This window comes from Eschrichtius robustus, chromosome 3 (genome assembly GCF_028021215.1).
Source record: "Eschrichtius robustus isolate mEscRob2 chromosome 3, mEscRob2.pri, whole genome shotgun sequence".
NCBI lineage: Eukaryota > Metazoa > Chordata > Mammalia > Artiodactyla > Eschrichtiidae > Eschrichtius > Eschrichtius robustus.
In genome coordinates, this window is record NC_090826.1 from 1,607,522 (window position 1) to 1,662,144 (window position 54,623).

Here is a 54,623-nt window from a genome sequence, read left to right on the forward strand (position 1 = left end):
GTCCAAGAGGGTGGCAGTGGTGGTCCCCACCCCCAGGCCTGCCCCTGTCCACCAGCTCTGAGGGCAGTGGTGGAGCTGAGAAGCCTGGGTGGGGAGAGCCCCGAGCCCCACTGGACGGGAAGATGGGGGTTTGGGTCTGAGCACAGTTTGCACAGGGGACTCTGGGCAAGGCCCGTCCCTTTCTGAGCCCCTGTCTCCCCTTCAGTGAAATGGAGCAAAAGTACCCAGCCCTGCCGCTTTCCAGGGGCAGGTGGGGTGTGGACAAGGTGGGGAGGCCCTCTGGTCATCGAAGATGGCGAAGTACGCCCTCCCGCACTCCCTCGGACTCCGCAGAGCCGTGCTTGGGAATGCGCAGGAGGAGACAGCCGGACTCACAGCCTGGCGGGGGGAGGGGGGGGACGTGCATGGGGCACACTGCATGGGGGCGGGGACTTCTGTGAGGCTGGGACAGGTAAGGGGAAGCCAAGCTGGGCCCCCTTTGTGGGCTCAGTGCTGTGGGGTCAGAGCACCGGGGGGAGCGCAGATGACCTTTGGGGGGCCACCTGCTTCTACAGGAACAGAAATGTGGCTGCTAATGCACAGGGGCGGGGCCAGGAAGCTGGCACTGGGTGGGGCAGGAGGACCTGTGCCCGGAGACTGCACCAGTGGGGGCCTCACCTCCCGGCTTACACGCCCCTCCCCTCCCCCCCCACCCGGCAGCCCGCACCCCCCGCCTGACGCCGGTCTCCCCGCCTCTCCCCTGCACGCAGCCTGCACCCCCGTCTGAGCTGTCGCCGAGGGGGCCTGCTACCCCAGCAGCTGTGGGCCCAGGGGACCCTGGGGGCTGGAGAGCAAACACTTCCTGCCGCAGGCGACCTCTCCTCCCTGGCTTTCTGGGGGACCGCAGCCAGGGTATGAATGGTCCTGTGGAGGGACACGGAGCCACTGCGAGGCGGGGGGCTGCCACCCTGGTGCCCGGTGCCCAAGGCTAACGCTTGGAGCCTGGGGAGACCCCTGAGCCTGTCTGCCTGTCCCACCACCCAGCAGTGTCCCCACTCCTGCCCTCTGGGTGTGCCCCGGTGACCCCTCCCTCCCCATCACGGCCTGGGCCATGTTCCTGTCTGACCTCACATGGGCCTCTGTCCCCCAGTATCTGGCTCTCCCGGGCTGACCCAGGCCCTGGCACCCTGTCCCCCTGACCTCAGGAGAGCCAGGCCCACCACCGGCAGAAACTGCCCTCTGCAGGCCCCTGCGCCGCAGCCCCACTCAGGAGTCTCGGGTGAGCTCCCTGCCCTGGCTGCCCCTGGAAAGCCTGGCTGGGACGTGCCCTTGCGGTGGGGCCCTGCAGCAGGCAGCCGATCTCCACCCGCAGCCGGCAGCCCCGTCCTGGGTGATAAGCCCAGATGTTCACGCAGCGGGGCGGAGACCACCTCCTCCCGGCCGGTGTGGCTCCCCTGCCGGTCCAGGTCCAGGCCGTTACTCCTCAGGGAGGGCCCCTGACTGCCAGCCAGAGCCAGCCCTGGAACCAGGGCCCCAGCGTGGCCGCCCCCAGCCCCGGGCCCAGAGCAGCCTGTCTCCCCGGCTGGGCAGGCCTGGGGGCCTCCCCTGCTCTGATGCTCCCGGCTCCCCAGGGCTCAGCAGGCCCAGCACGGGCCAGCAGGGAGGCTGGCATGCTGTCCAGACCACAGGGCCTTGGGCTCCCTGAGGGTGGCGTTCGCACACTGCCAGGCAGGGGGAGCCAAGACCTGAGCGGGGTAGTCATACTCAGGCGTTCCCGGAGCCTGTCCTGGGTCCACCCGTGGCATCCCTGCAGGGCATGCCCAGAGGCAGGGGCTGCTGCCCCATTTCACAGAGAGAGAGACTGAGGCTCGGTGCCATCTCCCTTAGGTGCTGTACCTCCTCCTCCCAGGCGGGCTCCCCTCTGGGCCCTGGCGATGACCCTGGGCAAAAAGGAGGAGGTGGAGGCTGAATGCTGCCCGAGTGCAGCCCTGGAGGGACCCTCTCTGTGGGGCTGGTTTGGGGGTCCAGCACTGTGGGCTGAGGACAGACCCCCCTGCCCCTTTCCTGTCCAGGAGCCCCTCTGTTCACAGCGCCCACCACCAGGGGTGGCATGAAGCCCCTGGCAGGGGGCACAGACGGCAGGAGTGGCCCATGAGCCCCGTAGGGCGGCCCCTGTGACAGAACCAGGCCCAGGTGTCCCAGGAGGGCTCCACGTTCTCCCAGAACGATCTGACTTCCCCCAGCATGCTCACCATGGGGTGGGGAAGAGCCCAGGTGCCTTTAGGTCACTGCGGATGGGGTCATACCTGCTGGGGGTGTCCAGTGATGGGTGGGCTCCCTCCGGCCCTCCCAGCCCTGAGTGCCCTGGATCCCTGGGCTGCAGGGTACCGGGTGAAGCAGCCCTGTGAGGATTTGCTCCCTGCAACCCCAGGACCTCCATGGCCCACCTCAATGCCTGATCGAGGGTCTGCAGTGCCAAGTCTGTGGCCCAGGTAGGAAAGCTGACCCCAGCCCCTAGATCCTGCTACTGCCCCACCCCCAACATGTGGAGGACCAGGTGCTGCCCCTGGCCCGGCCCCAGCCTGCCTCCTAGGGATGTTCCCTGCCGGGAGCCTTAGACCTCTGTCCACACCTGTCTGACCCCCAGTGGAGGCCAGTGCCTCCAAATGAGGAAATGGAGCAGAACACGACTCTAATTCAGAAATCCCTTCCAAATGTGATAGTCACATAAGGCCACATTCAGGCCCATCCAGTCCAGTCCCAGCCCGGGGAGGGAGGTGCCCTCAGGTCCGTCCTCCGGATGAGCACCTGGGGCTCAGAGGGCCGCGGACTGGGGGGTGGGGCGCCAGGAAGGGCTAGTGGCTGCCCCCTCACAGGGCTGGCTCAGTGCTTGGGCAGCTCAGGAGTGAGGGGGGCTCAGGCCTCTTGCAGTTGATGAGAAGGTGTGTGTGCGGGGGGTCTGCCAAGCCCCCTGAGCAGCGGCCCCTCTCTCTGCTGGGTGGAGTCTGAAGCGAGCTCAGGAGGGGTCCCACCAGCTCCCCTCGCCTCCACACTCGGGCCTGGGGGTGCTGAAGCTGCCAGCAGGCACGGCCCGACGTATCTCAGGCGCCTGCATCCCGGACCCATTTATCAGCAGGTCGGCCCCTCGCAGTGAACTCGGTTTCAGTGTCCTCCACAGCCTCTGCGGTGACATCCGGCAGGGCCTGCAGAGCCTGGAGAGCCGCGTCCACTTCTGCATCCTGCTGGACACACTCACCTCCAGCCCGGCTCTAGCCCCCAGGTGTCCCAGGGACCCCGTTTCTATGGGAGGAGTTGTGTCTCTCTTCCCAGCTTAGCAGGCAGGGCTGTAGACTAAGGACTCAAGACCATCAGAGGCCTGGGAGCGGCTACCCAGCCCAGCAGCATCACCTCCAGATGGCGGGACAGGTATTAATACCTGGAGGGAGAATCTCCCTTTGGCGGGTCTTCCTGTGAAACAGAGACACACATCAGGAGGAGCCAAACAGAGATGTGGGGCGTCTCCCCAGGCGACTGAGCTTTTCAGAGACAGGCAAGGCCAATGTGGACAGGGCTTCTTGCTGGCCTGACCCCCAGGGGCCCAGGACACGTGAAGAGATATAGGCGCAAACCTGCCCACCTCCTCAGTTGCCAAACCCTGGTCCCTAACTCCAATTTGACCATCAGGCACAGACAGGGGGTCAGCACTTCAGAGAGGAGGGTCCCCCCCCCACCCCTCAAGGAGCAGGTGCCACAGAATTGGGGTGAGAAGGGACACTGGCCACTGCCCGGCCGGTCTGCTCAGAGCCTGGAACCCGAGACCTCTCTGCACCCTGGGGGACTTGGGGTGAGGACACAGCAAGGATTTGCTGACACACCCTGAGATTGTCGCCGACCTCCCTAATTTGGATATCTTTGCTGAGTACCTGCTCCCTTTTGGGTGTGCATGGGGCGTCCCAAAGGCCAGAGCTGGGTCTACACAGGCCGCATCTTGGTGTCCAGCTGGGACCTGGTGCAGACGAGGAGCCCAGAGTAGGGCAGATAAGAGAAGAAGGGAATAAATGAACGAACCAGTAAAGGAATGAAGGACACTTAGGCTCTGGGTGGGGACACAGCCTTGACAACGGGGCTTCTAACCCTTTATCCCAGTGCCTCTCCCAGCTGTTTGCAGCCTGCCCTGTGCCCCCACTGCCCCCTCAGGGAGGATGGGAGCTCAGAGTTCATGGCTGTGAGTGGGCATCAGGGAGGAAGAGGGCTCCCCATCCTGTCCCCCTACCATTGAGAGATCCCATGACATGGTGGCTCTGGCTCTGTGGGAGGTCCACATCCCTAAGGGGCAAGGAATGCTTGGAGATACTCTTGGGGTCTTCCTCCTCTAGATTTGAGGGATAGAGCGTGGAGGGTCTCGGGGCTGTTACTCCTCGGGACCTGAGCCCTGACAGGACCACAGGCTTTGCTCACCAGGTAGCCTTCTGGTTTTCATGCGTTGCCAATATATTATGACAAGTCCCACAGGAACGACGGGGATGGTAACCACAAGATAAATGCTCCAGGAGGAACATGTCATGCGACGTCGTGCTGCTGGCCCCAGGGTTTGCTTCCATCTCGAAAGGGCTGCTGCACTTTGGAGAGAGGAGAGGCGGGATGTAGAGCAGCACACGTGGCACCAGGATGCCTGATGCTCACAGAGATCCGGGAGGTGCCTCGGCCTCCGGGGGGCTGCACTGCTGGGTTTGGGAACTGTGGCATTTTCCCCTTGTTTCTCCTTCCCTGCTGGGCAAAGGGCCCCCTGCTGCCTGCCCTTTCTGCCTTCAATACCCAGAAACTGAAATCCTTCTCTTTTTGGCGTAGTAACTTGGTTTTGGGGCCTGGACCTTCAGCCACTCCCAGCACCCTCATCCTCCCAGGCCCAAGGGCAGGCTAAGGAGGCAGCAGCACCCCCTTGGGTCTCAGTTTTTCCCCTCTCTCTTGGGAGGTCCTGTGGAATACAGTGTGGTATCAAGAGGGGGACTCCCCCCTCCCCAAACCCAAGGCAGGCTGCTTGCTGCCCCTTCATTCTCCAGCCTTGTCCAGGGCCTGGAGCTGTCTGTGGGCCCTGGGGAGTGAGGCCGAGTGCCAGGAACCGCAGTCCCTCGGAGGGGGGCGGGCCATGCCCAGGTGGGACCCCGCGGTCCGAGTTGCGTTGCTCCACCCCTCAGCCTGTGCCAAGGGCCCTCATCCGTAAGATTGGGTGATACTGAAAGGTGTCAGAGGGCTGTCGCGAGGAAAAAACAAGACAAATTGGCAAGGCACCTAGTAAACTGCTGTTATCCCTTTCGGGTCCCTTTCACCCAAAGTTTGGGGGTTAAAGGCAGATATTTAGCTGGCATGAAATTGACAGTATTTTATGATTAAAGCCAACACGGACGTGTAACTGAGAAAACGCTGCTTTCTCATGGATTTTCAAGATGAAACAAGACCAAGGGAAAAAGCTAAGCCCTCGGACTCCTCCACCAGATGGGACCCCCGCCGGAACACCGAGACCCCCACCACTCCGTCCCTTATCACTCCCGCACTCCACGACTGACCCCGCCCCAGGCCGGGCGCTGCACTCTGCGCAGGCGCACCGCGTGCCTGCAGCCCAGACGCCAAGCTCCGCCCACTACCAGCGGCGCCATTGGCTGACGGGCTCATGCATATACAAAATGCGTGACCGGGAGCCTATTTTGCTTACGGGCAGCTGCGGTAGGCGGGGCCGGTGCCGGGGCAGGGGCCAGGGCGGAGGGGGTGGGCCGGGGCGGTGGTCTGGGGGCGTGTCCGGGGCGGAGCCGGGCCGCGCGCAGGACGGAAGGCTGAGCGGACTGCTGGAGAGCGGGCTTGCTGCTGGGATCCGGGGCGGCAGCAGCCATGAGCACGGTGGACCTTTCCCGCGTGGGCGCGTGTGTCCTGAAGCACGCGGTGACCGGGGAGGTGAGGCTGGACGGGCTCAGGGTGGTGGGTGCGCCCCGGCACCTGGCAGCGGCATCCGAGGCCGGCGCCGGGGCACAGGGCGGAGCTGGGGGCGCAGGCTGGGCGTGCGCGGCGCTGGCCGGGGGCACGGGGCGCGGGAGCGGGGCCGGGGGTGAGGACGTGCGCACGGGCGGTGGTCCGGCAGCGCCCCTCACCCGCCCCGGCGCAGGCCGTGGAGCTGCGGAGCTTGTGGCAGGAGCAGGCGTGCGTGGTGGCCGGCCTGCGGCGCTTCGGCTGCATGGTGTGTCGCTGGATCGCCCGGGACCTCAGCAGCCTGAAGGGGCTCCTGGACCAGCACGGCGTGCGCCTGGTGGGCGTGGGGCCCGAGGCCCTGGGCCTGCAGGAGTTCCTGGACGGTGGCTACTTCGCGGGAGGTGCCTGCACTCCCCCTCCCCCTCCCCCTGCAGCACACACCTTCCCCCCACAACTGCCCAACCCGCCCTGAGACCCCCTCCTCAAACTCAGGGCATTCGCTGCCTCCTTCTTGCCCAGCCTAGGCCCTTCTCTCTCCAGGAGCGGCCTTGATAGGCTCCTGTGTCCCCTCCCCGCCCCTCCCCGCCCCTCCCCTCCCCGCCCCTCCCCGCCCCTCCCCTCCCTTCTCCGGCTGTGGCCTCTACCCGCCTGCCCCAGACATGATGTTCTTCCCACTGTGGAGGGCTCAGTGGTGACTCTGGCCTGCAATCCAGGCCAAAGGTCTTTACTGGGTCAGCTGCCAGCTCCTTGCCTCCCCAGGAGCCAGATTCTGAACTTCCCCGATGCTTTCCCCAAGGAGTATCTGGGACCAGAGCCCAGGCTGCGCTGCCTCCCGACCCCACCCCGCTGGACCCCTCCCCTCACAGAGCCCTGGGCCCAGTGGCAGAGTCCAGACAAGTCCTGCTTCTCCCTTTCCACCTGTACCTCTGGGCCTCTGCCTCTCCTCTAACAATGGGGACAGTCAGCCCTGCTCTGCCCCTCCTGGTCCTTAGTGGGCGAGCTGGGTACCAAGGGTGGACAGAAGGGCGGATGTAGGAGGGTGAGCCAGGGGGGCAGGTGGCCTGGGGCACCCACCTGTGGCCTCTGCTTTTCAGAGCTCTACCTGGATGAGAGCAAGCAGTTTTACAAGGAGCTGGGCTTCAAGCGGTGAGCTGGGGGCTCGGGGCGCCACCGCTCCCTTCTTCCTCTTCTCCCCTCCCGCCTCTCCCTGGCCACGCGGGCTCTGGGGGCATCCACTGCTCCAGCCAGCCCTGCCGGGCTCTCTTTTGGGTGCCGAGTGTCTATTATGGGCTGTAGGTTAGGCTTCTCACCCAGGGCCTCCCCACAGCTGGCTGCAGAGGGCACCTGGGCCTAGCACTCCAGTCAGGGGCCGCCCTAGCCACCTCGGTGCATCTGCCACAGGCTGGCCGCCTCGTCTGATTGGCAGTGCCAGCTGAGCGAGAACCCCCGGGCTCACCCAGTCCGCACTCCCCACACCCTCTGTGGGGCCCCAGGCCTGCCAGCCCACAGGCTGGGTGCCCCATGGCTCTGGCAGCTGCTCCTGGCTGGGCCAGCTGCTGGCCTGGCTGCCCCGTGCCTCCTGAGCCCCTGGTGAGATGGGGTGGGGCCTGCTTGTCGGAACTGGTCTGTGCAGAGACTGGGGGCAGGCGCTGGGGCTCGGTCTTTGGTGCAGGGTCAGAGCCTGGACAAGCCATCTGTGTCTTGGCAGGTACAACAGCTTGAGCATCCTGCCGGCCGCCCTGGGGAAGCCTGTTCGTGACGTGGCCGCCAAGGTTTGTGACGGCCAAGGTCGTGTGGGACTCAGGTGCAGGGGCTTCTGTCTAGGACTGACCTGGGCCTGCTCCCCTCCCCCAAGGCCAAGGCTGTCGGCATCCAGGGGAATCTCTCCGGGGATCTGCTGCAGAGCGGAGGGCTGCTGGTGGTTGCCAAAGGTGGGCCAGGGGAGGGGCGTCAGGGGCCACCGCGCGGTCACGGGGTCGGGGGTGCGGGGCCGCATACTCAAGAAGGTCTTGATGAACTTGACCCTGCCCTGCCCCTCCCTCCCTCCGGCTTATTGATCTCGGCACAGTTACCCCCTTGGTGGAGTGGCCCAGCTCTGAGTGTCATCCTAGCTGGGCGGGGTGTGGCCAGAAGAGCTCACTCATCTCAGTGTAACCAGGTGGGGTAGTGGCCACACAGGGGCACCCTGACGACCCCCCCCCCCCCCCCGCCGGCTGCAGGTGGTGACAAAGTGCTGCTACACTTTGTCCAGAAGTCTCCAGGTGACTACGCCCCCCAGGAGAGCATCCTGCAGGCCCTGGGCATCTCTGCGGAGGTCTGTACCAGTGAGCCGCCCAAGGTGAGCCCAGGCCTGGGGCGGGCACCGGGCTAAGAATGCCCCCCCACCCCCCCACCAACTCCCCTGGGTTGAGCACTTGCTGTGGCCAGATGCTGAGCTGGACCTTGTTGGCTTTAGGTGATTCTGGGCTCACAGCAGCCCCAGGATGTCACTGCCACCCCACTTTGCGGTGACGGGCCAGGGGCAGGGTGGCCAGATGGGCAGGCACAGCAGGACCCTCTCCAGGGGACAGGGGGCTGGTCAGGGGCTGCAAGGCAGAGGAGGGGCCCGTCCTCTCCGCCTGGGAGGGCTGGGGTTTGTCCCAGGTGACCGTTGCCCACGTTAGTTTAGCATGGTGCTGGTGGCCTCCCTCCTGTGCCCCGAATGGAGGGGACTGTCCAGCACACTCCTTCTCTTCCACTTGGGCCACAGACCCCTGGAGGGTGGGATCAGCTGCTCTTGGCCCAGGGAGTGTGGCCAGGCTGATGGGGCCTCTGCTGGCTCCGCAGTGTGATGAGGAGGCGTGCTCAAGGTGAAGGCCCCGGGCCTCCAAGGATCTGGGCGGCGTCTCCTGCCCTGGGCACTCTGGGAGTTGGATGTGAACAAATTCCAGAATCTCTGGGCTGGGGCTGAACTCTGCCTGGTCTGCAGGCAGCGATGAGCATTAAACTGCAGTTTCTGGACAGTGTTTCTTCATTGCCTCTGAATCTTGCGTCCTTGGCAGCCCTGGCCACCCCGGCCTTGATCGCTCTTGGTTTCATCCAGGCCAGGGGGGCGGTCATGCATCCCGAGGCGTCACCTTCCCCGCTAGCAGAGTCGCTTTCCCTGGTGGGTTGGTGGTGGTGGACGCGCCCCTGCAGCCTCCCTGGAGACCTCAGGCCTTTGACACATGTAGGTCAGGGGTCTGAGCACAGGTCCAGGGTGTGGGAGACGAGAGTGGGATGGGCTCCGTCTCATGGTGAGGAAACTCCCCAAGCCCCAGGCGGGAGCCTGGCCTGGAGGGGTGGGGGTCAGAGCTCATGTCCAGTGGGAGCTAATGGTTTCCGGGGAGGAGATGGTTTCCATTCCACCCGCTGGAGTCTGGTGGACAGTCGGGGACTTTTAGGGAAAGGGCTGCTCTGCCGGCAGGCCCTTTACTCACGTGAGACTTGTCACGTGCGCCCCGCTGGGGGTGGGGGCTAGCCTGGAGGGATTGTCCAGCTCCCCCGATGCCCCTGTCACGAGAGGGGGAGGTGACAAGCACCTCAAACCTAACAGGTTTAGAGCAGAACTCCTGTCCTGCCCCGTCAGGAGCTCTCTCGTCTGAGTTCAGATGACTTTCTCAGCACCCTCCATGCCCCCTGGTCCAGACCTGGACAACCACAGTGGCCTTCTAGCTGGCGTCCCAGCGTCCCCGGCCCCCAACAGAGTCTCTGTGGTCATTTAAAAACTCAGGGCAGGTGACAAGGTTTAACCCCTCACTGGCTTCCAGTTACACAAAACCCAAAATCCAGATTCTGGGCTGCAGCTCGGATCCCCCCGCCCCCCTCCTGGAACTCGGCTCCTTCCTGGGTCAGGAGCCCCTCTCCCTACCTGAACTGTGACCCCCGAGGGCGGGCATTTGGGGGCATCGTGGTCATTGCTGTGCTCCCAGCACAGAGACCCTGGGGAGATTGTCAGGAGCGCCCTACCATTTCCTCACTTGGCCACCAGCAGTCAGCGGCAGGTGCAGCGGGAGAGTGGGGCACTTTCTCAGGTACTGTCACCCCGACGGCCGGCCCCGGGCCCTGCTACACAGACAAGGCAGCCGACTGCTTTAAAGCGTTTACTTAGCTCAAGTCTGAAGCTCGTGGACATCTGAGGAGGACGCGCTTTGGAGAGCGGGCAGAAGACCGATAACTGTGTCTACAGGGCTGCGGTGGGCGGTGTAGACCCTCGCGGGCGGGCGCGGAGGGGGCTCAGGGCCGGGTCGCGCTCCAGGCCGGGCGCGGCGCGGGTGGGTCGGCCGCCGGGAGCGGGGCGCACGCCGGGTCCCCGCTGGCAGCACTGTCTCCGCGCGGACGGGACACCTCGGGTGGGCGGGTGGGCGTGGGCCGCGCAGCGCGGCTCGGCCTTGGCTACCAGACGCGGCATCGCACCTTCGGGTGCATGGGGGAGCCCCGCGCGCAGTGGAACGCGTCCGCGAAGGCGGCCAGGTTCTGCAGCGAGCCCAGCACCCTGCGGGTGGACGGAGGGGCCTGAGACGGCGCCGGCCCGGGCCCGGGCGCGGGGCGCGGGGGCGCGGGGGGCCACTTGCCTGTACTTTAGGGGGCTGTGGACGTCAGTCTTGATGGACTGGATGGCGAACTCGGGCCGGTAGGAGCCGCACCACACCTGTGGGCGCACGAGGGGCGTGGCCGCGGGACTTGGAGGAGGGGCGGGGGGGATGGCGTGCAGGGGCATGGAGGACCAGAGGGCATCCTGGAGGGGGCGGCGCGGGCCTGGGGAGACGGGTGCCCCTAGGGCTGTGGCGCGGAGGGAGCGCGTCCTGCTTCCTCTCTGGGCACAAAGGAGTCCCGCCAGGGCCCCCGCTGCTCCTTCTTGGGTCGGGGGAGGGAAGCCAGCGGGTCGCCCTGCTCCTTCCACAGCAACATCTGAATCTTCCCCAGCTCCCACGCCGCCACCATCCTTTCCCTCCAGGAAGCCTTCCTGGCGCACTGGTTCTGGTTCTGCCTGGCTTGCCCGCCAGGGTGTCCCTGGAGGTGGGCGTTCGTGGAGGCTCGCCAAGGACGCAAGCGGGGAGCCGGTTTGCAGCCAGTGGGGCAGGGGACTGTCTCGCACCTGTGCGTAGCTGATGAAGAACAGCTGCTCGTAGGTCAGCTCCAGTCCCGGCAGCTGCTGGTCCTTGCCGCCTTCCGCCACCCACTTCAGGTAAGCCTGCAGGCACCAAACGGGTGCTGGGCCAGGGCCTGCCCTCCTGGGGGCAGCACCGGGCTGGCCAGGACTCCGGGGTCCTTGGATCGGGGCGGAAGGGAGGTCTGGCTTCCGGGCCTCCTCCGGTGGGGGTCCTGCCCCTGCAGCGTGGGGCCTCTGAGAACCCCAGGGACCATCTGAGCGCCGACCCCGGGCTCGGTGGGAGCCCACGGCCCGGGCAGCCCGCCACATGAATGAGCGCCCGACACCCAGTGCCCGAGGCTGCTGGTGCAGGGGTGTCGCTGAGGCTGGCGGGCGTGCAGTGACTGTCACTGCCTTACTTGGCAACGGACAGTGGTCTCCCCAGAGCGCGGAGGCCTCAGCTAAGGTTGGGGTAAAGTGTGGGCCTGCCCGCCTGTGGCTGGCAGGCTCCCCCAGGGCTCTGCCGCCTCCCCGTCAGACAGAGAAGGGTCCCAGGATCTGCCTGGGCTTGGGAGGGGGTCAGTCCCTGCCTGGACCTGGTTGCTCCCCACCCCACCTCCTCGGGGGCCCTGCTTGGACGCACCTTGTAGGCCTGCCGCACCCCTCCATTGTCTGCGATGTTTTCCCCGAGGGTACTGAAGCCATTGACCTGCAGGCGGGAGACAGGATGGCGGGGGCGCCCGGGCTCCCCTCCTCCGCCCTCCCCCAGGCCAGGGCTGCGGTGTGTCCGGGCCGTGGCCACTCACGTTCTGGTCGTCGGCCAGGTCCCAGGAGTAGTTGCCATACTGGTAGACCATGCACTCCGACCGCTTGCGGAAGTGCTGGGCCGAGAAGTTACTCCACCAGTCCATCATGTTGCCATTCTTGTCGAAGTTCCGGCCTGGATGGGGGCGGGGGGCTGCCCACGAGGCCCGGCCTGCCCAGCGCCAGCCTCTCCCCCACGTCCTCCCGGGAACCCCGGTGTCTAGAGCTCACGTGAGCAGAGAATGGGCCCCCTGTCACGGGGCTGCTCGGGTCCTGGGGGACGGAAGGCTTCAGTGGTGTCCATGCCATCCCCCAGGTCAGGGCCTGGGGTCTTGGGTCACAGGACCCCAGAGGCACCGTGGACTAAGGACCCGTGCGGTGGCGTCCATGCTCTCTAAACCCCAGGGGAGGGGAGCACTGGGCCCTGGGGACACGGGGCTGCCCTCAGAAGGTTTCGGAGGTCTAGCCCTGTGGGAAAGCCAGCCTCGGTGGCAGCTGGAGGCCCCTGGAACCGGGCAGGAACCAGGCAGGGGGCCCCCGCGCAGCGGTAGGCAGGGTGTGTTTGTGACTGGAGGTGCAGCTCTGACCCCCAGACAGCCCCGTACCGTTGTCATCAAAGCCATGGGTGATCTCGTGCCCAATCACCATCCCGATGCCCCCAAAGTTCAAGGCCTGTGGCTGCTCCTTGCTGAAGAAAGGGGGCTGGAGGATCCCGGCGGGAAACACTGTGGTGAGGAGGCGGTGGGGGACGGAATGAGCTGGGTGAGCGCACCTGTGTGTCAGGCTCGGGGTGGGCACACCTAGGCGTCCTGTCATTTAACCTCACAGCCGGGGAGGTAAAGGTTATGATCCCCTGCCCCATTTTACAGAGGAGGAAACCTAGGCTCCGAAGGCAAGAGGGCAGGGCTCATGGGGGGCGGGGTGAACATACCAATCTGGTTTCGGTTTGGGGAGTAGAACGCATTCACCACGGCGGCCCCAATGATCCAGCTGTGATAGACAAGTGGGTCATTCAGAGCCCAGGTCTCCCGGGCCTGCCCTCCAGGTCCCCCTACTCGGCTGACCAGAGCCCACCCTGACCCATGCACAGCGGTCATGCCACGAGGCCAGCACGGCCAACGGCCAGGGCAGGGTCTAGGCCAGTCCAAAGCCCTGGCTTCTCCCTGGGACCCCACAAGCAGAGGGCGGGTGCAGGGGGGCTCTGAGTCAGACCCACGCCCTCCCCCGCTGGCCCATTCCCCCCCCCACCGTCCATCCCCACTCACAGGTTTTGGTCCACCTTCTCCCGAAGCTTCTTGAGGCTCCGCTGGGCGCCAGCCTTGAGATTCTGCAATCCGTTCTCAAAGTACAGGTGCTCCGAGAAGTTCAGCTACAGGAGACGGGTGGGCATGCGTGTGGGGTCCTCGAGGGGCCCGGGGGTAAGGGAGGTCAAGGGCGGCTGGGGACTGGCCTCAGGACTCGCCAGGCAGTCCCAAATGTGGCCCACAGGCTCTGGCTGCAGGTGGATTAGGGGCCAACCCCGGCTCTGTGCATTTACTGGGCGAGATCCAAGGCCCTCCCGGCCGTGGTTTCCCCACCTGTAATGGAAGGTGATGCTAGAGCCCCCTAGAGCATGTGGCCAGGTGGCTGAGTTATGTACGGAATCCACCCCCGGTAGTTGAGGGCCCAAGGTCCTTGCGGGCTGGTTCAGGGGCGGGTTGGGTCGGGGCGAGGGGACAGGTGGGCTGTCTGGGGTGGCACGCACATTGGAATACTCCTCGTCCAGGTGCTTGTTCCCCTCCTCCAGGATGTAGTCGGGATACCCAATCTGCTCCCGGATGCTCATGGCCTAGGGACGAGAGGGGGGCCGGTCCATGCCCGCCCCACTGTGGGCATCCTGGCATTGCCCCCGCCACGTGGGTAAGGGGCTAAGGGACTCGCCCTCCTTGCAGGCTGTGGGGAGGCTAATGGGGACAGAACGTGGAAGGGTGAGACCGACCTTCGCACCCGGCCGCCAGCCAGGGGTCTGGTGGGGAGGGGCCGAGCAGAGCTGCTTGGCTGCTCTCTGTCACACTAGTCCGGAGGGGCTCCTGCTCCCTGTGGCCGTGGCCGCCCCCACCCATTGCGGGGGTGCTGGGGGGTCTCACCTCTGCCCACAGCCCCTTCCCGAGCGAGCCCCCCACCCCCCAGGCGGTGGCGATGATTACCCTGTGCCCCTCGCACTGGGGCCACCCTCCCCCAGCCTCCTGCCCACCTTCTCCTGGGCCTTCTTCTTGGATGACTCATCCATCCAGCTCAGCTCGTCCAGGGTCTCCACGAACACTGCCCGCAGCTTGTCGATGAGCTCTCCGACCTGGGGGGAGCGCATGACCCTGGCGCCTGGCTGATCGGCCCTGGGGTCTCTGCAGGGGGCCACTCCGAACGTGGTGGGGGGTTGGGGGCGGGATCTGACCCCCTGGGACAGGGTCCCCACGGCAGCACTTTGTCCTGGGTGGGCCTAGGGCCTGCCAGGCCCTGGACTCACGCCTCGTACAACTTGTCCCCTTCCCAGGCAGGCCCGCGGGGCTGGGGGTCGGGGCCGATAGCTGTTGGGGGGCCAGAGGCCTGGGGCGGGCAAGGCTTCCCCGCATCCCGCTGTGTGATGGGGCGCCGGGCAAACACGTGCTCCCCGGTACCGCTGAGCACACAGGCGCTGCTGGGGCGAGAGGTGCCACGGGCTGGTGTCCCCTGGCCCAGGGTGGGGTCGCCAGACACGTACCACATTCTTGCTGTCCCCGGGGAAGGCCTCCTTGACGTAGAGTGAGCCCACGGCGCTCTCCATGTTACTGTTGACGTAGCTGACGCACTCCCGCCAGCGCACCTCCTCTACCGTCGTGCCGTACAGCGCCTGGCACGTTTCATTTCACCACGTTTACCAACGTCTGCTTCCCTGGCCTTGGCCCCAGCGTGCCCAGGGGCCAGTGGGGGACATTGGTGAACTCAGACACTCCCTTTGAACACCACCCCTGGTGTGGGAGGACCGGGTGTGCAGTTTGGAGGCCTGGACTCCCGGCCCAGGCCGACCCCGGGGTGCGGGTGCCCTGCCCGGTCCCGAGTTCCTCCTTGTCCCCTGTCCCTGCCACCCTGGCCTGGCTGTCTGGCCGACTCGGCTCTCAAGGACTCCAGCCCTACCCCAAAGCACAGGCTGGCGTTGACCTTGGGGGCCTTGTCTAGCTCAGCCGTGAGCCGCCAGCTGTCTGGGCCCTGGTTTTCCCATCTCCAGAATGACGATGAGAATGTGTGCCCGCCTGTCCCTGGGGACACGGCACAAGATGGAAATGTGTCCCCCGTCAGATTTCTGGCCCCACATCTTGGCCCCCTCGGAGCTCCGCCCAGCATCTGGCCACACGTTCCGGGGCTGTGGGGTTTGCTGCCTCTTCGAAAGTCAGTGTGACTCATTCTCTGTCCTCTGAGCTCTGGGCTTCAGCTCCCTGCTCCATGCTTGGCTCGTAGTGTCCTCAGCCCAAGACGGCAAAGCAGGAGGCCTGATCGCCACAACCTGTTCTGCCACCATCTCCCCGATCGGGGCCGGACCTCTGCCCACCCCATGTCCCTGGTGAAGAACCTCAGAGGCCCCCGACTCCCCCGTTCCTCATCCCCCCCCCCCATCCACACCTCAACTGCCTGTCGTCAGCACCTCCATCTAGTGCCGACGCCCTGGTCTACCCTCCCCCCCCGATGATGGCACCTGCCTCCACTCGGCCTGTGCCCCCGCAGCAGCCAGAATGACCACACCAGCAGGGCATCGGACTGTGGTTCCCACTCTTAACACCCCAGTGGCTCTCAGTGCACGTGGAATCCGCATGCTGCTCTGGCCCATGGTTGCCTCCCCCTCCTCCGCGACCTCATCTCCTTCCTTCCCCAGTGTGACCCTGGGGTCCCTGCCCCAGGACCTCTGCACTAGCTGTTTCTGCTCCTGGGAATCTGGCCTGGGTCATTCGTGCCTTGAGGTCTCCATGGTCACTTTCACAGAGAGGCTCTCCCTGCCCTCACCCCCTCCCCTCACATCCTACTTGCTGGTCTTGAAAGAGCACATTGTGCTTTGTCGATGGCTTATTGTTAGGCTGCCCCAAGAGGGCGTGTCTCACGAGCCTGGATCACAGCTCTGATCCCAGGGTGGACCTTGGTGCAGGCCCACAGCAGGTGGTCAGTGTTATCAAGGAAACAGGCCAGGCTCGGTGCAGGGGCAGGGCGTCGCTCACCTTGCGGTAGTTTGCGCGTGCATCCTTGAATCTCTGGCTCAGGCTGCTGATGCGGTCCAGCACCAGGCGCCAGACCAGGTAGTTCTGCATGGTCCTGGGGCAGGAGGCAGAGGGCAGCGGATAGAACAGGTGCGTGCTGTTTGCCCAGGGAGAGGGTGTGCTTTATGGGCCCTTGGACAGCAGGCTCCACACCAAACAGAGACTTCAGGGTGGTGGAGAAAATCTCCAAGACGACCCCCAGATACATCCTGCCTGCCCCTGGATGACCCAAGGAAGGGTTCGCATCTCTAACGTAAGGTTCCATTGGCCACAAACATTTGACCCCGTCCTGTCCCTCGCGCCTCAGAGTAATGCTTTATGGGGTCCTCTCCTGAGAGGAGGAGCTGTTGGGGATGAGGAGAGAGCAGGGGAAAGATGCTGACACCACCTCTTGGGACCTTCCTTGAGCCTCACCTGGATGAGTGGACATCGATGATGTCTTCAAGATTCTGGAGGTAAGGGATGCCGTAGACCACCACTTCCTCATCTGGCAGCAGCTTGATTTTGACAGAGGATAGCACAGATTGTATGAAGAGAGTCCAGTTAAATCCCTGGAGAAGGAGGGAGTGAGGAGAAAGAGGGAGAGATGGAGAGGTAGACACAGTTCTTGGGCATCCAAGAAACCCAGCCCCCTCTAAAGAATATTCAAGAAATAAGAGAGAAGGTGCAGGTAATCAGAATCAGGAAAAAGGTGGGTGACATTACTACAGAGCCTACAAACAGTAACAAGAGATTATGGCAATATATTGGAAAATTCCAGTGTAATGGAAGAATTCCTGGAAAAACACAATTTAGCAAAAAATGAAAGAAGAGATAGAAAATATAAATAGTTTTGTATGTAAGAAACTGGATTATTTAATTTAAAATATTTCCACATAGAAATTTCCAGACTCATCTGGCTTTTCTAGCGGATACTATCTGACATTTAAGGAAGACATAATGCCAATCTTAAACTTTCCAGAGAAGGAAAAAAGAGAAAACTCTTTCAACTTGATTTATGAGGCCAAGAATAACCTTAATACCAAAATAAGGATATTAAAAGGAAAGGTAACAATAGGCCAGTCTCATTTATGCTAATTGATACAAAAATTCTAAGCAAAATATTAGCAATCGGAATTCATCCACACCTATATAAAATGGATGATGCAACACAGCCAAATTAGATTCACTCAAGGAATACAAGTGTGGTGTAACATTTGAAAATCAAATCAATATAATTCACTATGATAACTGAATACAGAAGGAAAATCACATGGTAATTTCAATAGATGCAGATGAGGCATATTAAAATTGACTATTCATGAAAAAGACTCAGCAAATCGAAATGGAAGCTCTGTAATCTAATAAAAGGATCTATACAACAGCAGCAGTGACAACAAACAAAACCCCACTCTACAGCGAACAAAATTAAATGAAAGCTTGCAAAATGTTGCAAGCTTTTCTTCTGAGATCAGGAAGGAAACGAGATAGCTACTGTCATGACTTCAGCATTATGCTGAAAGTCCTAGCCAGTTCAATAAGACAAGAAAAAAAGAAAATCAACAAGGATTGGAAAGGGAAGAAATAAAACTTATTTTTTACAAAGGGCATGATTCTGTGTCTATAAAATATTAAAGGATAAACTATTAGAACTACTACGTGCTTTGAGTAAAATTGCTGTATACAAAGTATTGCTGTATACTAGCAACAAACAATAAGAGAAATTGCAAAATGATACCATTTACAATAATATTAAAAAACCAAGCACCTAGGAACAAATGTAATGAAAGATATGTAAGGCCTTGAAGTAGGAAACTATAAAACTTATTGAGAGAAATGAAAGAAAACATAAATATATGGAAGTTTCATGGATCAGAATACTCAACCTTGGAAAGATGTGAATCTTCCCCAAATTGATGCTTAGATTTCAAGCAATCCCTGTCAAAATCTCAGCAGCATTTTGTGTGTGTGTGTGTGTGTGTGTGTAATTGACTAGCTGACTCTGAGTCTTGTAAGAAAGTGCAAAAGATCAAGAATAATCGATTTGAAGAACAAAGTTGGTAGACATCAAAACTTATCACAAAGCTATAGCAATGGAGGCAGTAGGTTCCGGCACGTGAATAGACAGAGAGACCAATGGAACAGAAGAGAGTTTAGAAATACACACACAGGTACAAACGCACAGACCCAGACGTGCACACAGGCACAAGTGCACAAAAAGACACTCGGTCTTTAATCAAGTTGGCACACAGTGCAATGGCTAATGGGGGAGTCTTTTCAATAAATGGTGCTAGATCATCTGGACAGCCACAAGGAGCACATGAAACAATTCCTTCTTCTCACTGTATATAAAAAATCAACTCAAGGTAGACTGTCGACCTAAACAACCTTGGCAGGCAAAGATTTCTTAAGCAGAGCACAATGAACGCTAGCCATAGAGAAAGGATCCATCCGTCTTTGATAAATTGGACTATTTTAAGCCCTCCTTTAAAAAAAAGAACCAGTATGAAAGTAAAACAGCAGGCTGCCCACTGGAAAGGACATTTACTACACAGAAACTGACCAAGGGGTCACATCCAAGGTATTCAAAGAACTAAAAATCAGTGAGAAGAAGGCAGATATCCCCGTAGTACAGGTGGGCAAGAGACGTGAGCAGACACTTCACAAAAGGGGCCACCGTCGGCCAGTCAGTGTGGAGTAGTGCTCAGGGAAAGTCAAATCCAACCCAGATGAAATTCCGCAGCATGTTCATCTGCAACGCTTCCATAGATGGGCTAAGACGGAAGGAATGAGCACCGCCAAGCATTGGAGGGGGCGTTTCACACACTCCTGTTGGGGAGTGTAAATCTGTGTGATGATTTTTGAATGACTTGTGTCCTAAGACCTGGCCACTTCATCCCTAGGTGGACACCTGACAGAAATGCTCGCGTGTGCGTGCCAAAAGACGTGCATGAGAATGAACGTAGCAACATTGCTCAGAAAAGTCCAGAAGTGGAACTGAGTCAGAGGCCCGGCAATAGTAGAACAGGGGCACAAGCTGTTGCGTGTTCTTAGGATCGATCGTACAGTGATCCGGGTGAATGAGGGGTTGCTGCTGCCCCAGCGAGATGAGACGTAATGACGGTGAGATGTAGTCTCACCTACAGAGCGTAGAAGAAAGCAGCCCGGTGCACGCGTGTGGTGGAAGCCGGGTGGTGGCTGCTTTGGGGAGGAGGGCAGGGACGGGGCTGTGTGGATGTGCTCACGTGTGGCAATTCTAAGCTCTATAAACGCGTTATAGCCCAGACGCCCCGAGCCCTGGGTTCCTGCACGTGGCCACCCCTGCTCCGGGGCGTCTCCACGGCACCTTCTGGCCATCTGCGTTCCCTTCCTCTCACTGCCCACGTTTGGTCCATTTGCAAGTCCTGCTGGTTCTCCCTTCCAAATGCATCCACGAGCCACGCCTCTCAGCACTTCCGCTGCCGCTGTCCCAGGCCGCCACCTGGCCCCGCCTAGGTTGTGCTGCAGCCTCCTGACCCGTCTCCCTGCTTCTGGCCCTCAGTCCCTTCCCTGTGTCCTCAGCAGCCAGGTTCTCTTCGCTATGAGTCAAGTCCTGTCCCATCAAAGCCGGTGCCTTCAAAATGGCCCCGGAGGCCCGACACGGTCCACCCTCCCTCCCCGGCCTCGGCTCGCGCCCAGCCGCCCTGCAGCCCCGGCCTCAGGACCTTGGCACTCGCTGTTCCTCTGTCCCCCCCCTGGCCTGCCCTCCGACACACTCTTTTTCCCCGACCCAAGCCCTGGGCGGGGGCTGCCTGCTTCGTCCATGGATGGAGTCGGTGCCAGAGCACGGCTGGCCCCTCAAAGTGCCCGCCTGGGAGGGGGCGAGCTGGCGGGCGGTGCGGGGTGGTGTCACAGCAGGCCACCACTGGGAGCCGGGAAGGAAGCGCGGGGGACGATGGGGCCTTCTGGAGCACCAGGTGCAGGAGCCCCGGGCAGGGTCCCCTCCGAGTTTTCCCGTCTTGTTCTATGGCTCCAGACACTTAGGTTCTCTGGTCAGAGGAAGGAGCTTCGGGTCCTGCCTCCGACGGTGGGTTCCGTCCGCAGCTGCACCCTCCTCCCTCTGACTTGGGCCCCACTCGCCGCAGTGAGCTGGCTCCATCCACAGGACGAGGCCCCTCTGACCGCTCAGGGCAGGCGGAGTGAGTGCGGGGCCTTGGGGGGTGCAGGCCTGAGCACCCCCTTCCCGGGCTGGGCTGCCCCTCCCCAGCCCAGGCCCCTGAGCCTAAGCCTGGCCAGCGGGAGGGGGAGGGTCCGGGGGTCCGGCCATGGGGCCCTCTGTCAGGGGCAGCGCTGCGCTGGGGCCCCGAGCTGGGCCTGGGGACAGGGAGCCCCGGGCGGGGGGCCTGCCTGACTCGGGCGGGCGGGTCAGTGACTCCCCCCCCCACCCCAAGGCCGCTCCCCTGCTCAGAAGACTTGGGACGTCGCAGCGGCCACGTCACAGGCGGGTGGCCCCGCATCCCCAGGCAGCCGGTTGACACCTGCCGTCCCCGTGTGGACATGTCCCCGTTTGGGTGACCGGTCCCGCGGGCCCCGCTTGGGGTGGGCGTGTTTGAGGCGTAGGGGAGAGAGGCGGGGCAGGCACGGCTGGGACTCACCTTCAGACCGAACCTGCTCTGGAGCTGCTCCAGGTCCATCCTGTGGTACAGGGCGGTGACGTCATGCCGCTCCTCCGGGGGGGCTGTGGCCTGCAGCGGGGCGGGTGGTCACAGGCTCGGGGCAGCTGGCCTGACCCCCCCGACCCCGTCCGCCCCCGGTCCGCGGCCTCACGTTGGCCAGCTGCGTCTCCAGCTCCAGCACCTGGGCCATGTCCTCCCGCACCAGGTCGCCGTTCTTGGGGAGGTTCACGTCCGCCCGAAGCATTGTGGCCACCGATACCATGAACTGCAGGTAGGCTTCCCGTACCTGAGCCAAAGGATGAGGACACAGTCTGGCGGCCTCGGCCACCTTGGCCCCCATGGAGCTCTCTGTGGGGGTGGGGTGGGCACATGCCACAAAGCAGCCCTCGGGGTGCTCATCGGCTTGGGGGTTCCAGACGGCCCACGCCTCCCAGGCCAGGGGCCCTCAGCGCTGGAACTCATGCTCCTGGCAAGCCGGTGGGTGGGGAGGCTGTGAGCCCCGTGGGTGGACGGCGCCTGCTCCCCAGACCTGCTGGATGGGCTGCTCGCCCACCCACAGCCAGACGCTCAGGGCCGGGCTCCCTGCTGCATCCCTTCTATGTGTGACCCCGGTGCCTGAGCAGCTCGCACGGGACCGGAGACCTATTCCAGTGGACCGCACGGCTGCATATAAAGTGCGGGGCACACAGTAGGTGCTAGTAAAGGCCCAGAGCCATCGGGCGCCAGGGTTCAGACGGGCTGCCCTAGCCAGGCTCGCCTAGGCCGCGCATCAGGAGCTGGGCCCTGAGGCTGTGTGCTCCTCCTGGACCCGCCTTCTTGGGGCCTGTCTGGGGGGGGGGGGTGCGTTTCCTCGTTTGCAGGCAGGAACCACAGAGGCCACCTTTCCCCAGTTACTTGGCATCAGGCTGGGCTGATGCCCCCACGCCGGTCTTGGCCAGCAGCTGCCGGGTCTGATCCATGGCTGCCAGGCGTGAGCCCTTCCAGGGGCCCCAGTCCCTGCTGCTCTGAGTTGGGTTCCTTGGGCTGTTCTCCCAGCCCCACTGCCCACTCCACGGCTCCTTCTTTTGGCCAAACTTGTCTTTTCTCTTGACTGGACCCTCTCAGCCTAGCTCACAGCCCACCTCCTCCATGAGGCCCACCACGCTGCGTCCAGGCCGTGGGCCACGTCACCCCCCGTCTTTCAGTCTGCTCCCCCTCTTCCTCCCCGACTCCTCCTTCCACACCCCCTGGCCCTGTCCCGCGCGCCTTGCTGCTGTTCAGTTCCCCATTTATCTTCTCCTGGGTGCAGGAGTCGGGTGGCTCAGGGAGCGGGCTCAGGGCCCGGGTGGCCTGCATTCGGATCTCTACAGGCCCTGTGCAGTGAGCCGGCGGTGTGGACCGCAGGCCTGCCCTGGCGAGATGGGGATGGCAGGGTGTGCCCCTCGGGGCTGCAGGGCTGAGCCGATCCCCGAGCCTGCCTCTGGGGGTTCAGGGACACCCCTACGATGGTGACAAAGGCAGGGGTCCATGTCTGCGTGTCCAGCCCTCAGCGCCGGGCTTGAGCCACGCAAGTGCCCACAAAGGCTAGCTGGGGGGTTAGTGTCGAGTGGACACACAGGGAGCTGGGCCACAGGTGGGCCTGGAGTGACGGGCGGAGGGCGCCCAGAGTGGAAGGGGCCGGCGGGAAAGCGCCAGTGGGGGAAGGTCCAGCGTCGGGCTGCCCCCGACTCACCTTCTGGTCGCTGCCCGCACTGAAGTAGTGCTCTCGGGACGGCATGCCCAGGGTGGGCTGGTCTATCTGGAGACAGAGCATGGGAACCTGGGCATGGAGCCGGGACACCCCTAGCCTTGCCGAGGTGGGCCCAGCCCTCTCCCCTCCACCATGCTGTGCCTGGCGGGAACGGGCGCTCCATCTGGAGCGTGTGCAGGTACTGGGCCCCGACCCCCGCTCTGGGGCTGGACTGCAGGTGGGCTGAGGGGTGGCCAGGGGGTGCGGACCACCCACAGGGCCTCGGACAGGCCCCCTCCCAGAGCGGAGTGTATATTCCACACGGGGTCCTCTGCGGCCTATCTGTGGCCAGTGGTGGCTCTTTGAGGTCAGGCTTTCTGTGCTGGTGCCAAAGGCCTGGACGGACCGTCCCGAGGACCAGCTCGGCACCTGGGCTGCCCCTCTGGTCAGGACACGGGCCCCAGAAGGCCCAGCAGAAACCCAGACCATCGGCACAGGTCCCCTGAACTGCAGGTGTGGATGATAGCAGGGCCCTGGGAGCATACGCGGGCCACCCGCCCCCTGTGGTAACAGCTGTCCCCCCGCTGCCCTGCGGGAGCCCCCAGCCAGGCCCAGGGGACCCGGCCTACCCGGCCCACCGGCGCGGCTCGTACGTAGATGATGTGCTGGCTGGAGTCCTGGTCGTCGTTCCAGATGAAGAGGTCGATGAGGACCCGCCGGTTGAACCGCGCGTTCATCACGGCCAGCTGCTGTTCCAGCTCCCACCGGGGGCCTGGGGGCCAGCACCCCACGCTGGGGACCTGCCAGGACCTGGGGTCCTAGCCCCGCCCCTCGTGCAACAGGGGATCCCGGAACTATCCCCACAGAGCCCACGGGGATCAACAGGGCCCTGCGAGCAGCGCTGTGCGCCCCCCAACCCCCGAGTACGGGGAGCAGAGCCCACGCTGAGAGCCGGAGCCCGGGCCCTTCCCTAGGGCTCTGGAAGGAGCCCCTCTGCAGAGTGGAGGGCACCAGCCGCTAGGAGCCCACCAGCAGCTGCTGCAGACTCTCCAGCTCGGGCCTGGAAGGTCTCTGTTCCAAGGAGCCCCAGGCCCAGGGCCACCCGCCCACGCGAGGCTGCCACCAGGCCCTGCCTTACCTATGCTCTCGGTCCACTTGTCCATGGCCACTGGCCAGCCTCCTACCACCTCCAGGATGTCCAGCAGGGGCTGCGAGTCTCGCTTTTCTATCTCACCTGAGAGGGGAGGGAGCGGTCGCTCACCCGATGCCCTGGCGGGGAGGTGGGGGGGTGGGCGTGACGCCCGCGGGCACATGGACCCGCGGGGATGCTGGCGCCCAGCGCGGAGCCGGGCCCTCCCGGTGCAGACTCTGCAGCACAGGACACGCAGGGGCCTGGAAAGAGCAGAGACGGGACGCAGGCGGGAAAGGGCCTGGGGCTGATGAAAGCACAGGCGCCAGCAGGACAAGGGTGTGGAAGGGGAGGCCCCGAAGCTCAGAGAAGCCCAGGCGGTGCTCTGGAAGGCCGGGAACGGGCAGGGGCGGGGGTCCAAGCCGGCGGCTGGGAAGCCCGCGAGCCCTCCAGCTCCAGCATCGGGTGGACGGAGCTGCTGACAGAGCACGGAGCACAGCTGCCCAGCATGGGGGCGCCCAGGAAGCTTGGGAGAACTTGGCACAAGAACCCGCAAAGGTGGGAATAGAGCTGGCCCGCTGCTGATGGGTGGAGGCCTCGGGGCGGGGAGGGCCTCGCCGGTTGGTCGCCTGACCTGGAGGGGCGGGCTGGGAGGGGAGCGGTCCAGGGGGAGGGGGGCGGCTCCAAGGGCGCCCTGATGGGGGCCAGGGCCTGGGGGAGCGAGAAGCAGGGTGTCCCTCGTGGCTAGTGGGGGCACACTGGGCTTTCTTTCTTGGCTCCTGAGTTGGGAGCAGGGACAAAATCTAGGGAGCTGCCAGTGACGGGTCAGGTCGGCCGTCTCAGGCAGATCATTACAGGAGTTACTGTTTGGCTTCCTGGGCTGGTTCCTGTAGGTGATGGCCGGGCCGCCTGGCTGCAGACCGGGGGTCAGAGTTGTATTTTTATACACGGTCTGGCCATTGTCCTGTTGTATATTTGGTCTCTCAGGCCAGAAACTCTATACAGGTGGGAACACAGCACATCTCCTTCACCTGGCAGGTGCTGGCCAGACTGGATCACGTGACCTCCTGTTTCCATGGGGAGGAGAGGAGTGTGCCAGCCCAGGACCCCATGGAGACACCACGATAATGCTGGGGGCCCTACAAGTCTCGCTGTTAGGTACACCAGAACCAAACCCCGCCCTCCAGGAGACCCCCGGGGAAACAGCCAGCCTCGAACCCTGGTGCCGAGGAGGGGAAGTGGTCCCCCAGAGCAGCCGGAACCACAGGCTGGGTTTGCAGGCCCCCAGGCAGGCGCCTGAGGGAAGACGGGCCGGAGGGGCCCAAATGTGTGAGTCCTCTTAACAGGAACCAAAGCACTGGGAAACTCCCCCCCACCCCTGCCGCACAACACACACATACACACAAACACACACCCAGACATACACACATACACACAAACTTACACACACATAGACATATATACCCATACACACACATACACACCATAGGTATAATGCCCATATGCACATATATATGTACACACATGTACACACAAAACACCTAAATACACACATACACACATATACACACATAGACATACACACATACCTACACACACATATACACACAAACACACATATGCCTATACACATAGACATACATATGCATATACACATATATACGTACCCACATATATACATGCATACACACATGCACATATAGACACACAGACATACACATAGACATAATACACATATACGTGTACACACATATACACACAGAAACACATAAACACACACCTTCCTACACACGTGCATACACACACACACACAATAGACATGCATTTGCATCTATACACACACACACACACACACACGCACACACACACACAGTAAGATTATCTCTTGATTCTGTCTTAGTCAGGCTCCTGAACCTTCTGCTGGGCCCATCACTGCACCTCCTGGTAAAATCCAGTTTTAGCGAGAACTCTGCGTGGTCATTTTAACCAGAACGCCCCCCGCCCGCTGAATATCTGATCCCTCTCGGTAGCTGACCGGAGTCCTCGCCCCTCACTGTCCCCCAGGTGATGTCTGACTGCCCGGCCTGCCTTCAGCAAGAATCCCATTAGGCTAGTTTTGCCAGACACGCCCCCCCCCCCCCCCATGTTCCCTGTTAGTAGTCTTCCATTCACTGAGCCCCTCCTGCCCCTCGGCTATAAACCCTCCCCTACCTGCCCTCGCTGTATCTGGAGTGGAGCCCAATCTCCTTCCCCGTGCTAGACCCCACTGCAGCGACGCCTGCACCTACTGAGACGGCCCTGAAGAGTCTGCCTCTTACCGCCTTTACCAAGTGTCCTGAATAACGTTTCCTGCAAACCACACACAGGCACGCGCACGCGCACACACACGCGCGCACACACACACACGCGTGTGCGGGTGCATTTTCCCTGGGCCTCCCAGGCAGACTCTTCAATGTCTTCCTCCTGCCTGGGCACAGCGTGGCTGGCTGGGGTCAGGGTGTGAGCCGGTCCTGGGCAGCTGGCAGTCAGCCTGGACCCCGTAGGGCACCTGGGCCCGGTGGCCAGGCAGGGGGGCACACAGCTCCCACCGGCACGAGTTTGGAGAGGCGCCCACTCCACTGTGCCCCGTCGCAGGGCCGTGGGGTCCTGGAACGGGGTCCTGGCGGGGCAGCTCCATCGGCCACTCACTCTCGTTCATGCAGGAGCGGTACAGCGTCTTGGCCTTCTGTACAGCTGGCCGATCCTGGGTGGTGGAATTCTCCAGCACCCCTGTGGGCAGAGGAGAAGCTGGACAGAGGCCTGAGGAGGCTGCTGGGGAGATCAGGTCAAAGGTGCCCATGTCCCTGCCGCACCCAGTGGAGGCCTTTATCCCAGGGGACTCCCTCTCCCCGGTGCCCACTGGCTCGACGGGCTGTCCCCACTCCTCTGGTGGAGGCCGTGCTCACCTTTGAGAATGATCTCCAGCTCATCCCGGAGGATGTCGAAGACGCTGTATCGCGAGTTGGTCTCGGGGACCACGTGGCGCCGCAGCCAGCCCCCGCACGCGTACTGGTAGAAGTCGTCACAGGGGTCCTTGGACGGGTCCATGTTCTGGAGGATCCTGGCGGCTGCTCGTCCCCAGGGGGTGCAGAGGAAGAGGGGAGATCCGGTGTGGACAGCCCGATGGGCTGTCGGGTATTCAATCACGGCCCTGTGCCCTCAGAAGCGTTAGTCACCCCGGGACCTCAGGGAGGTCGGCAGCAGGGCCTCCAGTTCTAAGGACCCCACTTATCAGCCACGTGAGCTTGGACCCCGTGACCTCTCCGATCCTCCGCTCACACACCTGCGAACCCGGGACGCCTGCGGTCCCACAGATGGCCAGGTGTTGGCCGAGCCCGCCCGGCTCACAGCCAGGGCTCAGCACTGGCCCTGCCCCTGGAGCCCCCTTACCGGTCAGTGTGTCTGTGGGGGAGGGCAGCTCTCGCCCACCACAGGGGTTTGTTTGCTCCCAGAACCCCATGCGGCAGGGACAGTGGGGCCCCCAGGTTCCCGGCAGGATGCTCTCTGCAGAGGTGGCCAGGCTGGACCCCAACCCAGGACCCTCCCTCGCCTTCCTATCCACTTGGCTGGGACCTCGCAGGGGGCAGCACCACAGGAGTCCATCCACTACCCCAACGTGGGCAGAAAAATCACATTTCTGAGTTTTTACGCTAGTGTTTCTTCATACCATTTTCACTGTGTTTTATCTGCAAGTAATGGCACATGGCGCCCCATTTTAAGACAAATTCCTGGGAGAAAACTTGAGAGAGTGTGTGTGTTTGTGTGACCCTCTTCCTGTAAGTGCAACAAAGAGCACCTGGGGTCCCTGTGCCAGCTTCACTGTGGTCACGGGGGCCTCTGCAGGCAGGGGAGCAGCTTTCTGGGGGGCAGGGGAGGTGAGACACCCGCAGTAGAGCCCCTGCCCCCAGGCACATCCAGGGTCTGCCCACCAGCCCAATGCTGTGCCTCAGGAGTGGGGTGGCTCCCCGTGGCCTCGAGCAGTGCCCGTGCCAGCGTCACTGGGGGTCCCGAGCCCCCTGGTGGGGCTGTGGAGGGCTCGGAGGGAAGGGGGGCTTACCTGCCATCACGCAGCCAGGGGTGGTGCAGGTTTCGCCTGTGTCCTTGGGCTTTTGGATGTCTGCGGGCAAGGAGCAGTGCGGGCACTTGGCGAGGACGATCGGTGCCGGTGGGGCTGGCGGGTTGGGCGGGGCACCGGTGGGGTGGGGAGGGATAGGGCGGGCAGGGTTAAACCTCGGTCACCCCCACCCCCATGGGCGGTCCAGCCTGGGCCCTGAGGGCATCTGGAGGGCAGCCTGCATCCTCCCTGGGCGGCCCAGGCCTGGAGCCTTAAGTGAGGGTAAGCTCATTCTGGCTTGACCCCTGCAGTGACCTGGGAGCCCCTTTACACCCTCTGAGCCCCACGGCTGAGGGCTGAAGCTGGCCATTCTGCCCTCCTGCCTGTCGGCCCAGCCAGCGCTCACCCATCGGGCGTCACCTCCTCCAGACAGCCTGCCTGTGCGGCCCCGTCCCTGCACGCCCTTGCTCTCTCCCAGCCCCCCACCCCCTCACCTGCTGGTTGTATCACTGTGCACCTGCCGAACCGCAGGAGCAGCTCCCTGGAGCTGCCGGTTCCCAGGCGCCCAGGAAGCATTCTGCATCCAGCAGGTGCTCACGGCTGCATCCCTGCCACTGCCCTTTCTCCCCATGGGACCCTGGTACCCTGGGCAGGGCCCCCTGTCCTGCCGCACACCCCCGGGCCTGCAGTGGAACCCAGCCTGGCCATGCAGGGTGCCATTTCCTAGCACCCCCCTGCTCGGGTCGTGTTGGGAGGGAAGACAGGGCTACCTCGGGGTGTTCGTTTTACAGTGGTCTTCTCTTCCTTTGAGAAGCAAAGCCGGCTAGTAAAGAGTGGCAGCTGCTTCCCTGGGGAGAAACACAGCACTCAGCTTTCCTTCTGCCGCCACCGCTTCCCGGGTGCCTTGGGGCCGACCTGGGGCAGCACAGGCATTCTCCTGCGGAGGGGGGTCCTGGGGGCTCTGGGGATTCCTTGTGTAGGGCTGTGGCCCCTTCCCGCTGTAGTGAGGGCTGGTCACCAGGCAACCAAGACACAGGGGCTCCAGCAGAACTCAAATCTGAGCAGAGGGGGAGGGGGTTCCCCGGCTTGTCAGCCTCACTCTCCAGGCCCACCGGCCCTGGGGCCGCAGCTGCCGGGCCCAGAGGGGTCCTGAGGCAGGATCTCTTCCCCTAAGAAGTGCCCTCTGACATCCTCCTCTACCGCGGGGTCATGGGCCTCACCCAGGCCAGGGTGGGCAGCTCCTGGGGTCTACCAAGACAGGGACGATAGGCCCTTTAAGGGGGAAAGGATGTCCCCTGAGGGGTCTCTTTCTGACCCACTGGCCTCAGCTCCAGCCCCTCCACCTGTGCGGGCAGCTGAAAGTGCAAAGCCGCCCTCCCTCATTTGTCCACTACGTGGGGGGCGGGCACTGCCTGGTCAGCATCGGCCTGGAGGGGGTGCAGGAAGGGGGCGTGAGTGGAGGGAAGGGGGAGGGTCAGGTCCAGGGAGAGAGCCCACCAGGCCTGGCTGCCTTCCCCACCAGGGAGACCCATGGAGAGTTGGGCAGGAGGGAACAGGGCCTCATCCAGGTCAGGGCCGTGGGCAAGCCTGGGACCCGGTTCAGCCCGGCCCCTGAGACCGCAGAGGGTGTAGGAGGCCCTGAACGTGCTGGGTGTCCCCTGGGGGCCTGGCCATTGGAGGGAGTGTTTATGAGATGTGTGATCTGGGGGGTGGGGGGGTGGGGAGAGGTGTTTCTCCTCCACCTGTTAGTGGCTGCTCTTTCCACCCATCCATTTGTTCATCCATGAATCCAACATTTGCTAATATTATCAACCAGCCCTGGTGCTGGGCTCTGGAGATTCAGATCTGAGTCCCACACGGGCCCTGCCCATAAGGTGCCCCCAGTCCAGTGGAAAAGGATAAAAGTGATGCATGGATTGAGGCAAACCGTGGATGGCCCCGTGGATCAGAAATAGAGATGCAGTGCTCGGTGGGTGCTACGTCTGTCTGCCCCACGGCGTCTGCCGGTCTCAGCAACCCAGGGCCTCTGGACAGGGGCCACGCCCTCGGTGGAAGAGTGAACTAGGCATCTGAGCTCTGGCCAAAGAGATGGTGGGGGAGAAGGGGTCTTTGCTTCTCATTAGGACGCAGAAAGTCTAAGCAGACTGTGGCTACCACCTAACAAGGACAGCAAGCTGGAGAGGCGACATGAGAGCTGAAGACATCAAGAAACCTGAGTGAACCGAATTCCAGAAAGGGCCAAGCCCTCCCAGGACCAGAGGGACCTGCGGCTATTTCACCTGCAACCGGGGCAGCAGGAGGGGCAGGCCTCCTCCAGGAGGGGCATGGAGTGCGGGGATTTTTAACAAGCCCTTTGCTCCTGCCCGTGGGCTGGAGGGAGGGATCCGGGTTCCAAGGAGCCTCTGTTACACAAGGCTCTGGTTCTTTCTCTGGGACCTCCCATAGTGCATGGCGGTGATGCAGGTGAAGGCAGGGCCAGGGCAGGAAAGCTGGGAGAAATCCTCCTGCATGAGGAAACAGGCAAATGTGACCCATAACCAAGAAAAAAAACCCAAAACAGTTCAAAGTGGATTCGTTGGTGACCTGATGTCAGAGTTAGCAGACAAAGTCTTTAAAATCACCATGATAATTAAGATAAAGGGTCTTGTACAAAAGACGGAAAAATATGTAGATAGATGGTGAATTTTACCAGATATATGGGACTCTAAAAAAGAACTAAATGGAAATGCAATAAAAAGAGTGAGGAATTCATTTTTTAGGTTTAACAACACACTGAATACTGCAAAAGAAAGTATTAGTGTCAGCATATATAGGTCAGTATCAATGATCCAACCTGAAGCACAAAGGAAAAAGATGAAAAAACCGAACGGAGAAAAACATCTAAAAAACACCCAGAGCTGACATGGTAGTTAACGGTGAGAGACTGGGTGATTTCCCCTAAGACTGGGAACAAGCAGCACTGTCCTCTCTCATCTCTCCTATCCAACATCACATGAGAGGTCCTACTGGTTCAATATGACAAGAAAAGGAAATATAGGTAACACAGACAGGAAAGGAAGTAATACAACTCTATTTGCAGATGACATGGTCATCTATGTAGAAAATCCCAAAGAATCAAGCAAAACAAAACAAAAACAAAACAAAACAAAACAAAACAACAACAAAAAACTCCTGGAACTAATAAGAGACTATAGTAGGTGGCAGGATACAAGATTAATATACAAATTGCTTTCTTATATATTAGCAATGAACAACTGGAATTTGAAATTATCAAAGCAATACCGTTTACAATAGCACCTAAAAAATGAAAAAGTTAGGTATAAATCTAACAAAATATGTACAGGACCTATATGTGGAAAACTATAAAATACTGATGAAAAAAATCAAATATGTAAAGAAATGGAAAGATATTCCGTGTTCACGGACCGGAAGACAGTATTATTAAGATGTTGATTCTTCTTAACTTGATCTACAGATTCAAAATAATTCCAATCAAAATCCCAGCAAGCTATTTTGTATTTATTGACCAACTGATTCTGAAGTCTGTATGGAAAGGCTCAAGTAGCTAGAACAGACAACAACAATGAAGAAGAATGAAGTTGGAGAGACACATGACTTGATTTCAAGACTTACGATAAGGCTACAAGTAAGCCTTGTAGTAATAAGGCTACAAGGCATAGTATTGGCAAAAGAAGAGACACAGAGATCAATGCAACAGAATAGAGAGCCCAGAAATGGACCCACACAAATACAGTCAACTGACCTTTGACAGAGGAGCAAAGGCAATTCGATGGAGAAAGTATAGCCATTCAATAAATGTTCCAAAAGGAAAATTGGACATTCAAATACAAAAACAAACCAAAAAAATTAGACACAGGCCTTATGCCTTACACAAAAATTAACTCAAAATAAACCACAGACATAAATATAATATGCACAACTGTAAAACTTCTTGAAGAAGACAGGAGAAAACCTACATGACTATGGGTTTGGTGATGACTTTCAAAATATGACACAAATAGCATGATCCATGAAAGAAAAAATCGACAAGTGAGACTTCATTAAAGTGAAAATTTCTGCTCTGTGAAAGTCTTGTTAAGAAAACGAAAAAAGAGCCACAAACTGAGAGAAAATATTTGCAAATACATATCTGATGAAACACTGGCATCCAAAAAATACAACGAACTCTTAAAACTCAAAAATAAGATAACATAATCCCAATTAAAAAATGGGCAAAGGATATGAAGACACCTCACCAAAGAAAATACACAGTTGAAAAGTAAACATATGAAAAGATGCTTAACATAATTTTTCATTAGGAAATTGTAAATTAAAACAGCAGTGAGAGGGCTTCCCTGGTGGTGCAGTGGTTAAGAGTCTGCCTGCCAATGCAGGGGACACGGGTTCAAGACCTGGTCTGGGAAGATCCCACATGCCGCGGAGCAACTAAGCCCGTGAGCCACAACTACTGAGCCTGCGCATCTGGAGCCTGTGCTCCGCAACAAGAGAGGCCGCGACAGTGAGAGGCCCGCGCACCGCGATGAAGAGTGGCCCCCGCTCGCCACAACTGGAGAAAGCCCTCGCACAGAAACGAAGACCCAACACAGCCAAAAATAAATAAATAAATAAATTAAAAAAAAACAACAACACAGCAGTGAGATACCATGACATGCCTATTTGAATGGACAAAATAAAAAACTGACGATGTCAACTGCTGGTGAGGGTGAAGAGCCCTGGGAACTCACTCATTGCTGGTGGGAATGAAAAACGGTACAGTGGGAACCGTTTGTTGTCTTGGAAGACAGTTTGTCAGACTCTTAAAAAACCAAACACTGTCTTACAATATGATACAGCAACTCCATTCCTAGGTGTCTAGCCAGCTGACTTGAAAACTTATGTCTACACAAACACCTGAATGCGAATGTTTATAGCAGACTTATTTATAACTTCAAAAAACAAAAAACAAAAAACTAGAAGCAACCATGATGTCCTTCAGTAGGATTATGAATAAACTGTATTACATTTATTGAATGGAATTATTATTCAGCAATAAAAAGAAAAAAGCTTTCAAGCCACAAAAAGACACGGATGAATCTTTTTTTTTTTTGAATGAAAAGGTAGTTTAATGTCAAGAATATATATCAATAGATTGAAATCACCACATTTTATTTCTTTCATCTGTCTCTTTAAAAAATTGATAAGTACTTATATTGATGTCTGTTGTACTAGGCACTGTCCTAAGTCATTTACATATTTACTCCTTTAAACCTTCTATTATCCCTGGGGGAAGGTTTATTTTGCTTCCATTTCTTAGGTAAGACTCTAACCCCCAGGAAAGTAAAGTAACATTTGCAAGTTTTTGTGGATGGTCAGTGATGGGACCAGTACAGGAACATCCAAAGTCTGTGCTTGGAAACAGTGCCCCATGTTGACACTCACATTACAGATGAAAGGAAAGGAACCATGCACTTACATTATAGATTAATACCCACACCCACATAACAGGTTAAAGGAAGAAGAAACATGTGCTTCTCTCAAAAGTTGTAAAGAAAGCATATCTATTTCTAAATATATTTCCCAATTTCTTTTGCTTGTTTTCTGACCTTTGTAGTGCATTTAGCCATGAGGAAAAATTTAATTCTTATATAATTAAATGTATCCTTTTTTCTTTGTATCTTAGAAAGGTATTCCTAATGAATAATTTACTTCAAGTCTCCCAGGTTTCTGATACTTTTACAGTTTCATTACTTTTTACTTTTAACTAGTTGCTATATCTAGAATTTATTAATGATAGCCATATTTTCCCACTTCTATTGAATAAGTTTTGCTACTGATCCAAAATGTACCTTTTATTTTAATCTCAATTCCCTTATGCTCTTGCATCTAATTTTTTTTTAACATCTTTATTAGACTATAATTGCTTTACAATGCTGTGTCAGTTTCTGCTTTATAACAAAGTGAATCAGTTATACCTATACATATGTCCCCATATCTCTTCCTTCTTTCATCTCCCTCCACTCGACCCTCCCTATCCCACCCCTCTAGGTGGTCACAAAGCACCGAGCTGATCTCCCTGTGCTATGTGGCTGCTTCCCACTAGCTATCTATTTTACGTTTGGTAGTGTATATATGTCCATGTCAGTCTCTCACTTTGTCCCAGCTTACCCTTCACCCTCCCCGTATCCTCAATTCCATTCTCTAGTAGGTCTGTATATTTATTCCCATCTTGCTCCTAGGTTCTTCTGACCATTTTCTTTTTTTCTTTCTTTTTTTTTTTTGTTTTTAGATTCCATATATATGTGTTAGCATGCGGTATTTGTTTTTCTCTTTCTGACTTACTTCACTCTGTATGACAGTCTCTAGGTCCATCCACCTCACTACAAATAACTCAGTTTCGTTCCTTTTTATGGCTGAGTAATATTCCATTGTATATGTATGCCACATCTTCTTTACCCATTCATCTGTTGATGGACACTTAGGTTGCTTCCATGTCCTGGCTATTGTAAATAGAGCTGCAATGAACATTTTGGTACATGACTCTTTTTGAATTATGGTTTTCTCAGGGTATATGCCCAGTAGTGGGATTGCTGGGTCGTATGGTAGTTCTATTTTTAGTTTTTTAAGGAACCTCCATACTGTTCTCCATAGTGGCTGTATCAATTTACATTCCCACCAACAGTGCAAGAGGGTTCCCTTTTCTCCACATCCTCTCCAGCATTTATTGTTTGTAGATTTTTTGATGATGGCCATTCTGAGCAGTGTGAGATGATATCTCATTGTAGTTTTGATTTGCATTTCTTTAATGATTAATGATGTTGAGCATCCTTTCATGTGTTTGTTGGCAATCTGTATATCTTCTTTGGAGAAATGTCTATTTAGGTCTTCTGCCCATTTTTGGATTGGGTTGTTTGTTTTTTTGATATTGAGCTGCATGAGTTGCTTGTACGTTTTGGAGATTAATCCTTTGTCAGTTGCTTCATCTGCAAATATTTTCTCCCATTCTGAGGGTTGTCTTTTCGTCTTGTTTATGGTTTCCTTTGCTGTGGAAAAGCTTTTAAGTTTCATTAGGTCCCATTTGTTTATTTTTGTTTTATTTCCATTTCTCTAGGAGGTGGGTCAAAAAGGATCTTGCTGTGATTTATGTCGTAGAGTGTTCTGCCTATGTTTTCCTCTAAGAGTTTGATGGTGCCTGGCCTTACATTTAGGTCTTTAACCCATCTTGAGTTTATTTTTGTGTATGGTGTTAGGGAGTGTTGTAATTTCATTCTTTTACATGTAACTGTCCAGTTTTCCCAGCACCACTTATTGAAGAGACTGTCTTTTCTCCACTGTATATTCTTGCCTCCTTTATCAAAGATAAGGTGACCATATGTGCGTGGGTTTATCTCTGGACTTTCTATCCAGTTCCATTGATGTATATTTCTGTTTTTGTGCCAGTACCATACTGTCTTGATTACTGTAGCTTTGTAGTATAGTCTGAAGTCAGGCACCCTGATTCCTCCAGCTCCGTTTTTCTTTCTCAAGATTGCTTTGGCTATTAGGGGTCTTTTGTGTTTCCATGCAAATTGTGAAATTTTTTGTTCTAGTTCTGTGAAAAATGCCAGTGGTAGTTTGATAGGGGTTGCATTGAATCTGTAGATTGCTTTGGGTAGTAGAGTCATTTTCACAATGTTGATTCTTCCAATCCAAGAACATGGTATATTTCTCCATGTATTTGTATCATCTTTAATTTCTTTCATCAGTGTCTTATAATTTTCTGCATACAGGTCTTTTGTCTCCTTAGGTAGGTTTATTCCTAGATATTTAATTCTTTTTGTTGCAGTGGTAAATGGGAGTGTTTTCTTAATTTCACTTTCAGATTTTTCATCATTAGTGTATAAGAATGCAAGAGATTTCGGTGCATTAATTTTGTATCCTGCTACTTTACCAAATTCATTGATTAGCTCTAGGAGTTTTCTGGTGATATCTTTAGGATTCTCTATGTATAGTATCATGTCACCTGCAAACAGTGACAGCTTTACTTCTTTTCCGATTTGGATTCCTTTTATTTCTTTTTCTTCTCTGATTGCTGTGGCTAAAACTTCCAAAACTATGTTGAATAATAGTGGTAAGAGTGGGCAACCTTGTCTTGTTCCTGATCTTAGTGGAAATAGTTTCAGTTTTTCACCATTGAGGACGATGTTGACTGTGGGTTTGTCATATGTGGCCTTTATTATGTTGAGGAAAGTTCCCTCTATGCCTGCTTTCTGGAGGGTTTTTATCATAAATGGGTGTTGAATTTTGTCGAAAGCTTTCTCTGCATCTATGGAGATGATCATATGGTTTTTCTCCTTCAATTTGTTAATATGGTGTATCACGTTGATTGATTTGCGTATATTGAAGAGTCCTTGCATTCCTGGGATAAACCCCACTTGACCATAGTGTATGATCCTTTTAATGTGCTGTTGGATTCTGTTTGATAGTATTCTGTTGAGGATTTTTGCATCTATGTTCATCAGTGATATTGGTCTGTAGTTTTCTTTCTTTGTGACATCTTTGTCTGGCTTTGGTATCAGAGTGATGGTGGCCTCGTAGAATGAGTTTGGGAGTGTTCCTCCCTCTGCTATATTTTGGAAGAGTTTGAGAAGGATAGGTGTTAGCTCTTCTCTAAATGTTTGATAGAATTTGCCTGTGAAGGCATCTGGTCCTGGGCTTTTGTTTGTTGGAAGATTTTTAATCACAGTTTCAATTTCAGTGCTTGTGATTGGTCTGTTCATATTTTCTATTTCTTCCTGGTTCGGTCTCAGAAGGTTGTGCATTTCTAAGAACTTGTCCATTTCTTCCAGTTTGTCCATTTTATTGGCATATAGTTGCTTGTAGTAATCTCTCATGATCCTTTGTATTTCTGCAGTGTCAGTTGTTACTTCTCCTTTTTCATTTCTAATTCTATTGATTTGAGTCTTCTCCCTTTTTTTCTTGATAAGTCTGGCTAATGGTTTATCAATTTTTTTTAAAAATTTATTTATTTTAATTTATTTATTTTTATGGCTGTGTTGGGTCTTTGTTTCTGTGCAAGGGCTTTCTCTAGTTGTGGCAAGCGGGGGCCACTCTTCATCGTGGTGCGCGGGCCTCTCACTATCGCGGCCTCTCTTGTTGCGGAGCACAGGCTCCAGACGAGTGGGCTCAGTAATTGTGGCTCACGGGCCTTGTCGCTCCGTGGCATGTGGGATCTTCCCAGACCAGGGCTCGAACCCGTGTCCCCTGCATTGGCAGGCAGATTCTTAACCACTGCGCCACCAGGGAAGCCCTGGTTTATCAATTTTGTTTATCTTCTCAAAGAACCAGCTTTTAGTTTTATTGATCTTTGCTATCATTTCCTTCATTTCTTTTTCATTTATTTCTGATCTGATCTTTATGATTTCTTTCCTTCTGCTAACTTTGGGGTTTTTTTGTTCTTCTTTTGCTTTAGGTGTAAGGTTAGGTTGTTTATTTGAGATGTTTCTTGTTTCTTAAGGTAGGCTTGTATAGCTATAAACTTCCCTCTTAGAACTGCTTTTGCTGCATCCCATAGGTTTTGGGTTGTTGTGTGTTCATTGTCATTTGTTTCTAGGTATTTTTTGATTTCCCCTTTGATTTCTTCAGTGATCTCTTAGTTATTTAGTAGTGTATTGTTTAGCCTCCATGTGTTTGTATTTCTTAAGGTTTTTTCCTGTAATTGATATCTAGTCTCATAGCGCTGTGGTCGGAAAAGACATTTGATACGATTTCAATTTTCTTAAATTTACCAAAGCTTGATTTGTGACCCAAGATATAATCTATCCTGGAGGATGTTCCATGAGCACTTGAGAAGAATGTGTATTCTGTTGTTTTGGGATGGAATGTCCTATAAATATCAATTAAGTCCATCTTGTTTAATGCATCACTGAAAGCTTGTGTTTCCTTATTTATTTTCATTTTGGATGATCTGTCCATTGGTGAAAGTGGGGTGTTAAAGTCCCCTACTATGATTGTGTTACTGTCGATTTCCCCTTTTGTGGCTGTTAGTATTTGCCTTATGTATTGAGGTGCTCCTATGTTGGGTGCATAAATATTTACAATTGTTATATGTTCTTCTTGGATTGATCCCTTGATCATTATGTAGTGTCCTTCGTTGTCTCTTGTAATAGTCTTTGTTTTAACGTCTATTTTGTCTGATATGAGAATTGTTACTCCAGCTTTCTTTTGATTTCCATTTGCATTTGAATATCTTTTTCCATCCCCTCACTTTCAGTCTGTATGTGTCCCTAGGTCTGAAGTGGGTCTCTTGTAGACAGCATATATATGGGTCTTGTTTTTGTATCCATTCAGCCAGTCTATGTCTTTTGGTTGGAGCATTTAATCCATTTACATTTAAGGTAATTATCGATATGTATGTTCCTATTACCATTTTCTTAATTGTTTTGGGTTTATTATTGTAGGTCTTTTCCTTCTCTTGTGTTTCCTGCCTAGAGAAGTTCCTTTAACATTTGTTGTAAAGCTGGTTTGGTGGTGCTGAATTCTCTTAGCTTTTGCTTGTCTGTAAAGCTTTTAATTTCTCCGTCAAATCTGAATGAGATCCTTGTTGGGTAGAGTAATCTTGGTTGTAGGTTTTTCTCTTTCATCACTTTAAATATGTCCTGCCACTCCCTTCTGGCTTGCAGAGTTTCTGCTGAAAGGTCAGCTGTTAACCTTATGGGGATTCCCTTATGTGTTACTTGTTGTTTTTCCCTTGCTGTTTTTAATATTCTTTGTATTTAATTTTTGATAGTTTGATTAATATGTGTCTTGGCGTGTTTCTCCTTGGATTTATCCTGTATGGGACGCTCTGTGCTTCCTGGACTTGATTAACTATTTCCTTTCCCATATTAGGGAAGTTTTCAACTATAATCTCTTCAAATATTTTTTCAGTCCCATTCTTTTTCTCTTCTTCTTCTGAGACCCCTATATTTCGAATGTTGGTGCGTTTAATGTTGTCCCAGAGGTCTCTGAGACTGTCCTCAATTCTTTTCATTCTTTTTTCTTTATTCTGCTCCGCAGTAGTTATTTCCACTCTTTTATCTTCCAGGTCACTTATCCGTTTTTCTGCCTCAGTTATTCTGCTATTGATTCCTTCTAGAGACTTTTTAATTTCATTTATTGTGTTGCTTATCTCTGTTTGTTTGCTCTTTAATTCTTCTAGGTCCTTGTTAAACGTTTCTTGTATTTTCTCCATTCTATTTCCAAGATTTTGGATCACCTTTACTATCATTATTCTGAATTCTTTTTCAGGTAGACTGCCTATTTCCTCTTCATTTGTTAGGTCTGGTGGTTTTTTGCCTTGCTCCTTCATCTGCTGTGTGTTTCTCTGTCTTCTCATTTTGATTAACTTACTGTGTTTTGGGTCTCCTTTTCGTAGGCTGCAGGTTCGTAGTTTCCGTTGTTTTTGGTGTCTGCCCCCAGTGGCTAAGGTTGGTTCAGTGGGTTGTGTAGGCTTCCTGGTGAAGGGGACTAGTGCCTGTGTTCCGGTGGATGAGGCTGGATCTTGTCTTTCTGGTGGGCAGGTCCACATCTGGTGGTGTGTTATGGGGTGTCTGTGGCCTTATTATGATTTTAGGCAGCTTCTCTACTAATGGGTGGGGTTGTGTTCCTGTCTTGCTAGTTGTTTGGCATGTGGTGTCCAGCACTGTAGCTTGTTGGTCATTGAGTGGAGCTGGGTCTTGGTGTTGAGATGGAGATCTCTGGGAGATTTTCGCCGTTTGATATTACGTGGAGCTGGGAGGTCTCTTGTGTACCAGTGTCCTGAACTTGGCTCTCCCACCTCAGTGGCACAGCCCTGACACCTGGCTTGGGCACCAAGAGCCGGTCTTCCACATGACTCAGAATAAAAGGGAGAAAAAAAAGAAAGAAAGAAAGAAAGAAGATAAAATAAAATAAAATAAAAAAGTAAAATAAAATAAAGTTATTAAAATAAAAAATAATTATTACAAAAAAAATTTTTTTAAAGTAATAATAATAAAAAAAAGGACAGACAGAACCCTAGGGCAAATGGTAAAAGCAAAGCTATATAGACAAAATCACACACAGTAGCATACACATACACACTCACAAAAAGAGAAAGAGGGAAAAAAAAAATATATAAATCGTTGCTCCCAAAGTCCACCTCCTCAATTTGGGATGATTCATTGTCTATTCAGGTATTCCACAGATGCAGGCACATCAAGTTGATTGTGGACATTTAATCCGCTGCTCCTGAGGCTGCTGGGAGACATTTCCCTTTCTCTTCTTTGTTCGCACAGCTCCTGGGGTTCAGCTTTGGATTTGGACCCGCCTCTGCGTGTAGGTCACCTGAGGGCATCTGTTCTTCATTCAGACAGGATGGGGTTAAAGGAGCAGCTGATTCGGGGGCTCTGGCTCACTCAGGCCAGGGGGAGGGAGGGGTATGGATGCGGGGCGAGCCTGTGGCAGCAGAGGTCGGCGTGACGTTGCACCAGCCTGAGGCATGCCACTCGCATCTAATTTTAAGATGCTTCCTATTCCACTGGTTGTTTTGTCTATCTTTTGCACCGCCCTAGTCTCGAAGCTCCGCCACTGCTCCTCAGGCCGGTCCCCATGGGAGGCCGACATGGATGAATCTTAAGTGTATATTGCTAAGTGAAAGAAGCCAGGTTGAAAAACTAGGTACACTGATTCCAATTATATGACATTCTGGAAAAACAAAAATTCAGAGAGAGTAAACAGTGATTGCCAGCAGTTTGGTGGGGGATGTGATGCAGGGGTGGTGCTGGTGGGTGTGAAGAGGTGAAGCACAGGAATAGTTAGGGTAGTGAAATTATTCTAATACTGCAATGGTGAATACAATATATTAGGCACTTGCCAAAACCCACAGAACTTTATAACACAAAGAGTAAACCTTAATGTATGCAAATTTTACAAGAACATTTAGGAGGTCAGGGAATCCCAGGGTGAAATGCAGCATGAGAATCTAAATATATCACAGTGTGTGCAGTAACCTCACTAAAAAGGGGTAGAGGCACAAGGTGCTGAGCTAAATCAATTTGGAAATGAGTAGAAAAACTGTAAAACTGAAGGCAAAGGAGCTGTATGCAGTGCTGTGCTCTAGTTGATAAAGTTGTTCCCCGTGGGAATACAGGTTAACAATTCTGAAACCACCATACATGTATGTTGGAACTGAATAAGTAGGCAAATGGCTAGCAGAAGGCCAGGCACATTACTTCTACAAGGGTAGTTACAGATAAGCAAGCGAGGAGGTGGAATGATCCACGTGGTCATGGATTAGAGGTGGAGACATCAGTATAAACTCACAGTTAGCTTATAGACACAGATGGATATATACACAAATATTTATAGATCATCAGCTGAGAGTGACCAGAAGCAAAAACAACCCAAAAGCAATGAGCAAATAGGCACCCAGATCTTGGTTTCTAACACTATTGTCCAAAAAAAGGAACCAGCGATTCTTGGAGAAATGATTAATTCTGTAATTGGGGAAAGAAGTATACAAGGTGAACCTGGAACATCTTATAGTGCCACAAAGTAAGAAAGTGTTACCCTCCCCACAAAACCCCAAACACACAATGATAGGGTATGTTGAAGGGGCACAGAAGCCAACTGACAGAGCTTCCAATGGCCAAAGTTGGAACTATTTGAGCAACAAAGTGAAGTAGTATTGGATTACAACTCAAAGTATAAAATAAATATCCATGAGTCCATAATGACAAATTGTTTTTTTAAATTGTTGAATAAATAAAAAATGGGGGTGGTGGTGGAATAGACAAGTCTTCCAAACAGAAGAATTCCAAATAGATTACATAGATACTCCGCCTCTAAGGATGTGTAGTGTAACTCCCCATGTAACTCATGCATGTGCTGCCTTCCTTCCAAAGAGGACAGTGTGGAAAGAGAGGGGACAAAGGTACCTATACAGTGGAAAAAGCTGACAAACACTACCTCAAGCCATGCGATCAAGGTTGACATCAACGTGGTAAGTCACTGAAATTATGTCCCCTTAGTCTGTAGGCTTCCTCCTCAAAACATCACCCCACTCTGAACATCAAACAAATGAGAGACATTCTACAAAATACCTGGCCAGTCCTCCTAAAAACTGTCAAGATCATAAAAATCAAGGGAAGGCTGAGAAACCATCACAGCCAAGAGTCCAAGGAGATTTGCCAACTAAATCATGTGGGGTCCTGGGACAGAAAAGGACGTGAAGGGAAAACTGAGGAAATATGAATAAAGCATGGACTGGGTTAATAGTAATATATAAACATTGGTTCATTACTTGTGACAGATGTATCACACTTATGTGATATAAGATGTGGTATGAAGTATTTGGGAATTGTGTACTCTCTTTGCAATAATTCTGTAAATCTAAAGCTGTTTTAAAATTTAGAAAAGTTGGACTTCCCTGGTGGTCCAGTGGTTAAGACTCCATGCTTCTTCCAACGCAAGGGGTGCGGGTTTAATCCCTGGTCAGGGAACTAAGATCCCACATGCCGTGCGGCATGGCCAAAAAAAAGAAAAAGAAAAAGAAAAAGAAATTTAGAAAAATTACTTTGAAACAACATGAGCAGAAGATCTTAGATCTGTGGAACCATATTAAATAGCTTAACATCCATGTAGCTAGAGCCCCACAGGAGAATGGTATGAGTCAGCAATCTTTGAAGAGATAATGGCTAATAAGTTTTCAAAATTGATGAAAGACATAAGTCTATAGATCCAAGAAGGGCAGTATATCCCAAGCAGGATGAATACAAAGAAAACCATGCAAGTAGCAGCATCAAGTCAAACTGCCGAGAACTACAGAGAACGAGATATTCATAAAAACAGTCAGAGGAGAAAAAAGACATTAATTCATGGGAGCTACAAGAAGAGTGACGGCTGGCTTCTCATCACAAACAATGGTGGTCAGAAGACGATGGAACAAGCTCTTGAATGGCTGCTTGAAGAAAACAAACTAACTACCAACTTAGAATTCTATATCCAGCAAATATATAGTTAAAAAGTGAAAGTGAAATAAAGACATTTCAAGCAAAAGCTGAGAGAATTTGTCTCCATTACACAGCACTCACTACAACAAATAACTAAAGAAAGTCTTCCCATAGAAAGAGCAGGTAACCAGTTGGGAGTCCAGGTTGGTGGGAAGGAATAATGACCAGGACCAGAAAGGGGAGCGCAGGGTAAACAGGGTGAATGAAGCATTGTGGGAGCCCAAACAGTGCATCTGACTGATCTGCTTCCAGTCTAGTCAGACAAAACCAGAACAAACACCCAACACTGGGGTGGTGAGTTCATGCCTTCTCCATGCTTATGTCCCCCTCCCATTTCCTCCACTGCATTCCCAGCACGGGCTGCCGTAACCTTCTGGTTGGGGGAAATTCCTGGGGTAAGTTCATCTGATGCTACAGCTCAAGAGTTTCCTGAGGATGCAGTGGGCTCTTGAGAAAACATTTCCAAAATTGAATGAGACGAGATCACCATGTTTGTGCACTTTGCCTTTAACTTACACCACCTCATTTGTGAGGGTCACCACCTCCATTTTTCTGATGAGAAAACTGACAGGCATGTGGGGTGATGCACCCACGGTTTGTCACTAGCGACTGGTGGAGGTTGGACTTCCGGCACCCATATTCTCATTCAAAATCTGTTCTTCTGAGCAAGAGAAGAGGCAAACAGCAAGGCCTTTGACACAAAAGCTGAATAGAAATGAAGTCTTCCTCTAATGCTAAAATAGGATCAACAGGACACACAGCAAACAGACCCCAAACAGGGATATTTCCCCCTTTCATGATTCCAGAAGGGAGTAGACTTCCTTGTACCCAGTTGACATGCGTCTACTCTTGTTCTTTTTTATATTTGCTTGACTAACTTCTGTAATATGCCAATTATTTTCACATAGACTCTCTACATTAAAAAAAAAAAACCCTGACATTTCCTTTGAAAGATCTGTTCTCCTAAAGGTTGGCCTTGATGTGAATAATTTGTTTCCTCTTTCTGTCTCTCTCCTCTTCCTGTCTCTGTCTCTGTCTCTCCCTCCCTAACAAAAGAGGGCTACGAATAACTTTATTGGGTGGAAAATAACCGTCCTCCCTGGAGAATGTATCATCACAGGCTGGTTGTCATGCAGGTGTGGGGCGTGAGCTTACATGACCCTGTGGTCAAGGAAACCGCAAGCTGATAAATTAAATTTAGGCTGGTAGCATTCCCAGGTGCCTGATGGAAACAAACACACATATTCTCTGGAGGGAAACTTAGCCCAAGTAACAAAGGATTCTCGCAGATAAAGCCAATTTGAACGTGGACTGAGGTTGATAAGAAGACCAGATTCCATGAGTGAGAAACAGCAAACAGCAGGACTAGAACCCCAAGGATCCATATTTTGGGATTATCTGACCCATAACATGTGGAAGCTGGCATCACGGGCCCCAAACCTCAATGTCTCTCTGCATCTGTGCCTTTGCACATGCCATTGTAGTTGCTTCCCCTGAAGGGGCAGAGAATATTTCCTCTCTCTCTTCACTGTGGGTTTGCCCCTATGGCTTTGGTAATAGAATGAGGTGGAAATAATGTACTCCAGCTCTGAGCCCAGGCCCTAAGTGTGTTTCCACTTGTCCCCATGAGCTTCTGTATGGAAAGGGACATGCTTGCTGGTCCTTGTGGGAGGATGAAATTCATGGAACAGCTGCCCCAGCTGAGGCTGACCTACATCAGCTGAGCCCTGCAGCCTACTGATGGATGTGTGTCATGATAAATAAGTGTTGTTTTAAAACCCTGAGTATTGGGGTGATTTGTTAGGCAGCAGTGGCTAGCTGATGCAGAAATAACCCAAGTATGTTTGAATCATTGAAAGAAATAAAAATTAAAAACAAGGGCAAAGAAAAAATTGAAAAAAATCAATTTGTAAAAGAATCACTTGGAAACTCTAGAAATAAAAAACACGAAATTGTTGAAAATAATTTTTTTTTTTTAGAAAAAATCCAAAATGGATGGGTTAAGTGGCAGATACAACAGAGCTGAAGAGAGATTTAGTGAATTTGAATGTAGTTCTAAAGAATTTGCCCAGAATGAGGGGCAAAATCAAAGAGATGGAAACTTTTCTCTAAAAGATGTGGAAGATAGAGTGAGAAAAATTGAGTGCATATGTAATCAGAATTTTAGGAGAAAATAAAGATAATGTGGGAGACACAATATTAAAAAGACACACAAAAAAATAAAGACAACGTGGGAGACACAATATTAAAAAGACAGTGGCTACAAGTTTCCAAAATTAATAAATGTCATTAGTGCTCAGATTCAAGAATCACAACAGATGCAAAGCAGAATAAATAAAAAGAGCTTCATAGTTAGACACCTCATGGTAAAAATGTACAATACCAGGGAGAAAACAGCTGAGAGGGGAAAAAGTTCATCTGACAAGAAGGCCAATTAGATTGAACCAGATTTCTGAACAGCAGCAATGGAAGTCAGAGACAGCAAAACTAAATCTTCAAGATATTGAGAACGTAACTAAGCTCGGATTTGTGTAACCAGTTAAACTATCACTGAAGGATGACTACCAAATAAAGTCATTTTCAAGTAAACAAAAATGAAGGTTTACAGTTGAAAGAGTATTTTAAAGCTGTGCTCCCCAAATCTGCCTGATCACAAGAAAGGCCTAACATGCTGGTTACAGTACAGATTCGGAGGTCTTACCCTATAAGATTTCTTGGTTCTGCCCAGGTTGAGTCCAGTTATGGACTAAACTTTTGTATCTTCTCCCCCCCACCCACCATGTCTATGTTGAAGTCCTAACCCCCAATGTGACTGCATTTGGTGTTGGCACCTGTGAGGAGGTGACGAAGGTTAAATAAGGTCGTAAGGGTGGGGCCCTGATCCAGTAGGGCTGGTGCATTATAAGAAGAGGAAGAGACACCAGAACTTGCTCTGCCCACCGCATGAGGACACAGTGAGAAGGTGGCTGTCTGCAAGTCAAGAAGAGAGTCCTCACCAGGAACTGAATTGGCTGATACCCTGATCTTGGACTTCTAGGCTCCAGAACTAGGGGAAAATAGATTTCTCTTGCTTAAGTCACCCTGACTTATGGTATTTTGTTACGGTGGCCCAAGCAGATGGAGACAGGGTCCAAGGTCTGGATTTTTAACAATTGCCCCAGGTTACTCTGATTATCAAGCAAGTTCAACAAATGCTGTGTCCCAATCAGTGCTTCCCAAACTTTAGTGCAGATGAGTTACCTGGGGATTAAATGCAGATCCTAATCCAGTAGGCCTGGGATGGGCCCTGAGTTTCTGAATTTCTAACAAGCTCTCAGGTGAAGCCAACACCACTGGTCCATGGACACACTTTGTGTAGGAGTCTCCAAAAGCATGTACTTCAGAAAGAAGGAAAATGATTTCATAAGGGCTACCTGAGAAGTAGGAAGAATGACGAGCAAAGAAACTGATAAGGGGCTTCCTTGGTGGCGCAGTCGTTAAGAATCCTCCTGCCAATGCAGGGGACATGGGTTCGACCCCTTGTCCGGGAAGATCCCACATGCTGTGGAGCAACTAAGCCCATGCGCCACAACTACTCAGCCTGTGCTCTAGAGCCCGTGAGCCACAACTACTGAGCCCATGTGTCACAACTACTGAAGCCCGTGCGCCTAGAGCCCAAGCTCTGAAACAAGAGAAGCCACTGCAATGAGAAGTCCGCGCACCACACGAAGAGAAGCCCCCGCTTGCCGCAACTAGAGAAAGCCCGCACGCAGCAACGAAGACCCAACAACGAAGACCCAATGCAGCCAAAAGTAAATTAAAAAAAAAAAAAAGAAACTGAGAAGGACTTGGGAAAATCGAAATTAAATTGAGTATATTAGAGAATGTTGCCTGTGTGCAGTAAATAAAAAATAAGATAGAAACCACGGACTTACCCACGATAACATGTGATCAGGGTGGAGGACGAGTTAAACTGTTCTAAATGCTTGTATTGTTTGGAAGAAATATGAAGATATTGACTAGCTGAATACTTTAAGTTAAATATGCATATAAAATTTAAGGTACATTACTTCTGCTTTCCGCTTATGACATCAATAGCCAACTAGAGTATCATTCCCTTTCTAACAACAGGAAAAATCCAGATAGTCTACAGAAATCACAGCTTTTCTGGAACTCATCTAGGACCTGAGGTAAGAGGGTGATCAGGAAAACAGAGTGACACGTCCCACCAAGCAGAACTGAGAACTCTGACAGGACCTAGGAGTAAGAGACAGTCACCACACAAGTGGGTAAGAAGAAATCAGCTAACATTTTAATGAATTCTTGAAGGCCAAGTGTGAGTTAGCTTGTCAGCTTGTGGAACAGCTGGAGCCTCAACACAGCGGGATTTTGCACTCATTCACCAGTTATTTCCATGGATCCTTACCAGGTGCCAATGAGAAAAACTGGGGCAGTTCTCAGGAGACCAGAGAGTCCCCCCTCAGTGGCACAGGCATACAGGAGGTTATCTGCTTCTGCTGAGGTGCCAGCAAGAGGCGTCTCCTGCTTGCCTGGACCCTCCTCTTGTAGGAAGCAAGAGCTTTAAACCACTGAGGGGAGGGTAGTAAACCCTCTCACTCCCATGGACCAGATGAAAACCTACTGGCCCGGAGGAGAGTCAGATGTAAAAATCCTCTGCTCATGGGAGAGGCACAGGAGACCCCTGTGGGCCCAGGATCCTAGACTGACATCAAGCTGAGGTCTGCTGCCACTAGGAGAGGGGCAGGGGACTCAGGCATAAGGCAAAGTTTGATGGACATGGGGATCGGGGCAGGGATACTGAGACAGCCCCACTCCAAGACTGAGACGGGGCCAGGACACCAGAGATTCCCCCATCCCAGCATGAACCAAGCACTAAAAAGCAAGGGCAATCTACCATCTGTGGAGGGGCAGAGGCATGGAGAGAACCCCTCTGTGTTGCACACATCCAGGGACTGCTGAGAGCTGAGGCTGGAGCAGGAACAGCGGGGAACCTCTGGCCCCCCCTAGGCCCATTTCTCTAAGCACAGGTAATCATTGCTCACAGCCAGAGAAAGGTGAAGTCTGTGGTGCACCGAGGGTGACAAAAGTGAAAACAAAACCCCAAATCAGCTGACTCCTGACTAGATGGATTCAATCTCTCACACTAACAGACTGACAGAACAACTGTGCTTGTTTCTGGGTGCAAATGCTGTTTACCTCAGTCTCTGCTCCTTCTCTGGATGTTTAGCATTCAGTAAAAATGTATCTCACACACACACACACACACACACACACACACACACACACACACACACACACACACACACAGGCAAGAGAAAGCAATCCATTGCCATGAGATAAAGTAATCAATAGAACTAGACGCAGAGATAGCTCAGATATTGGCATTATCAGAGAAGGACTGCAAAATAACTATGGTTAATATGTTAACATGTTTCCATCTAATGGAAAAGGTGGATAACATGCATGAACAGACAAGAAATTTCAACAAAGAGATGGAAACTATAAAAAAGAGGGAAATGGAAATATCAGAAAGAAAAAGCATGTTATCAGAGATGAAGAATTCCTTTGACTGGCTGACCAGCACACTGGATACAGCTGAGGAAAGAACCAGTGAACCTGAAGACTAATTAGGGTCAAACTCTTTAAACTGTATCACAAAGAGTAAAAGAATGAACAAAATCTGAACAGGGCACCCAAATACTGTGGGATAATATCAAACCACCCCACAGATATGTATATAGAGTCTGAGAGAGAGAGAGGAGAGAGAGAGAGAGAGAGAGAGAGAGAGAAAGGGGGGGGGGAGGGAAAGGGGCAGGAGAGAAACGAAACTCCCTAAACAAGATAGCTATTAATGATAAGAAAACAAAATAATAACAAGGAAAGGAAATGTAATCCAACTGTTCTTCATAGCTCAGCTGTGAAAAATACTCAGTAGAACTATTGTAATGATGCATATGGATTTATCCAAAAGCAATGATGTACCTATACCGGGACAGTGGAAGCCTGGGTGGCTTAAGGAACTAAATCTGCCTCCCATTCGGGATGTCAATAACAATACTGATAGGGAATCAATGACAAATCTAATATTTTATTATTAAATCTGATCATAGATAGCATGACAGACATTTTTCTAAGTGTTATTGATGTATTAAATCATTGGACCCTCCAGTAAGCCTCTATGTTATGTTCCATTTTACAGATAAGGAAACTGAGGCACAGAGGTGTGAAGAAAACCTTCCAAGGTCACACAGCTGGGATCTGGGGGGCTGGCAAGCCCAACCAGGCTGTCAGATTCAGGAGCCTGGGTATCAACCACAACCTTGCGACGCCTCCCTGTGATCTAACACTGACAATAAAGAGAGAAGGGTCCACAGATGAGGCTTAGACACTCCAGTCCAACGGTTGGCAATATTTTTCTGTAAAAGGCCAGACAATATATGTTTTAGCCTTTGTGAGCCATATACAGACTCTGTCTCACCTATTCAACTTAGCGCTTGTAGCCTGAAAACATCCACGGACAATACATAAGTGAGTAGACACAGCTGTGTTCCAATAAAGCTTTATTTACAAAAACAGGCAGTGGGCCAGATTTGGCCCACAGGCCATAGTTTGCAGACCTCTGCACTAGACAATGAATATGGCTCTTTCTGAGGAGCAGGATTCCAGGAGGCAGGATTGTGGGTGTAGGATTGTATTTCCCACTCAAAGTTTTATTAAAAAAACACTCAATTTTCTGAAAAAGGTTTATCTATAACTTGCGAAATAAATATTAAAACAAAAAATCTAAGGTAACCATTAAAAGGATTAGAAATATAAAACTTTCAAGATAGTTGCAGGAAAACAGAGTGAAAAATAATAGATCAATCCAAAAGAAGGCAAGGAAAGAGAAAGAAGAGGCATTAGAAACACGAACACAACAGAAAAAAAATCATACATTTCTGTGTGAATACACATAGACTAAATCCTCCAGGTACTAGATGGAGACAAAATCCAGCTGTACACGGTTCCAAAAGACACACCTAAAGCTAAAGAGACAAAGTCTCAAAGAAAAAGAATGGAAAAAAAGAGAGAACAACTGCTAATTCATATCAGACAAAACAGAATTTAAAACAAAACATATTAAGGCAAAAGGCACTGTTAAGATATAAAGGGGCGCTACATAATCATACAGAGTGAAGATACACTGATTCTAAATTTGCATCCACATAATAATGTGGCTTTTTTTGGCCGCATCCTCGGCAGTGAGAGCATGGAGTCCTAACCACTGGACAGCCAGGGAATTCCCATAATTTAACCTTAAAATACACAAATTAATACTTGGCATAACTACAGAGAAAATTGATAGTTCTCTAGGGCAAGGTTTTAGCACACACATCTTTCAATAATTGAAAGGTCAAGAAAATGGAAAAAAACCAAACATATAGACGATTTGATTGACCTAATGGATGCATCTAAACCTCTGTCTGTATCTCCACTTTCACCTAACGGTGATTGTGTGTACTGCACGTGCACACGTGGATTATTTATAAAACTGACCGTGTATTAGCCCTAAAGCAAGCCTCAGCAAATACCAAAGAATCAATATCACATAAACCACAGTTGCTGACAACAATGCAATTAAATTAGAAACCAATTTAAAAAGGTAACTAAGAAAAAGTCTCCAAGCATCTAGAAATTTTAAAAAGAGAGATTTCTAAATAACTCATAAATCACTGAAAAAAAAAAAAACCATAGTGGATGAGAAAGTATTTAGAAATAAATAATAATGCAGCATTTAAACTCTTCCACGGGCTCCATCAGGACCTGAGGCCGAGATCGGCTTGGGTCATTTCGGGGGGTGGCGGCACAGGAGTCCTGCCTGAGGGGCCCTGGCAGAGACCCCACTTGTACTTAGGGGACCACGAGGAGGAGGCAGGCTGGGCAGGGAGGGTCCCTGCTGTCAGGGTGGTACCACCTAGATGAGGACTGGGGTGGGGTGGGGGGTCAGCCCTGTCCCCTGGCAGCCTCTCAGCCAGGTGTTTGAGGCCCAGCAGTCCTGGACAGAGGTTCCCTGGGGTCTGGGCTCTCCAGGGCTCTCCAGGGCTCTCCGAGCAGTGAGCGGTCCCTCCCCACAGCCCGTGCCCATAGGGATGAAGTGTCCATCGACCCTGCCAGGAGACCCGGAGGGGCCAGAGACGGCAGCGGCTGGCAGGGTCCGGCCAGGCGCCTGGTCAGGTGGGAGCAGCGCTGGGCAGGGGCCGCCCACCACATCTGCAGGCAGCACCCGCTTCTGGTTCTCAGAAGCAGCCTTGCCCAGTGATGGATGGATGGTCCCACCACAGCGCAGGTGGCTCTGGCCAGTGAGGGAATATTCTAGTAACAAAGCCTGTGCTGCGCTACTGTTGGGGCCATGGGGAGGGCTTCCCCTGCAGATCCTCCTGAGTCCTGAGCCCACCTGGCCACGCACCCACCTGCAGGAGGAACCAACTGCACCTCCCAGCTGTGCCCGAGGCTGTGCCTGCCGGGAGAAAGGTGCCTCTGGGGTTTGACCCGGGCCACCTGGTGCCCAGGCGCAGGCACGCGAGCACCTCCCCCCGCCCCCGCAGTGCCTCCTGACCCAAGGGCGGAACAGTCCAGGCTCCTCCACGTTGGCCTTGGGGAGACGGGGGAGGGGGTGTGAGCGGGGGTGCTCCTGCAGGGTGGCCCTGGCATCCCCGTCTCCCCAGGACCCCGGCCTGGCCCCACCCACCACTGTGCAAAAAGCAGAGCCTGGGAAGCCACGAGGCCCCGGGGACCCCGGCCTTCAGGAGGCCGGGAGGGGGATCCCAGCAGGTTCTCCGCAGGATGGCAGCCCGGGAGGCGGCAGGCGAGCCCCGCTGGCTGGAGGGATGCTGGGCCGCGGGTCCCCAGCGCTGGAGCGCGGGCTCCTGCTGCTGGGCCGGCCGGGAACTGCAGCGCCCTGTGCGGCAGGGGAGGGGAGGGGGCCGCGCAGATGCGGCGGGGCGAACCGCTCTGCCGCGTCTCGGGAGTCCCGCAGGGGCCCGCCAGCTCAGAGCCGGCAGAACCAGCCTTGTGCCAGCTGGCGCCTGGGCAGAGCCTTCTGGGAGGGCCCCGGCCCCCGCAGGTCAGTGCCCCTTCTCTCCGGGCTGCAGCACAGCCCGGCAGCCCCCGGTTCCCAGAGCAGACCCCACCTGCCCGCTCGATGGCTGGCTTACCCAGGTGGGCGGGCACGCAGTCGTTGCCGAGGCCGCGTGGGGAAGAGGGGTGAGCAGGGTGTCGGTGGCGGCCCGAGGGGCGGGGCGCCCTCACTCACCTCTTCTGTCGGCGTAAAGGAGGCCCAGGGCGACCAGGGCGCCCGTCACCAGAAGCAGCAGCCCTCCCTCCAGGAAGCCTCGGTGCTTCTGCCCTGCGCGGCCTGCGGTCTCCACCGTCCCCGCCCGGCTCTCGGGCTTCCTCATTGCAAGTCTCTAGATGGGGAAAGCGCACAGCTGAGAAGCCCCAAGACCAAGGCCAGGGGCGGCGTCCACCCAGCCTGGGGCGCCAGGGCCGGGAGGACGCGGTGGGGAGCTCCTGAGGCCCTGCCTGCGGCTGGCGGGCGCTCAGCGCCTCTCTCCATCCCAAGGCCACAGTCGGCCGGTGCCTGAGGGCTTTCCTCTCTCTCCCAGGGCCAGAGTCTGAGTGCTTTCCTCTCTCTCCCAGGGCCAGAGTCTGAGTGCCGGGGCTGGGGCAGGACTGGCCTGCTGGCCCTGGTGGCCGTCCCTTCTGGAGGCAGTCCCCTGCAAGCTTGTTCTCTGGCAGGGGCTGGTCCGGGGCCGCTCCGCTCACAGCTCGCGGTGGGCATGCGGGACCCAGAGGCCCAGCTCCCAGGCTTGTCAAGGGGCTTCTGCAGCGGAGCCTGCCTGGGGTTCTTGTGCTGAGGGGGGGTCCGGGAGCTGGGGGCCTGGGTGCATCAGGGACACGCTCTGGGAGGTGGCTTGGGCCACTGGGCTCCCTGCCCACTGTTCCTGCCTGGAGCCCGAGGGGCAAGGGGGAGGCGAGAATGACTGGAACCTTCGCAGAGGTGACCGCGCAGGCCACGACAGGCCCCGGCAGGGCAGCCCCAGGGGTCACCTGGCTGGCCCGCAGTTCCCACCGTCCCCCCACCCTGTCACTACAGAAGGGACGCCTTCTCCAGCCAGTCAGGGCTGCTGCTGTGTGCAGGAGAGGGTGTGCTGCTCTGGTCAGGTGGGGACGGCGGACCAAGGGCTGCACATGCTCCCTGGTGCGTGTGAGGGAGCATGTGTGCCCGCACAGGCGTGCATGTGCTCCTGGGTGTATGTGTGTGTGCTCGCGTGCATGCCTCTGTTGCTGGCACACAGAGCCCTGACCCAGAAATGTGCCCGGGCCCCGGGGGAGAGCTGGCTGCCCTGCCGAGCTTCGGTCCTCACACAAGCTCACACTCCTGAGGTTGGGGTGGGAGCCCAGCCCCGCCCCAGGACAGAGGACAGACCCTGTCCCACCCGCCCCAGGACAGAGGACAGACCCTGTCCCACCCGCCCGCAGGCAGGTAAGCGCAGCCCAGTGATCGCCCAGGGCTGGGTTAGCTGTTCTCACCTGCCAACACCTGTCCCGACTCACTGGGGGGTGGGGGGGTGGGTCTGTCAACCTCCGGCATCACCTGTCACGTGAACCAACCAGAGAGAAGAAGCCAGGCCCGCTCTGATCTCAGGAGCCTCCTCGGCCCCCATCACCCCTCTCTGCACTTCCCACCCCGGATCCCCACCTGACCCCCTCTCCCATGGAAGTCCATGCTCAAGGTCACCTCAGCTAGGCCTTCTCCCGGTCCGGCCCCCACCTGCCCCCAGACCTGACCTGCTTCACCACCTCACCTACGGTTCAGCCTCTACGGCCCTTATTTCTATTTCTGTTGCCCACCGCCCCCTTGGGAACGTCAGTGCCGGGGGAGGGGGCTCCTTCTGCCTGGTCCCCGGGACCTAGACGGGTGCCCACGACCTTGGAGGCATCCATCGACGACTGTCGAATGAATGAACGGCCGGGTCTGAGCCTCGCCTGGCACTTGTGGCTCTGGGGTCACCAGCGTCTTCCTTCTTTGACCAGAACTAAAGACTCCGCTCGTCACTCAGTTAATCCACTTCACTCTGTCCGCTGACTTCCGGGGTGCTGGGCTGCCTGCCCCACGGCCTGGGAAATGGGCCGGCGCTTGGAGAGTGTTCCCCCGGCCGCACTGCCCAGGAAAGCCGGCCCGGCTCACCTGCGGGTCACTCAGACAGGCCGCTACCCACAGGCAGGTCTCCGAAGGCTGGTGGGTCGGGAGGGCTCCCAGGGGTGGGGCTGTGAGAGGCCGGGTGCGGCTTCCGGGCCTCCTTTGTGATGCGGGCTTGGGTTCTCTGGAGGCCTGGACCCGCCCCCTGCTCACAGCTGGCAGGTTCCATCCGGGTTTGGTGTGGGGGGAGGGGGCTCGAGGCTCCCTGATAAGCAGTGTCCCTCGGGGGCTGAGGGCCCCACCTCCTGCCCCTCCTCCCTCCTTCTGGACCCCTCAGTCCGAAGGGGCCGCAAGGCTCCTGGGAAGGACGGCCAGATCCCTCTCCTCACCCTGCCCACCTTGCCCGAGAGAGGTCGGAACCAGAGAAGCACCCTGGCCGCGGGGTCCTTTCCCTTCCATCTCCAGTGAGGCTGGTGGGCTCTGGGGGTCTTGCCGGGGTGTCAGGGAAGGAGGCGTCCCTGCTCATCGTGATGGGGGGGTCCCCACCCAGAGACACCCACATTCAGCTGGCGTGGGGCTCGGCTGCCTCTCCGCCCCTGGGGTGTCTCGAGGCTCAGACCCTAACCCCTAGGAGGCAGGCGGCCCTGGCTGGGGGACAGGAGGGGCCCTCCGGGCTTCGCAGAGGCACCCCAGTGCTTCAGAGCATTAGGCGGGCGTCCCTGGCCCAGGGGTGGGGGCCGGGTTGGGGGGCTCTGCGTGGAGTAGGCCCCTGTCAGGACC

At 54.7% G+C, this 54,623-nt stretch overlaps 2 protein-coding genes across 2 annotated transcripts; one reads left to right on the forward strand and one right to left on the reverse strand.

Moving 5' to 3' along the window:
* Positions 1-5,783: 5,783 nt before the first annotated feature.
* PRXL2B (peroxiredoxin like 2B) lies at positions 5,784-8,937 on the forward strand. Its single transcript, XM_068537694.1, has 7 exons — positions 5,784-5,925; positions 6,134-6,338; positions 7,032-7,083; positions 7,646-7,709; positions 7,793-7,868; positions 8,157-8,275; positions 8,764-8,937. Exons 1-7 carry the CDS (start codon positions 5,863-5,865, stop codon positions 8,788-8,790), a joined length of 606 nt encoding a protein of 201 aa, XP_068393795.1. The 5' UTR covers positions 5,784-5,862; the 3' UTR covers positions 8,791-8,937.
* Positions 8,938-10,350: 1,413 nt separating this feature from the next.
* MMEL1 (membrane metalloendopeptidase like 1) lies at positions 10,351-52,098 on the reverse strand. The gene is made up of 23 exons (XM_068537695.1): positions 51,954-52,098; positions 28,445-28,522; positions 27,678-27,737; positions 26,527-26,688; positions 26,270-26,350; positions 23,591-23,686; positions 23,106-23,224; positions 22,456-22,521; positions 20,896-21,030; positions 20,724-20,813; positions 16,525-16,661; positions 16,072-16,165; positions 14,589-14,717; positions 14,085-14,183; positions 13,596-13,679; positions 13,117-13,220; positions 12,783-12,841; positions 12,457-12,576; positions 11,854-11,987; positions 11,691-11,756; positions 11,054-11,149; positions 10,530-10,606; positions 10,351-10,450 (listed from the first exon to the last, which is right to left on the reverse strand). The coding sequence occupies exons 1-23, from the start codon at positions 52,096-52,098 to the stop codon at positions 10,351-10,353; spliced, it is 2,331 nt and encodes a 776-aa protein (XP_068393796.1).
* Between the last annotated feature and the right edge of the window lie 2,525 nt (positions 52,099-54,623).

Coding starts and splice junctions, on each gene's coding strand:
- PRXL2B (XM_068537694.1), top strand. CDS start 5,863: ATGAGCACGGTGGACCTTTCCCGCGTGGGCGCGTGTGTCCTGAAGCAC. Junction 6,339..7,031: donor CGGTGGCTACTTCGCGGGAG/GTGCCTGCACTC, acceptor TCTGCTTTTCAG/AGCTCTACCTGGATGAGAGC. Junction 7,710..7,792: donor TTCGTGACGTGGCCGCCAAG/GTTTGTGACGGC, acceptor CCCTCCCCCAAG/GCCAAGGCTGTCGGCATCCA.
- MMEL1 (XM_068537695.1), bottom strand. CDS start 52,098: ATGAGGAAGCCCGAGAGCCGGGCGGGGACGGTGGAGACCGCAGGCCGC. Junction 16,662..20,723: donor AGAGCAGGTTCGGTCTGAAG/GTGAGTCCCAGC, acceptor CTCCTTCTCCAG/GGATTTAACTGGACTCTCTT. Junction 14,718..16,071: donor CACGCGCAAACTACCGCAAG/GTGAGCGACGCC, acceptor GAAACGTGCCAG/GCGCTGTACGGCACGACGGT.